At 28.3% G+C, this 50,565-nt stretch overlaps 9 protein-coding genes across 9 annotated transcripts in view; 6 read left to right on the plus strand and 3 right to left on the minus strand.

Annotated features, from left to right (window-relative positions):
- Positions 1 to 13,091: 13,091 nt before the first annotated feature.
- Positions 13,092 to 14,662, plus strand: LOC145753888 (phagosome assembly factor 1-like). Its single transcript, XM_082570408.1, has one exon. The coding sequence runs from the start codon at positions 13,123 to 13,125 to the stop codon at positions 14,284 to 14,286; it is 1,164 nt and encodes a 387-aa protein (XP_082426534.1). The 5' UTR covers positions 13,092 to 13,122; the 3' UTR covers positions 14,287 to 14,662.
- Positions 14,649 to 18,285, plus strand: LOC145753889 (ras suppressor protein 1-like). Its single transcript, XM_082570409.1, has 7 exons — positions 14,649 to 14,776; positions 15,176 to 15,347; positions 15,758 to 15,876; positions 15,955 to 16,037; positions 16,108 to 16,222; positions 16,551 to 16,683; positions 17,692 to 18,285. The coding sequence occupies exons 1-7, from the start codon at positions 14,671 to 14,673 to the stop codon at positions 17,789 to 17,791; spliced, it is 828 nt and encodes a 275-aa protein (XP_082426535.1). The 5' UTR covers positions 14,649 to 14,670; the 3' UTR covers positions 17,792 to 18,285.
- Positions 18,286 to 20,242: 1,957 nt separating this feature from the next.
- LOC145752891 (uncharacterized) lies at positions 20,243 to 22,540 on the minus strand. Its single transcript, XM_082569255.1, has 4 exons — positions 22,379 to 22,540; positions 21,941 to 22,072; positions 21,178 to 21,360; positions 20,243 to 20,738 (listed from the first exon to the last, which is right to left on the minus strand). Exons 1-4 carry the CDS (start codon positions 22,457 to 22,459, stop codon positions 20,592 to 20,594), a joined length of 543 nt encoding a protein of 180 aa, XP_082425381.1. The 5' UTR covers positions 22,460 to 22,540; the 3' UTR covers positions 20,243 to 20,591.
- Positions 22,541 to 23,193: 653 nt separating this feature from the next.
- On the plus strand, positions 23,194 to 25,638 carry LOC145752889 (uncharacterized). Its single transcript, XM_082569254.1, has 5 exons — positions 23,194 to 23,517; positions 23,757 to 23,888; positions 24,314 to 24,520; positions 24,913 to 25,185; positions 25,358 to 25,638. Exons 1-5 carry the CDS (start codon positions 23,464 to 23,466, stop codon positions 25,403 to 25,405), a joined length of 714 nt encoding a protein of 237 aa, XP_082425380.1. The 5' UTR covers positions 23,194 to 23,463; the 3' UTR covers positions 25,406 to 25,638.
- A 177-nt stretch (positions 25,639 to 25,815) lies between these two features.
- LOC145752457 (G2/mitotic-specific cyclin-B3-like) lies at positions 25,816 to 27,001 on the minus strand. Its single transcript, XM_082568747.1, has 3 exons — positions 26,690 to 27,001; positions 26,462 to 26,605; positions 25,816 to 26,346 (listed from the first exon to the last, which is right to left on the minus strand). Exons 1-3 carry the CDS (start codon positions 26,999 to 27,001, stop codon positions 25,816 to 25,818), a joined length of 987 nt encoding a protein of 328 aa, XP_082424873.1.
- Positions 27,002 to 37,239: 10,238 nt separating this feature from the next.
- Positions 37,240 to 38,430, plus strand: LOC145752458 (G2/mitotic-specific cyclin-B3-like). Its single transcript, XM_082568748.1, has 3 exons — positions 37,240 to 37,551; positions 37,635 to 37,778; positions 37,903 to 38,430. Exons 1-3 carry the CDS (start codon positions 37,240 to 37,242, stop codon positions 38,428 to 38,430), a joined length of 984 nt encoding a protein of 327 aa, XP_082424874.1.
- Positions 38,431 to 39,027: 597 nt separating this feature from the next.
- On the plus strand, positions 39,028 to 46,990 carry LOC145751803 (sorting nexin-27-like). The gene is made up of 14 exons (XM_082567907.1): positions 39,028 to 39,171; positions 39,605 to 39,708; positions 40,323 to 40,440; positions 40,607 to 40,826; positions 41,438 to 41,630; positions 42,051 to 42,185; positions 42,606 to 42,796; positions 43,170 to 43,248; positions 43,617 to 43,780; positions 44,236 to 44,328; positions 44,639 to 44,791; positions 45,175 to 45,324; positions 45,661 to 45,747; positions 46,036 to 46,990. Exons 1-14 carry the CDS (start codon positions 39,155 to 39,157, stop codon positions 46,120 to 46,122), a joined length of 1,791 nt encoding a protein of 596 aa, XP_082424033.1. The 5' UTR covers positions 39,028 to 39,154; the 3' UTR covers positions 46,123 to 46,990.
- Positions 46,991 to 47,209: 219 nt separating this feature from the next.
- On the minus strand, positions 47,210 to 48,926 carry LOC145752461 (protein prenyltransferase alpha subunit repeat-containing protein 1-like). Its single transcript, XM_082568755.1, has 3 exons — positions 48,799 to 48,926; positions 48,355 to 48,549; positions 47,210 to 48,020 (listed from the first exon to the last, which is right to left on the minus strand). Exons 1-3 carry the CDS (start codon positions 48,867 to 48,869, stop codon positions 47,210 to 47,212), a joined length of 1,077 nt encoding a protein of 358 aa, XP_082424881.1. The 5' UTR covers positions 48,870 to 48,926.
- A 285-nt stretch (positions 48,927 to 49,211) lies between these two features.
- The window catches only part of LOC145752478 (mitochondrial sodium/calcium exchanger protein-like), a 6,375-nt gene continuing 5,021 nt past the window's right edge, over positions 49,212 to 50,565 (plus strand). The window contains exons 1-4 of the mRNA XM_082568775.1: positions 49,212 to 49,527; positions 49,810 to 49,962; positions 50,130 to 50,182; positions 50,301 to 50,358. Coding sequence (XP_082424901.1) covers positions 49,396 to 49,527; positions 49,810 to 49,962; positions 50,130 to 50,182; positions 50,301 to 50,358 — 396 coding nt within the window. The 5' untranslated portion in view covers positions 49,212 to 49,395. The remainder of the gene's footprint in view (positions 49,528 to 49,809; positions 49,963 to 50,129; positions 50,183 to 50,300; positions 50,359 to 50,565) is intronic.

Genomic DNA, 50,565 nt, shown 5'->3' on the forward strand with positions numbered 1-50,565 from the left:
TAAAATTGGTCCCAAACATAGAAAATAATTTAAAATTTGTCCCCAACATAGAAAATAACTAAAAAGTGGTCCCTAACATAGAAAATACTTTAAAATTGTCCCTAACATAGAAAATAACTAAAAATTGGTCCCCTAACATAGAAAATAACTTAAAATTTGTCCCCCAACATAGAAAATAACTTAAAATTTGTCCCAAACATGGAAACCTGAAAATAACTTAAAACTTGTCCCAACATAGAGAATAACTTAAACACTTTGTCCCCAACTTGGAAAATAACTTAAAATTTGTCCCCAAACATAGAAAATAACCTAAAATTTGCCCCGAACATGAAAAATAACCTAAAATTTGTCCCTTAACATAGAAAATAACTTAAAATTGTCCCCGAACATGGAAAATAACCTAAAATTTGTCCCCTAACATAGAAAATAACTTAAAATTGGTCCCAAACATAGAAAATAATTTAAAATTTGTCCAATAAAATAGAAAATAACTTAAAACTGGCCCCGAACATAGAAAATAACTTAAAATTTGTCCCGAACATAGAAAATAACTTAAAATTTGTCCAATAAAATAGAAAATAACTTAAAACTGGCCCCGAACATAGAAAATAACTTAAAATTTGTCCCCGAACATAGAAAATAACTTAAAATTTGTCCCTAACATAGAAAATAACTTAAAACTGGCCCCGAACATAGAAAATAACTTAAAATTTGTCCCTAACATAGAAAATAACTTAAAATTTGTCCCGAACATAGAAAATAACTTAAAATTTGTCCCGAACATAGAAAATAACTTAAAACTGGCCCCGAACATAGAAAATAACCTAAAATTCGTCCCGAACATGAAAAATAACCTAAAATTTGTCCCCTAACATAGAAAATAACTTAAAATTGTCCCCGAACATGAAAAATAACCTAAAATTTGTCCCAACATAGAAAATAACTTAAAATTTGTCCCTTACATAGAAAATAACTTAAAATTGGTCCCCCTACATAGAAAATAACTTAAAATTGGTCCCCCTACATAGAAAATAACTTAAAATTGGCCCCAACATAGAAAATAACTTAAAATTGGCCCCAACATAGAAAATAACCTAAAATTTGTCCCCCAACATAGAAAATAACTTAAAATTTGTCCCCAAACATAGAAAATAACTTAAAATTGGCCCCAACATAGAAAATAACTTAAAATTGGTCCCCCTACATAGAAAATAACTTAAAATTGGCCCCAACATAGAAAATAACTTAAAATTTGTCCCTAACATAGAAAATAACTTAAAATTTGTCCCGAACATGAAAAATAACCTAAAATTTGTCCCCTAACATAGAAAATAACTTAAAATTGTCCCTAACATAGAAAATAACTTAAAATTGGCCCCAACATAGAAAATAACCTAAAATTTGTCCCCCAACATAGAAAATAACTTAAAATTTGTCCCCTAACATAGAAAATAACTTAAAATTTGTCCCCAACATAGAAAATAACTTAAAATTGGCCCCAACATAGAAAATAACCTAAAATTTGTCCCCGAACATAGAAAATAACTTAAAATTTGTCCCCAAACATAGAAAATAACTTAAAATTGGCCCCAACATAGAAAATAACCTAAAATTTGTCCCGAACATGAAAAATAACCTAAAATTTATCCCCTAACATAGAAAATAACTTAAAATTGTCCCCGAACATGGAAAATAACCTAAAACTTGTTCCAACATAGAGAATAACTTAAAATTTGTCCCTAACATAGAAAATAACTTAAAATTGGTCCCCCTACATAGAAAATAACTTAAAATTTCCCCAACATAGAAAATAACTTAAAATTTGTCCCTAACATAGAAAATAACCTAAAATTTGTCCCGAACATGAAAAATAACTTAAAATTGTCCCCGAACATGGAAAATAACCTAAAATTTGTCCCCTAACATAGAAAATAACTTAAAATTGGTCCCTAACATAAAAAATAACTTAAAATTTGTCCAATAAAATAGAAAATAACTTAAAACTGGCTCCGAACATAGAAAATAACTTAAAATTTGTCCCGAACATGAAAAATAACCTAAAATTTGTCCCCTAACATAGAAAATAACTTAAAATTGTCCCTAACATAGAAAATAACTTAAAATTGGCCCCAACATAGAAAATAACCTAAAATTTGTCCCCCAACATAGAAAATAACTTAAAATTTGTCCCCAAACATAGAAAATAACTTAAAATTGGCCCCAACATAGAAAATAACCTAAAATTTGTCCCGAACATGAAAAATAACCTAAAATTTGTCCCCTAACATAGAAAATAACTTAAAATTGTCCCCGAACATGGAAAATAACTTAAAATTTGTCCCTTACATAGAAAATAACTTAAAATTGGTCCCCCTACATAGAAAATAACTTAAAATTGGTCCCCCTACATAGAAAATAACTTAAAATTGGCCCCAACATAGAAAATAACTTAAAATTGGCCCCAACATAGAAAATAACCTAAAATTTGTCCCCCAACATAGAAAATAACTTAAAATTTGTCCCCAAACATAGAAAATAACTTAAAATTGGCCCCAACATAGAAAATAACTTAAAATTGGCCCCAACATAGAAAATAACCTAAAATTTGTCCCCCAACATAGAAAATAACTTAAAATTTGTCCCCAAACATAGAAAATAACTTAAAATTGGCCCCAACATAGAAAATAACTTAAAATTGGTCCCCCTACATAGAAAATAACTTAAAATTGGCCCCAACATAGAAAATAACTTAAAATTTGTCCCTAACATAGAAAATAACTTAAAATTTGTCCCGAACATGAAAAATAACCTAAAATTTGTACCCTAACATAGAAAATAACTTAAAATTGTCCCTAACATAGAAAATAACTTAAAATTGGCCCCAACATAGAAAATAACCTAAAATTTGTCCCCCAACATAGAAAATAACTTAAAATTTGTCCCCTAACATAGAAAATAACTTAAAATTTGTCCCCAACATAGAAAATAACTTAAAATTGGCCCCAACATAGAAAATAACCTAAAATTTGTCCCCGAACATAGAAAATAACTTAAAATTTCTCCCCAAACATAGAAAATAACTTAAAATTGGCCCCAACATAGAAAATAACCTAAAATTTGTCCCGAACATGAAAAATAACCTAAAATTTATCCCCTAACATAGAAAATAACTTAAAATTTGCCCTAACATAGAAAATAACTTAAAATTTGTCCCTAACATAGAAAATAACCTAAAATTTGTCCCGAACATGAAAAATAACTTAAAATTTGTCCCCTAACATAGAAAATAACTTAAAATTGTCCCTAACATAGAAAATAACTTAAAATTGGCCCCAACATAGAAAATAACCTAAAATTTGTCCCCCAACATAGAAAATAACTTAAAATTTGTCCCCAAACATAGAAAATAACTTAAAATTTGTCCCCAACATAGAAAATAACCTAAAATTTGTCCCGGAACATAGAAAATACCTTAAAATTTGTCCCCAAACATAGAAAATAACTTAAAATTGGCCCCAACATAGAAAATAACCTAAAATTTGTCCCGAACATAAAAAATAACCTAAAATTTGTCCCCCTACATAGAAAATAACTTAAAATTGGTCCCCCTACATAGAAAATAACTTAAAATTGGCCCCAACATAGAAAATAACTTAAAATTGGCCCCAACATAGAAAATAACCTAAAATTTGTCCCCCAACATAGAAAATAACTTAAAATTTGTCCCCAAACATAGAAAATAACTTAAAATTGGCCCCAACATAGAAAATAACTTAAAATTGGTCCCCCTACATAGAAAATAACTTAAAATTGGCCCCAACATAGAAAATAACTTAAAATTTGTCCCTAACATAGAAAATAACTTAAAATTTGTCCCGAACATGAAAAATAACCTAAAATTTGTCCCCTAACATAGAAAATAACTTAAAATTGTCCCTAACATAGAAAATAACTTAAAATTGGCCCCAACATAGAAAATAACCTAAAATTTGTCCCCCAACATAGAAAATAACTTAAAATTTGTCCCCTAACATAGAAAATAACTTAAAATTTGTCCCCAACATAGAAAATAACTTAAAATTGGCCCCAACATAGAAAATAACCTAAAATTTGTCCCCGAACATAGAAAATAACTTAAAATTTGTCCCCAAACATAGAAAATAACTTAAAATTGGCCCCAACATAGAAAATAACCTAAAATTTGCCCCGAACATGAAAAATAACCTAAAATTTGTCCCTTAACATAGAAAATAACTTAAAATTGTCCCCAAACATAGAAAATAACCTAAAATTTGCCCCGAACATGAAAAATAACCTAAAATTTGTCCCTTAACATAGAAAATAACTTAAAATTGTCCCCGAACATGGAAAATAACCTAAAATTTGTCCCCTAACATAGAAAATAACTTAAAATTGGTCCCAAACATAGAAAATAATTTAAAATTTGTCCAATAAAATAGAAAATAACTTAAAACTGGCCCCGAACATAGAAAATAACTTAAAATTTGTCCCGAACATAGAAAATAACTTAAAATTTGTCCAATAAAATAGAAAATAACTTAAAACTGGCCCCGAACATAGAAAATAACTTAAAATTTGTCCCCGAACATAGAAAATAACTTAAAATTTGTCCCTAACATAGAAAATAACTTAAAACTGGCCCCGAACATAGAAAATAACTTAAAATTTGTCCCTAACATAGAAAATAACTTAAAATTTGTCCCGAACATAGAAAATAACTTAAAATTTGTCCCGAACATAGAAAATAACTTAAAACTGGCCCCGAACATAGAAAATAACCTAAAATTCGTCCCGAACATGAAAAATAACCTAAAATTTGTCCCCTAACATAGAAAATAACTTAAAATTGTCCCCGAACATGAAAAATAACCTAAAATTTGTCCCAACATAGAAAATAACTTAAAATTTGTCCCTTACATAGAAAATAACTTAAAATTGGTCCCCCTACATAGAAAATAACTTAAAATTGGTCCCCCTACATAGAAAATAACTTAAAATTGGCCCCAACATAGAAAATAACTTAAAATTGGCCCCAACATAGAAAATAACCTAAAATTTGTCCCCCAACATAGAAAATAACTTAAAATTTGTCCCCAAACATAGAAAATAACTTAAAATTGGCCCCAACATAGAAAATAACTTAAAATTGGTCCCCCTACATAGAAAATAACTTAAAATTGGCCCCAACATAGAAAATAACTTAAAATTTGTCCCTAACATAGAAAATAACTTAAAATTTGTCCCGAACATGAAAAATAACCTAAAATTTGTCCCCTAACATAGAAAATAACTTAAAATTGTCCCTAACATAGAAAATAACTTAAAATTGGCCCCAACATAGAAAATAACCTAAAATTTGTCCCCCAACATAGAAAATAACTTAAAATTTGTCCCCTAACATAGAAAATAACTTAAAATTTGTCCCCAACATAGAAAATAACTTAAAATTGGCCCCAACATAGAAAATAACCTAAAATTTGTCCCCGAACATAGAAAATAACTTAAAATTTGTCCCCAAACATAGAAAATAACTTAAAATTGGCCCCAACATAGAAAATAACCTAAAATTTGTCCCGAACATGAAAAATAACCTAAAATTTATCCCCTAACATAGAAAATAACTTAAAATTGTCCCCGAACATGGAAAATAACCTAAAACTTGTTCCAACATAGAGAATAACTTAAAATTTGTCCCTAACATAGAAAATAACTTAAAATTGGTCCCCCTACATAGAAAATAACTTAAAATTTCCCCAACATAGAAAATAACTTAAAATTTGTCCCTAACATAGAAAATAACCTAAAATTTGTCCCGAACATGAAAAATAACTTAAAATTTGTCCCCTAACATAGAAAATAACTTAAAATTGTCCCTAACATAGAAAATAACTTAAAATTGGCCCCAACATAGAAAATAACCTAAAATTTGTCCCCCAACATAGAAAATAACTTAAAATTTGTCCCCAAACATAGAAAATAACTTAAAATTTGTCCCCAACATAGAAAATAACCTAAAATTTGTCCCGGAACATAGAAAATACCTTAAAATTTGTCCCCAAACATAGAAAATAACTTAAAATTGGCCCCAACATAGAAAATAACCTAAAATTTGTCCCGAACATAAAAAATAACCTAAAATTTGTCCCCTAGCATAGAAAATAACTTAAAATTGTCCCCGAACATGGAAAATAACCTAAAATTTGTCCCCTAACATAGAAAATAACTTAAAATTGGTCCCTAACATAAAAAATAACTTAAAATTTGTCCAATAAAATAGAAAATAACTTAAAACTGGCTCCGAACATAGAAAATAACTTAAAATTTGTCCCGAACATGAAAAATAACCTAAAATTTGTCCCCTAACATAGAAAATAACTTAAAATTGTCCCTAACATAGAAAATAACTTAAAATTGGCCCCAACATAGAAAATAACCTAAAATTTGTCCCCCAACATAGAAAATAACTTAAAATTTGTCCCCAAACATAGAAAATAACTTAAAATTGGCCCCAACATAGAAAATAACCTAAAATTTGTCCCGAACATGAAAAATAACCTAAAATTTGTCCCCTAACATAGAAAATAACTTAAAATTGTCCCCGAACATGGAAAATAACTTAAAATTTGTCCCTTACATAGAAAATAACTTAAAATTGGTCCCCCTACATAGAAAATAACTTAAAATTGGTCCCCCTACATAGAAAATAACTTAAAATTGGCCCCAACATAGAAAATAACTTAAAATTGGCCCCAACATAGAAAATAACCTAAAATTTGTCCCCCAACATAGAAAATAACTTAAAATTTGTCCCCAAACATAGAAAATAACTTAAAATTGGCCCCAACATAGAAAATAACTTAAAATTGGCCCCAACATAGAAAATAACCTAAAATTTGTCCCCCAACATAGAAAATAACTTAAAATTTGTCCCCAAACATAGAAAATAACTTAAAATTGGCCCCAACATAGAAAATAACTTAAAATTGGTCCCCCTACATAGAAAATAACTTAAAATTGGCCCCAACATAGAAAATAACTTAAAATTTGTCCCTAACATAGAAAATAACTTAAAATTTGTCCCGAACATGAAAAATAACCTAAAATTTGTACCCTAACATAGAAAATAACTTAAAATTGTCCCTAACATAGAAAATAACTTAAAATTGGCCCCAACATAGAAAATAACCTAAAATTTGTCCCCCAACATAGAAAATAACTTAAAATTTGTCCCCTAACATAGAAAATAACTTAAAATTTGTCCCCAACATAGAAAATAACTTAAAATTGGCCCCAACATAGAAAATAACCTAAAATTTGTCCCCGAACATAGAAAATAACTTAAAATTTGTCCCCAAACATAGAAAATAACTTAAAATTGGCCCCAACATAGAAAATAACCTAAAATTTGTCCCGAACATGAAAAATAACCTAAAATTTATCCCCTAACATAGAAAATAACTTAAAATTTGCCCTAACATAGAAAATAACTTAAAATTTGTCCCTAACATAGAAAATAACCTAAAATTTGTCCCGAACATGAAAAATAACTTAAAATTTGTCCCCTAACATAGAAAATAACTTAAAATTGTCCCTAACATAGAAAATAACTTAAAATTGGCCCCAACATAGAAAATAACCTAAAATTTGTCCCCCAACATAGAAAATAACTTAAAATTTGTCCCCAAACATAGAAAATAACTTAAAATTTGTCCCCAACATAGAAAATAACCTAAAATTTGTCCCGGAACATAGAAAATACCTTAAAATTTGTCCCCAAACATAGAAAATAACTTAAAATTGGCCCCAACATAGAAAATAACCTAAAATTTGTCCCGAACATAAAAAATAACCTAAAATTTGTCCCCCTACATAGAAAATAACTTAAAATTGGTCCCCCTACATAGAAAATAACTTAAAATTGGCCCCAACATAGAAAATAACTTAAAATTGGCCCCAACATAGAAAATAACCTAAAATTTGTCCCCCAACATAGAAAATAACTTAAAATTTGTCCCCAAACATAGAAAATAACTTAAAATTGGCCCCAACATAGAAAATAACTTAAAATTGGTCCCCCTACATAGAAAATAACTTAAAATTGGCCCCAACATAGAAAATAACTTAAAATTTGTCCCTAACATAGAAAATAACTTAAAATTTGTCCCGAACATGAAAAATAACCTAAAATTTGTCCCCTAACATAGAAAATAACTTAAAATTGTCCCTAACATAGAAAATAACTTAAAATTGGCCCCAACATAGAAAATAACCTAAAATTTGTCCCCCAACATAGAAAATAACTTAAAATTTGTCCCCTAACATAGAAAATAACTTAAAATTTGTCCCCAACATAGAAAATAACTTAAAATTGGCCCCAACATAGAAAATAACCTAAAATTTGTCCCCGAACATAGAAAATAACTTAAAATTTGTCCCCAAACATAGAAAATAACTTAAAATTGGCCCCAACATAGAAAATAACCTAAAATTTGTCCCGAACATGAAAAATAACCTAAAATTTATCCCCTAACATAGAAAATAACTTAAAATTGTCCCCGAACATGGAAAATAACCTAAAACTTGTTCCAACATAGAGAATAACTTAAAATTTGTCCCTAACATAGAAAATAACTTAAAATTGGTCCCCCTACATAGAAAATAACTTAAAATTTCCCCAACATAGAAAATAACTTAAAATTTGTCCCTAACATAGAAAATAACCTAAAATTTGTCCCGAACATGAAAAATAACTTAAAATTTGTCCCCTAACATAGAAAATAACTTAAAATTGTCCCTAACATAGAAAATAACTTAAAATTGGCCCCAACATAGAAAATAACCTAAAATTTGTCCCCCAACATAGAAAATAACTTAAAATTTGTCCCCAAACATAGAAAATAACTTAAAATTTGTCCCCAACATAGAAAATAACCTAAAATTTGTCCCGGAACATAGAAAATACCTTAAAATTTGTCCCCAAACATAGAAAATAACTTAAAATTGGCCCCAACATAGAAAATAACCTAAAATTTGTCCCGAACATAAAAAATAACCTAAAATTTGTCCCCTAGCATAGAAAATAACTTAAAATTGTCCCCGAACATGGAAAATAACCTAAAATTTGTCCCCTAACATAGAAAATAACTTAAAATTGGTCCCTAACATAAAAAATAACTTAAAATTTGTCCAATAAAATAGAAAATAACTTAAAACTGGCTCCGAACATAGAAAATAACTTAAAATTTGTCCCGAACATGAAAAATAACCTAAAATTTGTCCCCTAACATAGAAAATAACTTAAAATTGTCCCTAACATAGAAAATAACTTAAAATTGGCCCCAACATAGAAAATAACCTAAAATTTGTCCCCCAACATAGAAAATAACTTAAAATTTGTCCCCAAACATAGAAAATAACTTAAAATTGGCCCCAACATAGAAAATAACCTAAAATTTGTCCCGAACATGAAAAATAACCTAAAATTTGTCCCCTAACATAGAAAATAACTTAAAATTGTCCCCGAACATGGAAAATAACCTAAAATTTGTCCCCTAACATAGAAAATAACTTAAAATTGGTCCCTAACATAAAAAATAACTTAAAATTTGTCCAATAAAATAGAAAATAACTTAAAACTGGCTCCGAACATAGAAAATAACTTAAAATTTGTCCCGAACATGAAAAATAACCTAAAATTTGTCCCCTAACATAGAAAATAACTTAAAATTGTCCCTAACATAGAAAATAACTTAAAATTGGCCCCAACATAGAAAATAACCTAAAATTTGTCCCCCAACATAGAAAATAACTTAAAATTTGTCCCCAAACATAGAAAATAACTTAAAATTGGCCCCAACATAGAAAATAACCTAAAATTTGTCCCGAACATGAAAAATAACCTAAAATTTGTCCCCTAACATAGAAAATAACTTAAAATTGTCCCCGAACATGGAAAATAACCTAAAATTTGTCCCCTAACATAGAAAATAACTTAAAATTGGTCCCTAACATAAAAAATAACTTAAAATTTGTCCAATAAAATAGAAAATAACTTAAAACTGGCCCCGAACATAGAAAATAACTTAAAATTTGTCCCCAAACATAGAAAATAACTTAAAATTTGTCCCGAACATAAAAAATAACTTAAAATTTGTCCCGAACATAGAAAATAACTTAAAATTGGTCCCAAACATAGAAAATAATTTAAAATTTGTCCCCAACATAGAAAATAACTAAAAATTGGTCCCTAACATAGAAAATAACTTAAAATTGGTCCCTAACATAAAAAATAACTTAAAATTTGTCCAATAAATTAGAAAATAACTTAACACTGGCCCCGAACATAGAAAATAACTTAAAATTTGTCCTCGAACATAGAAAATAACTTAAAATTTGTCCCGAACATAGAAAATAACTTAAAATTTGTCCCGAACATAGAAAATAACTTAAAACTGGCCCCGAACATAGAAAATAACTTAAAATATGTCCCTAACATAGAAAATAACTTAAAACTTGTCCCCAACATAGAAGATAACTTAAAATTTGTCCCAAACATAGAAAATAACTTAAAATTGTCCCTAACATAGAAAATAACTCAAAATTGGCCCCGAACATAGAAAATAACTTAAAATTTGTCCCCAACATAGAAAATAACTTAAAATTTGTCCCTAACATAAAAAATAACTTAAAATTTGTCCCCCAACATGGGAAATAACCTAAAATTTGTCCCCTAACATGAAAAATAGCTTGAAATTGGGCCTCAAACATAAAAAAAATATTTTAAAATTGTCCCTAAACATAAAAATATAACTTAAAATCGTTCGATAGAACAAAAATAATTAAAATTGACTCGAAATAATAGAAAATTTCTAAAATTTACCCATTATCATTAAATATCAAGCTAAATAGAATTTTTCACTATGGCTATATATACCAGGATTAGGAAGTATTTAATTCATAACTAATCATATACAAATTAATACATTAAACTCAAGGCTAGGTTCAAATAAAAAAATACATTTCGAATATTAATTAAGTCCAATCAAGAATGTGTTTAAAAAATTGTATAGCACAAATTTGAAAAAACTAAAGAAAGAATGTTAGGGGCCTACAGTTAATTAATTTAAGTTAGAAAAGTGTATTAAGGGATATATTAATATATAAGAAAAGTAACAATGTATTTACACTGTGTTTACATGGTGGTTTCGTGAATGGATAATTCAAAAAATATATATATATTAAGCTATATACAGTTTTTCATTTATTCTCAATATTTAATTTTTTTTTTAATTCTAAAAACTCGGATATATTAAAATAAATAATAAAAAAGATGCCCAATTTTTTGTTAAAAGGTAAATTATAAAATAAATTTAATAAAATGTTGTATTATTAACTTAAAAACATTTTAAAGTTTACGCGAAATTTTGTGACGTCACGAATTCTTTAGTTTTTTTTTAAATCGCATGAGCTAGGGCTTCAGCTCGATTAGGGTTAGAGAAAACCAGGGTTAGGCTTTCCAAAAAAATTAAATCGAGAATACAAAAAATTAAACTTTATATAGAAAATATGTATACGCTTTGTTTTTAAACATATGATTTCTTACATTTGTTATTAATTACCATGTTACGCAAGTATGTTTAAACATTGTTAACAACTGTTTGCAATATTAATAATATACCAATATATATATATATATATATATATATATATATGTAACTTCGGTAATTTGTTTCAAAAGTGAATACGTGAATAAAGCTTTAATATTATAACACGACTTCAAAGACTTAACAAAAAGTAACCTTTTTTAACCCGTCTTTAGTTGACTATTGCAGTTTGGGATATTATAGATTGATTATAATTGCTCGATAATTTTGTTGCTGGTTGGTGTTACTCTCGGCAGAAGTTCTTACCGTCTATAATACCTTAATATAGGCAGTACAGCATAAAATCAGGATCAGACCCAAGGATTTATATAGTGAAGCCAAGTGTTTTAACTACTTTACCGCGTTACTTGTTAATATTGCACACTGACATGACAAAAACCTAATACATTTACTAAAACAAAAGTTGATTTCCAATATGAATTTAAACGAGGTTACTGAAATTTTCCTATAATGTCATCATAAAAAAACGATTTATCGTAAGAAAATTTGTTTCAAATAAACCTAAAATAAAATGAGCCTTTTTTATTTAACACAAGCATTACTAAGATTTCGAACCATAATTCAACCCATATCCTTGGATTGTGGTTAGAATTGCATACCAGCAGTGATATTACTGGTAATCAAGACTTGGACTTTGAATGTACTTAAGCAGTTGTAATTGCGTATTTAGTTATAAATTGCCTTATATTTTATCAAATTAATCAACTGCATGTTAGGTGGGAGCTATATATACAAACTGGGTCTTTAATTTGCCATGTTATAGTTATATAAACCAAGCAGTTACATGTAAACACATGGTAACGCTACCATATCTGCTGAATACATAACTGCGTTAAAAAACATAAAGTTACATATAAAATGTTTATGGATCTTGAAAAAGTGCCGTTTCTTTATCTACAATTATGTTGTTTTGAAGGCTGGAATAAAGCATGTTTTATAAAAATTACGAAAATTGTCAAAAACTACTTGTTTAGACATTGCTTGAATCGGAATGACGTATTTCATACTTGGGCGTGTGTGTTAAAGTGTCTTTGTTTATGTCGTCTAATTTATTATTGGCTATATTAGGCGATTCACAACAAAAACTTTCGAAGGGCAGAAGGGGTGTAAAGATATGTAATTAAAATTACGTTGTGTTAGTATATAAGTTAATAATTCTAGTAATATATATGTGTATTTGTTATGTAGTGGAACAGAAGGCGAATTTTTTAAAGTTTTAGATCGGGCAGTTGCAGAATGACCGTCAGACCGTATTTTGTCTGTTTGTTATGTAAAAATGTTCGAAGCCTAATGACTAATAAATCAGGAAAAGTATGTATTCTAACTGTCTGACTGATTTATAAAATACTAACTGCAACTAGACAATGTTTAAAACCCTAAAATTTTTGTATTTTATAAAGGTATTAAGTGAAATTTTTACATATAACTTAAATTAAAGATGTTAGATTTGCTAGTTACCCCTGAGCAATCATTAGGCAATGAGCAATGGGAGTTTGCACTTGGAATGCCCATAAACCAAGCCATCTTAATCCTTCAAAAACAATGTAGAGTTATAAAGGACATTAATGTGATTTACAATGACAAAAAGCCTTATGAAAGCGACATAATTTTGAGTTTATCTCAAGATGGCATTAAACTTATATTTGACCCAGAAAACCAACGCTTAAAGGTGATTGAAGTGTTTGACTTAAGTAAAGTCCAGTTAAAATACAACGGCGTGTATTTTAACAACCCTGAAATAAAACCGACAACTCAGAGAATTGATTCAGTTTTTGGCTCAACGAAACCACCGTCATTGGACGAAAAACACCAAATGTATTTTCTGACATTCCGCGGAATAACTTTTCTCTTTCCAAACAAACCTAACCAAGAAAATATTCATTCTCCCGATTATATATCCTTGGTTGCTAAAATGAGTTTATTTTCTGGTAACAGCTTGAATGAAACACATTCACCTTCGATGCCATTGTCTTGTTACCATGGAAACCTCTACTCAGAGCACACCATAGTTTTACTTAATAAGGACAACTGCATTGGGATTGAACTTAACATTTTATCGACTGGTATCGACGGAATGTTACAAACTCAAGTCAAACAAGTTAGATTTAGAGATTGTGTTCAAGATGTGTTATCAGAAATTGGAAGTCCGTGTCATATTTTCTACAAGCTCGATGACAAAATGAAAATCCATTCAGCGGGACCTCATAAGTTATCACAAGCCCATTCTGATTATTTCTATAATTACCTTACATTGGGGATTGATATTTTATTTGACGGCGAAACTCATCTCGTAAAGAAGTTCATTCTTCATTCAAATCACCCGGGCCATTATAACTTTAATATCTACAACCGATGTCGATTTAAAGTTGAACTACAAGGATATAAGAAATCATTTGATGTTGTGCCTATAACTAAATGGGATGAAGTTGTTGATAAACTGGATTCAGATATAGGAGAACCTGTTGTGTTGAATAGAGCTTCTTCAGCAAATACAACGAATCCTTTTGGCTCAACATTTTGTTACGGAATTCAGAATATGATTTTTGAAGTAATGGCAAACCAGTATATTGCCTCAGTGACACTCTATGAAAATCAACAATAAACTACTTCTCTGTTTTTCAGCATAATAATAATGCACTTGGCTGTTTTAAAATTCTAATAAAAACCCTTCAGAATTTTTTTCCTTTTTTGTAACATAATATATTGTAAATAGTTTTTGGTAAAATGGATGTTATTTGGTGATTTTTAATTTTAAAGATTTATGTTTTTATTTTTTTTTATGTACAAAAACATATTTTTATTTATTAATCAAATTTGAAAATTGCACATAGGTTAATTAACTAATTAATGCTGCCTTTTTAATTTAAAACTGTAAACATTTTATTGAAATTGATACTGCATTCACCTATATTGTACATAGCATAAAATATTCTATTGTGTTTTGAATTCTTCTTTTTTTTATTTCAGGATTAACTAGGAGTTTAAAATGTCAAAACTTAAGAAAATTGTCGATGAATCTAAAGAACATGGAACCAAACAAATTGACTTAAGTGACAGCAGAATTCAAAATATTAATGAAGTCCCAGGCCTAAGTAAGTAATGTCTAAGTGTGTATAAAATGTCTAAGTAGGTTTTATTTGTTTATTTTTTGTTTGGTATGATTTACTACCGGCATATATATTGTAGTAACTTTAAACAATTGACACAATTTTATAAACGAGCAAAAGAGTTCTTGAGTTAATTAAGTTTAACAACAACTTAAAAGTCAGGATAATAACAACTGAAATTCTTGACCATGCCATAACATACTTAAAATCTTTTTGTAAATATTATCACTTTTGGCATGTTTTAAATCATTAAATTGATTTTGTTATTTTTTCCCGTCGCATTGTTGTTATATTAATTGTATATCAGTTTTGTTAAAAAAATTACTTTGTTGTATATATAAATTACTATTACCACCTAACTTTATTCTGTTATTTCATTTAAAGTGATGCTGGAACACTTGACTCATTTAACCATGAGCCACAATAAACTAGCTGCAGTGCCTCCCAGTATAGGAGAGTTGGTCAACCTGGTGTTACTTAACTTGTTCAACAACCAGATTGAGGAGCTACCTACTTCTTTAAGTGGAATGCAGAAACTTAAGATCTTAAATCTGGGGTATGCTGTTTCAAGTTTTTGTGTTACATTTTTGACAAATTGGCAGCGTGGTGTAGTGGTCAGACGACTAGCTACACTACATGATGTTATGGGTTCAATTCCCACTGCTTGGATGCTGTAAATGAGGCGCTATAAACGGTATAAACTTCTGCTGAGCCAGCCACTAATCAGCAGCATAGTTACTGAGCAATTATAATCTATAATATCCCAAAATGCCACAGGCAACTTAAGACTGGGTCAGGGTAATTGATGTTACTCTATGTTTAGGTCATGAAGTCGACTTTTCCAAATCAAGAATAATTTATGTAGAAGCAATTTTTTCACTGATTTCTATTTATCTATATGTTTTTTTTAACTTAAAGTAATGTTGTCACTCTTTAAATAAAACTTTAATCATTCATTTTTATCAGAATGAACAGATTAAGTCATCTTCCAAGAGGATTTGGATCTTTTCCCAAGCTGGAGATGTTGGATCTTTCATACAACAACCTAAGTGAACAATCTTTACCTTCCAATTTCTTCTATATCAGTAAGTCATGTTTTAATTTTAGATCAAGTTTTGTGTAATTTGGTTTACCGTAAATTTCTTAATTTTTTTTTATTTTAGCAACAATTCGGACACTCTATCTTTCCGACAATGATTTTGAGAACTTTCCAGAAGACATTTCAAAGTTGAAAGAACTGCAAGTGGTAAGTTATTATCCAACAAATATGTAAACTGCTATTATTATCTTTTACCCTTTTTAAACTTTGTTTTTAGTTGAGTTTTCGCGACAATGATTTGATTTGTTTACCGAAGGAAATTGGTCAACTTAAAAAGTTGACGGAATTGTATTTACAGGGAAACAGAATGACTGTGTTACCACCTGAACTGGGTAATTTTTTTGTATATATTTTATGGTAAGGTCAATTGCATGAACTAAACAAGAGTAACATCAGTTACTCCGACCCAGTCTCAATTGCCTTTAGCAATTTGGAATATTATAGATTATAATTGGTTGATGATTATGCTGCTGATTAAGTGCTGGCTCAGCAGGAGTTCATACCGTTTATAGTGCCTTACTCAAAGGCGATAATATCAGTGGGGATTGAACCCACAACCTTATGTGGTGTAGCAAGTGTTTTTACCACTACACCACGCTACCGGTATAGTTCCAACTGTAATATAACATACTGACGCAGTTTAACTCTTTATTTCTACAGGAGCATTAGACCTGTGTGGACCAAACCACGTGTTTAAAGCTGACAAGAATCCCTGGGTTCATCCAATTGCTGAGCAGTTCCAACTTGGTGTTACTCATGTGTTCGATTACATTAAATCTGACACTTACAAATAGTAAGTTCATTTTTGTATGTTTTATTAGGAATATTGTTTGAATGGGCGCCACTATTGCCTTTTATGATTATTTATTTGGATAAATTTTCCACCACTAATTGGCACTGTTGAGCAGATTCTTAGAGCAAAGATTGTATGTACCATATATGGCTTATATTGTTTATAAAAATGGTATCTTCATGGTTGAATAAATTTAGTTTTGTTGTGAAAGAATCAATTTAATATCTTTCTGTGATTTATATAAAATGATTTTTAACATACTAAAGTGATTACAAAATTGTATCATCTATGACATCATAATGTTGTTATTGTTTGGTAATAAGGTCACAACAGTTTTATGAAATTGTAACATCGTGTTAAAACTTGCAAAATGTATTAACTTAAATGGTAACATTAATATAATTTCATGTGTCATTACTTGCTTTAAAAATTACTTTAATATAGAGGAAAAATAATCCGTTTTATGGGTTTTAGTTGCCTTATATATAGTAGCAATCACTTAACAAAAATTGCCTAAAGTCTAAACTTTTTTATTGGTTAAAAACTTACTTTCACCCAATAATTTAGCTTTTATATATTTTTATTGTCAAAAATAAGAGATCTTAAAAGCATATTGACTTTGGTTTTTATTTGAATTTCTTGGTAACGATAAAGATTAATGTGTTTGTGTAGATTACTTCTTGGAAATTTGTTGCCAAAATTAGGAGAGAAAGTTTCTTTTTATTGCCTTAGTGTTGTCAGTTGTTGATTTTATTATTTATTGTGTCAATGTTTATTTTTTAAAAGGAAATTTTTATTCCCGTTAAATTGAAAAAAATATTTTCTTAGGAACTAATTTAAAATTAATTTTTTTTAATAATTAATAAAGATGTATTAAGATTACACAATTTTTATTTATTTAAGCCTTAACAATTTTAAAACCATTTTTTTTTCATCATTATTTATCACGAATTTTGGATTTTGTTTAAAATATTTAATAATTATTTTAATTGATTGTTTAATGTTTAGTTTGTACGGTCGACATTGTAATGCTGACCCTCAACCTCCACCTAAGAAAGAAAAAGCCAAAAAAATCAGCAGAAAGCCCCTCCACAATAAAAACAAATAAGTTGGAAAGCCGGAATATATAATTGGGAGTTGAAAATTGTGCTGCTATATTGGCAAGGAAACCTTTAATATTTAATGGCCTTATTAAAAATATATCAAGAGCTATTAAATGTGCTAGTTTATATATTCACATGAATAATGTTATTGTTATGGGCCAAATATATTCAGTGCATTTATGTATTTAAAAAATATTTTAACAGCTGCTTTTTTGTAACAAAAAAAATCAAAAAAACACAAAAAAATGAAAAAAAAACATACTTTTTATTATCACCTAACCATATTAACAAATCATTCATTGGCACTAATTACCGTTTCAAAGTGCATTTATTTCACTTTAAATATTATATATTTGTTTTTTTAGTAACAGATATATATTATGATGATTATTCCGATTTCAAAGTTGTAAAACTTTATTATTTTGTGCCAATTTAAATTGCGCAGTGTTATTCAGTAAACATATTGCACTATCTGTATTGAAATATAACACAAACTACATTATCGTGGATATTATTATCGCACTTACATTGCATTTAACGTTAGCGATACACAACGAAGCAGTTAAGTTTATAGGAAACCAAATATGCCTTAGGGTGAAGAAATAATTCTAAATTCTTGTGATTACATATCTTTTAAGTATATACTGTCTTTTTCGGCAACCATATATGCTTATTTATTTGGATAAATTTTTCACCACAAATGGCACTGTTGAGCAGTTTCTTAGAGCAAAGATTGTATGTACCATATATGGCTGTACATATATTGTTTATAAAAATGGTATCTTAATGGTTGAATAAATTTAGTTTTATTGTGAAAGAATCAATTTAATGTTTGATTACAAAATTGTATCATCAATGACATCATAATGTTGTTATTGTTTGGTAATAAGGTCACAACAGTTTTATGAAACTGTAACATCGTGTTAAAACTTGCAAAATGTATTAACTTAAATGGCAACAATAATATAATTTCATGTGTCTTTACTTGCTTTAAAAATTACTTTAATATTGGGGAGAAATAATCCGTTTTATGGGTTTTAGTTGTCCTATATATAATAGCAATCACTTAACAAAAATGCCTAAAGTCTAAACTTTTTTATTGGTTAAAAACTTGCCTTCACCCAATAATTTAGCTTTTATATATTTTTTATTGTCAAAAATAAGAGATCTTAAAAGCATATTGACTTTGTTTTTTATTTGAATTTCTTGGTAATGATAAAGATTAATGTGTTTGTGTAGATTACTTCTTGGAAATTTGTGCTGTAGGTTAGTTCTTGGAAAAAATTTACAGAGAAAAATCCTTTTTATTACTTTAGTGTTGTTAGTTGTTAATTTTATTATTTATTGTGTCAATGTTTATTCACCTAAAAGGAAATTTTTATTCCCGTTAAATTGAAAAAAATATTTTCTTAGGAACCAATTTAGAAATAAATTTTTTTAATAATTAATAAAGATGTATTAAGATTACACAATTTTTATTTATTTAAACCTTAACAATTTTAAACCAGTTTTTTTTCATCATTTTTTATTACGAATTTTGGATTTTGTTTAAAATATTTAATAATTATTTTAATTTATTGTTTTAATTTTTAGTCTTTATGGTCGACATTGCAATGCTCAACCTCCACCTAAGAAAGAAAAAGCCAAAAAAATTAGCAGAAAGCCCCTCCATAATAAAAACAAATAAGTTGGAAAGCCGGAATATATAATTGGGAGTTGAAAATTGTGCTGCTATATTGGCAAGGAAACCTTTAACATTTAATGGCTTCATTAAAAATATATATCAAAAGCTATTAAATGTGCTAGTTTATATTTTCACATGAATAATGTTATTGTTATGGGCCAAATATATTCAGTGCATTCATGTATTTAAAAAATATTTTAACAGCTGCTTTTTTGTAACAAAAAAAATCAAAAAAACATGAAAAAAACATATTTTTATATTATCACCTAACCATATTAACAAAATCACTTATTGACACTAATTACCGTTTCAAAGTGCATTTATTTCACTTTAAATATTATATATTTGTTTTTTAGTAACAGATAAATATTATAATGATTATTCCGATTTCAAAGTTGTAAAACTTTATTTTTTTTTGCCAATTTAAATTACGCAGTGTTATTCAGTAAACGTATTGCACTATCTGTATTGAAATATAACACAAACTACATTATCGTGGATATTATTATCGCACTTACATTGCATTTAGCGTTAGCGATACACAACGAAGCAGTTAAGTTTATTAGAGAACCAAATATGCCTTAGGGCGAAGAAATAATTCTAAATTATTGTAATTACATATCTTTTAAGTATATATTGCCTTTTTGGGAAACCATATATGCTTACAATTTATATCAGGCTAGTCGTTAAATGAATAAAATGTCTGCGTTTCGTTTATTTTAAAAGGTTTTTTAATTCTGTGGTTTTTACTCTATGTAGCTAGCCCAGCAAAAACACTTAATACGTGACTTGTATTTAAATAAGACACTCAAGCCAACATTTCTTCTAATAAGCGTATACTTTATTTACAAGCAAAAAATACAACCCGACAATTTACAGTTTGGCGAATTTTTTAATTAACTGAAATATTTAGTTCCAAAAAGTCTAAAAATTAATCGAATTTACAATTTTGTGCAAAAGCATCAATACTAATATATACAAGCAGTACTTGTAAGTACAAATGTGGTAAGGAAACGCTTTAAATTTTAAGTTTTTAAAAATTATATCAAGTTAGGCCTAAATGAAAATTTGAATTTTCAACACAAAATGTCGCAATTTTTATTTATTTATTTTCCAAATATCTAGTAGATAGTAGCATGATTAGCGTTGTAGTCAGCCATGAACTTTTCCTGAATGCAGCCTCCGTCGACATAGTCTTGGAACATACAAGAGGCGTAGATGCTGCTGGCAAGACCGCTCCATTGGTAATCATCAATTAATGATTTTTGCTGAAAAAATAAACAAAATAAATAATGAATAAAAACTGTGAAGTTACCCCTGCATATTTAAGTAACTCTTCATTAAGTGTCAGTGGTCTGAACAATTGGCTTAACTACATAAGGTCGAAGGTTCGAACCCCACTACTTTCACGCTGTGGCGCCCTTGGGTAAAGTGCTATAAAAAGTATGAACTCCTGCTGAGCCAGCACTTAATCAGTAGCATAATTACTAGGCAATTGTAATCTATAATATCCCAAACTGCTAAAGGCAACTCGAGACTGGGTGGGGTAACTAATGTTATTCTATGTTTAGATCGTGAAGTCGAACTTACCACATCAAGAATAAATAATACGTAAATTTTTTCATTTTTTAAAAACGCTGTGGCCACCTTATTAATACGTTGGTTGCATTTAGAAAAATTTAACAAAAACTTATTTGGCAAACTAACCGTGGTTGGAGTAGAACCAGAAGTGCAATAACTTCCATCATTGAACTTCTCTGTAAGCTGGTTGTATATATTGTTTAATGTATCTTGGTCGCCGCCACTATTTTTAAGGTTTCTTATTTCTGTCTTAATGTTGTTTATCGTTCCATAGTCATCATTATAATCATCGCCGTAAAAGTCGAACGCCTGCAAAAAGATAATTGTTAAGTGACAAAAGTAAACATTACCAAGAAAATTAAACTATTTTAAAGTCCCTGCATTTCTTATGTTTGTAAATGTAAAAACGCTAAAGATCCGATGTTAAACTTGATAAATATTTTTAACTTGATTTAGGCAACGGGATGCCACAGTTATAGACGATATTGAAATATGTGACAATAGTAATTAACTGCATTTTGTTTAGTTTGGACACAAGTCATTTAAATATGTTATGTTTTTTTGTATATATCTTTATCTTCGATGTGGAAAGTCGAATGTGCGACTTAAACATAGAGTAACATAAGTTACCCTGACATAGTCTCGAGTTGCCTATGGCAGTTTGGGATATTATATAGATTATAATTGCCCGATAATTATGCTGCTGGTTAAGTGCTTAGCAGGAGTTCATACCGTTTATATCAGCAATTGAGAGCAGTGGGGATTAAACCCACGACCTCATGTAAGCAAGTTGTTCGTACCACTACACCATGCTGATAACAACTAAATATGATTTATGTAAATTATCGTTTTACCTAAACACTTCACTTTTAAGTAATAATTATCATACCCCATAAGTCGAGTAGGAGCTGAACACAAGTACGCTAAGAGTTATTGTGGAAGCTAGTAGCAGGCATGTTAAAATAGCCAGAATGACCACACTTGCTGTTTTGCAACATCCCCCGCTCTTTTGTTTCGTGATCTAAAAAGTTAGATAGAAAAAATTAGTTTCTTTTTTATTTTGTTAAAACTAAGAACCCAAAGCATAAAAAAGTGTATATGCATAGAGAAATTAATTGTATTTGGTATTACTTTAAAAGTTTTTCAGTTTACTAAAAAAGGGTCTTTAAATAATTAACGATATTTTGTGAACGTCATTTGGTAAAAATTATAAATTTCAGCAACTTTTTAATACACAAATACCTACCATTAAGCAGACAACTATACTTAATGGAAAAAAATAGGCTTTACCCTTCTTTAAACCTGAACAAATACAACTTTAACTTACCACAACATGGTCCACTGTGGTCACTTTACCTACATCGGTTGGCTGGTTGGAATCCGTTGCAATTAAATTAACTTTGTCCATTTTTTATTCACGAAAAATAATCTAAAAACACACCAAGTTTTGTTTTAGTTATTTCGTTAAAGTTTTGAACCTAAAAACCTAACTGAAAGACTGATTTAAGATGTCTACGGCACCTCACTATGAGCTAATATGTACAGAAACCCCCTGCTTTCTATATTAAATTCTAAATACTTTAAACATTACCGTACGCCCCTGTTTTATGTCAATTTGTTTAGATTTAACAGAACGCGTGGTTCCCCCAACTATACTTTAAATACACAGTTAAATAAAAGTTGCTGTTTTCTTTAAAATTACAAACGCTTGAAGACATTGTATGGAACACACATCTTATCACATTATTCTGGTTGAAATAAATGTCTGGTAAACTTCCTGTCTAAAGGTATAATAAACGAACTCAGTTTAAGTGCTTGAGTTAATCTATAACTGCGCCCATATGATCTCAAATATACATTTAGTGAGCATTTCCAGAACGGAAAATTACCAAAACCTAAGGCGATACGTCCGAACGAGTTTCAAGCAACAAAAACAATACTTGCTCTGTTATTTCAATGGAATTACCCATTACGTGTTCATTGGGGCATCGCGCCAAAAGCTTTTTCATTGGCTCAAGATAGCTGTAAATCGTGTTTTTGTGAACCAACCTATCACGCGAAGAAAGCGTGATAGCCTTAGAAAATTTCAGTTCCCTATGTAATTATAGAAATTGTTAAAGCGAAAATTCTTTGGTGCGGAAATGTTGCTAGCTTTAGATAGTTTACATTGTAGCTTAAAGTTGGGCAAAGTAACAGGCATGCTATGTTTCGTAAGAACTTAGAAATACATCAGTAAAATATTTCACTAACTTCAAATTTTAAAATTAGGTTGTCAGCTTAGTTTTTACAGTTTATTAATATGGTTATTTAGCAATATAACCAATGTTTAAACGGCAGATGTAGTTACGATCCAGTTTTAAAACTAAATTATACGTTTAGATTTAGTTTGTAGCGAATCAATATAAAGGAAAAATGAATGCAAATGCAGGCAACCCCAACTTTGCTCAATGGAGCCACCTTAACCCGGTTAGAGTTTAACCTAAATTATTGAATTTTAACGCCATATTACATTAACAATGGCATATGGGTGTCGATGTGGACAATTGTATAAAGAAGATACCTGTTTAATCTTAAGCTATTATTGCAAAATCAATTTATAGTTTAGTAACATTTATGTTTTATTAAATAAACGACATTTCTTATACGTTTCTGTAATTTTTATGTAAATGGGTTTTAATGTTAAAGTTTTATTATTTTGTTTAAAGATAAAAAGGCAAAGATCGGGAAAATGCAGCAAAATGTGCTGGATCATCTCACTTATGTGTATTTCCATGTTCCTCATGGCAACAACGTTTTCACTTGCCACATTCTTTGTCACAACCAGTGTCATCACATCGGTAAATTCTAATTTTAAACATTCGTTAACGGTATGGTTAAAACCTGGTATTATTAGCACATTAGTATGGTTGACACTGAATCATAAATGGTTTTATAACCTTTACAAAATGTCTGTAGTGCTTACAATTTAATTTTTTTAAATACTGGAAAATGATTAACATAAAAAACTAGGTTATCATATTTTTTGTGTGACGTAGAAAGTACTAAGTAGCGTAGTGAATGTATACAAGCTAGTATTTTTACGTCATCACAAACAGGGCTTCTTTTTTTGTTAAATCAAATTGTTTTTTTTTAATTTGTTTCAAAAATATCGTCAATATAGGACTTTAAAGATCAAGCACCATTTCTGTTGAAACTGCACATCTAAAACACAACAATTTTTTTTAAGGCTATATCATTATAACATAACACTTTATATATATAGATGCGGATGTATGATGGTAACGATGGTGTAAACCAAATTAACGAATATATAAGCGACCTTAATGAAGAGAATGGTGATGATACGTATAATGATGACTATAATGACTCTATGACCAGATTTAACACAATCTTTGATTCCATGGTAGACAACGAAAAATGCAAAGCTACAACGGAATATCAACCTGACATGCTTACCAATGATCAAAAAGTATTTTTTTAATTTTTTTTCCTGGAATCAAAACTGTGTGAATAAAAGGGCTATATTTTTAAGTTTTACGCCTATTTAATGTTTAATTATGGTATTATCTTGTATATGTATAATAAACCTTTACAAAAAGGTGTTATTTTTTTCATATCCCCTTAAGGGATAGGTTTTATATTTTGTATGGGGCAAGGGTGTGCTGTTATGACGTGGTTAAGCTATCCGTGAACGCTTGGCTCAAAGGCGAATAGTGTGGCAATGGTGCGGCTCGAACGCAAAAAGGTGTTATTATAATTGGATTGTATCTAATTACTCTGTACTGACGTCTAGCGGAACTTGACGTTTTATCTTATGACCACACATTATCTTAGGTCTATAAACATTTTGTTTTAATTTAGGTCCAGAAACTCAATGATTACGGGTGGCAAAAGATCGGGCAAATGTTGAATGCTTCCTGCATCCATAAACCGTACGGCTACACCACCACTTACGAGATGGACGAGTATTGCCTTAAAAGGTTGATCACTCAGATATTAAGTGACGACCTTAGCCAGGAATTCGTGCCTGCCTCACCAAAGCCAATTGATGTGGACATGAACGAAAACCGATATGATGACCTAACCGAGACTGAATGGTCGACAACAACAACTACAACGGAATACGTTGCTATGGTAAAGTTTTAAAATCTAGAAAAAAAATGTTTTTGTGTGGTTGTGTAAACTTGTTTTAATATGTACTCTAACGACTAAGTAAACCTTAAGTCTATGTAAAGTGAACTTTACTGTGAAAATTTGAACAAAAATTAAGCTTGAATAAAATCTAACTTTACTTTACAATTTTTAGTCGACTGATTCTACATATGACGAGAACTATGACTGGGAAAAAAAATAAAGAAATCCAAACCGAAAGAATTTACTACATATACAAATATTCTAAAACAACAATAATTTAAAATCTAAAAACTTTTCAGCTAATGCACAATGTTTATGTGCAGTGCAATTTATTGTAAATATGCTTTATTTTAGGGCGTAAGATATAATTTTTGATATAAAGTCTTACATTGTGTACATGTATCTTAGTAATGGCTTATAATAAACATCGCAAATTTAGTAAAGTTGTTTTATTGCATAATGAAATACAAGTGCACGAATAAAATATATAAAGGTATTACATATGGAACAAAGAACAAAAATAAATACACAACAGAAAGGGCAGTTTAGTGCAATAAAATATATATATTGCATAAAAGTGTTCATTAAATAAATTGAAACTGTTTTGGAATAACGTATTTCAAAAAAAAGTTAAACTTCAAAATAAATTTCGTTTGTGTTCTGGGTATATTTTTCTTTCGTTTTCATTGGTAAAGCTGGGATCAATGCAACTTTGTGAAAAACTTGGTGAGAATATTTGTTGAAAACTGTATTAAAAGTTGTCTGGTCAACATTCTTGACCATTGAGTTAAGTTCAAATGCAAGTTCGATAATATCTTGTTCAGTGTATGAAGTATAATACACAAGAGTGTCGTCCCATTGTTGTTTGTTGGTCATCTTTAAAGCTAACCACAAAGCAGCAGCCGCCATCTTGGAAGCTGAACGATCAACAAAATTGTAATTTTGGAGCGACGATTCGAGGATAAATCGAGCAAGTGTGAGACTTTTCATTCCACATTTTGTACATTTGGCGAAACGTCGAAGAAATCGGTAAGCGATTGGGATGTTAATGTCAAATCCAACTTGAGTGAGAATCGATCTTTCTATGGCTAACATTTCACTTCGCTTGTAAGCATCGTCGCAAATAAATAAGTAATCGTCAACCAAGGGCAAATTGCTTTCCTGTAATATAAATAAAACATTTAAATTTGGGACCAGGGCTTCAAGATCAAGGCTTAACAGCTTTACCTAGTTTATAAGGCAGCATTATTGTTTAGTGTTATGTTGAAATACTTACATCAAATTTGGCAGCAATAAGAAGACAAGTTGCGCCTAAAAGTTGCAATTTTTCTTTCAATAAATCGACTTGTTGCAAATAATGATCAACCAACTTTACGGCCAAGTACAAAGTTTCGTGGTTGAGTTGAAATTTTTCCTGGATCTGAAAGTAACAAAAATTCATTTAATTTAAAGTTTAAGAAAATTTAAAAGGTAAAAATATTTTTAATTTGATTTTTATTCTTACCTCGACCATCCAATCAACGAGGATTGTTCTCATTTTAGGTGTGACGTCATTAGAAGACAAATAATCGGGTTTAATGACGTAACATTGCTCACGAGCACGCATGTATTCAAAGATGTCGAAAGCATATTCCGGAGCTTCGTTTATGTTGTCTTTGTTAGCAGCATCGATGTCAACAATGTTTGGTTTCTTTGGAGACGATACTTTGTTTGTGACGTCATCAAAAGCAAATCTTTTGTTGCTCGGTTCGTTTTCTGAAGAAGCTTTTCGTTTGCGAGATATTTGTTGAATTGTTGAAATTGTATTGAAAGTCATTTTTAATATTTGGTTAATGTTTATAAAATGATCTATAATAATAAAACATATTCGTTAATCACTGATACTACTAACATATTACTTAATTGTTTATGTATACTTATGGCTAACAGTCAATATAATATTCTATTCCAATTAACTATTGCAACAACTATATTGTATTTATAACATATCATAAATCAACTTTGCTACTACGACACAAGTTTGTAATGACATTGGTTGACAAAGTGTTCTGTTATATATACTTTTCCTTCTTTCTAACAACTAAGTCCTTATCAGGACAACTTTGTAGATCTTAAACAAGCTTATCATAATGTGTTGTTGATAAGTGTGCCAAGTTATCTCAAAGTTTAATTGACATTGCGACCAAGTTCAATTACAAAGCAGATAACTTTAATTGACCGCTATCACAACATAAAGCTGTTTGATATTTTGTTTGTACACACTTATGGAAAGATAGATTTTATTTAAAAACATTGATGTTTTTTTTAATAACAAACAGTCTATGTTTATTTTTAGAAAGTACACATTTAATTTACATATATAATAAATAACAAAACGTTTTATTAAATCATTAGTTGGTCAAAAACATGTAATATAAATTAATATTTTGTTTTCTTAATATATCTAATTTCTAAATATGCCAGTTTATCCAATTTAGGTATTGTTAACCCTTGTTTAAAGTAAATCTTTTAAACCTTGCTATAGGTAAACATTATAATTCCTTTTTAAATTCTCTATTTTTCACATACAATCATTTTTCAAAAGTGTGCACCTTATTCTTATCAACACTTGTTGTCAAATAGCTTGTTTGTTGTTGATATCTCTTTGTTTCAACATTTCTCTGTTGTTGATAACATTAAGTTTCCACACTTTGTAGGAAGTGTGCCTTCTAATAACATTATCAGTAACCTTTTAGTTCTCAAACATTTGAATCTGATAACTAGATCTGAGAATCTTTAGTTCTTAAACATTTAAGTTTTATAAGTTAATCTAAAATGCCTCTGTTCTTGAGCATTTTGGATCTGATAATAACTTCTAAAATTTTTTGGTTATTAGTCTTTAATATATCTTAGGCTACTAACTTTTTAAAATTTAAATTTTCTTATAAAAACAGATTTAAAAAAATTAGAAATATGAACATTGAAAATTTAGTACAACTTTTGGTAAATATCTCCTATAAAGTCTTATATTTAAACTCTATTTAACTTTTATCGACTGATATTTTCAAAAACATCAGCTAAATGATGCTCATGGTGAATGAACTGAAATAAAAAATGTATTTTAGAATTTTTTTGTAAACTTTTTTTCAACTACGTTAAATTTTCTCACATTAGTTTTAACAAAACATGTTGTTTACAATATTTACATTTGTCAAAACAATAAGTTTACAACTTTGCAACAACTAACATGTCAAGAGACAAAAGAAATTGTTTTTACAACCAAACTTCCGTTCTATTGTTCAAGTTTTAACGTTAAACAAATTTCTCCAAGTTCTTTCAAGTCCAGGAACAAAACAAAGTTAAACACAACACAAATGTCACAGCAACCTAAACAATGTATTTACATATTTTTATTCTAGATAAAATAAAAAAAAAAAAACATAATATTTCAAGAAATCTTTGTTACATTTTTATCAACTTGTAAATTACGATCATATCCTTTATCTTTCTAACCTAGTCACACTTCTACTTTTCTTAAAAACATAAAAATACATAAAACTTAAATTTAACAAAACCACTTCTATTTTTTGTAAGATATTGTACTAAGCTTTTGAAGCTGTTTATCCAACTAAGCTGTTAATATCCCGCCCGCTTTTCTATTTACAACTTAGTGCTTTTCGTTTATTTCTGTATTTGTTTACATCGCATTCTATTCCTACATTTCTCCAAGTGCTTTACACGTCATTTTATATTTGTTACCTTAGCTGGATATATAAGAAGTTAACCTTTTTTTACATTACGCTTAAAATTCTATATGTTTTGCTCGCAAAACTTGTAAACTGTCTCTATTTATTTACAATACACATTTTATCATTGAACTTTCTATTAGTTTATAATTTATTATTTTCCATTACAATAATTAACATTATAATTTTACAAAACGAAAGTCAATCAAACACAAACTACATTATATTTAAATTTTAAAAATAAAAGTATAATTCTTCTATGCCAGTTCACATCAGCCTAACTTTACCTAACTTACAAAATGCTTTTTCAAATTATATAAAATGTCAACTTGTAATTCTAAGAAAAAAAAGTTGTCTACGTCAGTTTACAAACTTTGTAACCTTACCAAACAAGACTCCAAGGTTTAAACAAAAGAACTTAAGATAACATTTATGAACGAGCGCTCCGTCTCTTTTGTATTTGTTACAAAATTAAACAAACTAGCTTCAACAAACTTCAAGTTTAGAGATAAGCTTTATTGTCGTGCTTTGAGTTTTAACAATTGTGTTTCAAATTTTGCAATTTGTAAAACAAAAACTTTAGCTGTGACATTTTTAAAGAAAACAATTTTATATGTCTAAAAAATACGCGTCACTTTTTTACAGTAGAAAATCACTAACATTGCACATAACTTACTTTCTGCTAATGCTGCAAAATTTACAAGTCATTATAATACGCTTTTATTTTTTGATTTATCGTTTAATTTATCTTTGATATTGTAGAATTTCAAGAACTTTAGTCACAGAGCTTAAAAGCAGCATATGAAATCAAAATTATAAAGTCTTTGTACAATTCACTTATTATTTAACTTACTTTTTAATTTACTTTTAAAAAAGTTTTACCTCAACAGTTTTCTTAAAACTTTTTATCCAGATTATCAATGACGTCATATTACTACGTCACCAATTGTTGACCTAAAACGGATTTACCTTACACAGTTTCCTGCAACATACAATGAACAAGCTCACCTAGTTTAAATAAAACAAGTTATAAATCTCCCGTGTTTGAGTTGTATTGTTTCACAAAGGATTGTTTTTAAAAGTTTTCTAACCTCGTTTTAAAATAAAAAGTAGGTTATATAACATATGATCGTTTAAACTTATGTTTTGTTTATTTATTAGCGTTAAATTTTGTTTTAATTACAAACGTGTTGTGTTTTAATTTTTTCTTTCAGTTAATTGATAAAAAACATTAGATTGGATACAAAATAATATTTTCGTAGTAACTAAAAAATAGTTATTTTGGATAGGATTTAAGTTCGGCCAATACTTTTTATACACTGTTATCTTTATTTTTAAAAAAATTAAGTTAAACACATAAAGTGAACATATTTATGAATAAAAATAACATTTTAAGTTTTTAAAAAAATTGTTTTAAATAAGATTTAAAAACGTTGAATAATTTTGATGCACAAGTATATTAATATTTCAGTTCAACTTTTAAAAGCATGTAAATAGTATATTAAAAGTTTTTATATACCTTTTTAAAAAGGGTAGTGTCATTTTTCAAGCTCCAGTTAAAATTTTATACGTAGTAAACCTTACGATACTAAAAAAATATTTTTAAACAGAGAGTAAAACTGATGTCAGTCATCCTGATAAGCTTCTATTGTTTAAACTCAGCGATATTTTCGTATGTTAAAAACTTATCTACGAACCTAGGTAAGCGTTCAAGTTCGCTATAAACAATGGAACATTCGCGACAATTTCAATTTGTTATCTCTAGTTTCTTTTGTGCGCAAGGACAACTTCACAAATTTGTAACAAATTTAAGGGTATTGTTATTTTTAAAAATATTGCAAGAAAAAAAATTGTTTAGGACTAAAGTCAGTGTTTTACTTCAAGAAAAACTTATGTTAAATTATATGAGCAAGTCTTTAGGTTAGAAAACAGGTAGACAAATAATATAACCAGCTAAGGTAACAAATATAAAATGACGTGTAAAGCACTTGGAGAAATGTAGGAATAGAATGCGATGTAAACAAATACAGAAATAAACGAAAAGCACTGAGTTGTAAATAGAAAAGCGGGCGGGATATTAACAGCTTAGTTGGATAATGTTGTAAGGTCTTGTTATGTCGATGTACTTGTCGTTTCACGCCTAGAAGTCAAATACAAAACAACATAATCAACACTTAAGTGTTTAATTAATGTAATATGACAAATATCGTTTAATTTTTATGGAAAATAAAATGGTAAGATTTTAGTTGTAAGATTTCAGTCACATAGTCAAAAATTGGTAGAAGTTCACGAAGTATAATCAGGTTTGCATATTATTTATAATTTAGATAATAATTAGATTTTGGTTTTGTAAATTAATGTTGTTATGTAACGTTTTTGGTTCCAAAACTTTTGTTTAGACATATGTGATATAACAAGTTTAAGTTCATTTAATAAAAGATTATAGCCAACAACTTAAACCTTTTAACTTAAATTGGCTTGAAATTTAATAAAGAATTATTTTCGCTATGTTTTACAATTCAAAGGTAGAATTTAAAAACAAAACTAAATGTCCAAATATGTTTTTTGCATATTTGTTTTCAATATTTGTCCAACTATATTTAACAATAGTTTGTTGTGGAACGAACTTGAAGAAATTTGTTTAACGTTAAAACTTGAACAATAGAACGGAAGTTTGGTTGTAAAAACAATTTCTTTTGTCTCTTGACATGTTAGTTGTTGCAAAGTTGTAAACTTATTGTTTTGGCGAATGTAAATATTGTAAACAACATGTTTTGTTGAAATTAGTGTGAGAAAATTTAATGTAGATGAAAAAACGTGTACTAGAAATAAACAAAATAAGTTTGTTGTAATAGATCAGTTTACATATTATTATTGATAGTAGCAGCATTGAAATGTTTAGGAAAAATGTATTACTGAAATAATTTGAAAAATATAGAAGCATGATATACTTATTTTTATAATGAAAAGTACAATACCAGTAAAAAGTTAAGCTTTATTTCGAAAATAGGTACTACACAAAAAAGTAAAAAAATAAATGATGTTTATTGTTTAAACTCAGCGATATTTTCGTATGTTGAAACTTATCTTAAACTGAGGTAAACGTTCAAGGTTGCTGTACACTAACAATGGAACTTTTGCGACAATTTAATTTGTTATCTCTAGTTTCTTTTGTGCGCAAGTAAAACTCTACAAATGTGTAACAAATTTAAGGTATTGTTATTTTAAAAAATTTTGCAAGAAAAAATTTGATCACGACTAGTCAGTGTTTTTTACCCCAAGAAAAAACTTATGTTAAATTATATGAGCAAGTCTTTAGGTTAGAAAACAGGTAGACAAATAATATAACCAGCTAAGGTAACAAATATTAAATGACGTGTAAAGCACTTGGAGAAATGTAGGAATAGAATGCGATGTAAACAAATACAGAAATAAACGAAAAGCACTAAGTTGTAACTAGAAAGGCGGGCGGGATGTTAACAGCTTAGTTGGGTAATGTTGTAGGATCTTGTTATGTCGATGTACTTGTCGTTTCACGCCTAGAAGTCAAATACAAAACAACATGATCAACACTTAAGTGTTTAATTAATGTATTATGACAAATATCGTTTAACGTTTTGCCAAATAAAATTTTAGGATTTTAGTTGTAAGTTTCAGTCACATAGTCAAAAATTGGTAGAAGTTCACGAAGTATATTCAGGTTTGCATATTATTTATAATTTAGTTAATAATTAGATTTTGTTTTTGTAAATTAATGTTGTTATGTAACGTTTTTGGTTCCAAAACTTTTGTTTAGACATATGTAATATAACAAGTTTAAGTTCATTTAATAAAAGATTATAACCAACAACTTAAACCTTTTAACTTAAATTAGCTTGAAATTTAATAAAGAATTATTTTTGCTATGTTTTACAATTCAAAGGTAGAATTTAAAAACAAAACTAAATGTCCAAATATGTTTTTTGCATATTTGTTTTCAATATTTGTCCAACTATATTTAACAATAGTTTGTTGTGAAACGAACTTGAAGAAATTTGTTTAACGTTAAAACTTGAACAATAGAACGGAAGTTCGGTTGTAAAAACAATTTCTTTTGTCTCTCGACATGTTAGTTGTTGCAAAGTTGTAAACTTATTGTTTTGGCAAATGTAAATATTGTAAACAACATGTTTTGTTGAAATTAGTGTGAGAAAATTTAACGTAGATAAAAAAAAGTGTACTAGAAATAAACAAAATAAGTTTGTTGTAATAGATAAGTTCACATATAATTATTTATGTTAGCAGCATTGAAATGTTTAGAAAAAATGTATTACTGAAATAATTTGAAAAATATAGAAGTATGATATACTTTTTTTTTAATTTGTTTTAATAAAAGTACAATACCAGTAAAAAGTCAAACTTTATATCGAAAGTAGGTACTACACAAAAGAAAAAAATAAATGATGTATATTGTTTAAACTCAGCGATATTTTCGTATTTTGAAACTTATCTTAAACTGAGGTAAATGTTCAAGGTTGCTGTACACCAAAAATGGAACTTTCGCGACAATTTTAAATCTTTATCTCTAGTTTCTTTTGTGCGCAAGTACAACTATAAATTTGCAACAAATTTAAGGGTATTGTTATTTTAAAAAATATTGCAAGAAAAAAATTGTTTAGGACTAAAGTCAGTGTTTTACTTCAAGAAAAGGTTGTGTTGAAATATATGAGCAAGTCTTCTAGTTAGAAAACAGGTAGATAAATAATGTATCCAGCTAAGGTAACAAATATTAAATGACGTGTAAAGCACTTGGAGAAATGTAGGAATAGAATGCGATGTAAACAAATACAGAAATAAACGAAAAGCACTGAGTTGTAAATAGAAAAGCGGGCGGGATATTAACAGCTTAGTTGGGTAATGTTGTAGGATCTTGTTATGTCGATGTACTTGTCGTTTCACGCCTAGAAGTCAAATACAGAACAACATGATCAACACTTAAGTGTTTAATTAATGTATTATGACAAATATCGTTTAACTTTTTGCGAAATAAAATTATAGGATTTTAGTTGTAAGATTTCAGTCACATAGTCAAAAATTGGCAGAAGTTCACGAAGTATAATCAGGTTTGCATATTATTTATAATTTAGATAATAATTCGATTTTAGTTTTGTAAATTACTGTTGTTATGTAACGTTTTTGGTTCCAAAACTTTTGTTTAGACATATGTAATATAATAAGTTTAAGTTCATTTAATAAACGATTATAGCCAACAACTTAAACCTTTTAACTTAAATTGGCTTGAAATTTAATTAACAATTATTTTTGCTATGTTTTACAATTCAAAGATAGAATTTAAAAACAAAACTAAATGTCCAAATATGTTTTTGCATATTTGTTTTCAATATTTGTCCAACTATATTTAACAATAGTTTGTTGTGAAACGAACTTGAAGAAATTTGTTTAACGTTGAAACTTGAACAAAGGGACGGAAGTTTGGTTGTAAAACAATTTCTTTTGTTTCTTGACATGTTAGTTGTTGCGAAGTTGTAAACTTATTGTTTTGGCGAATGTAAATATTGTAAACAACATGTTTTGTTGAAACTAGTGTGGGAAAATTTAACGTAGATGAAAAAAGTGTACTAGAAATAAACAAAATAAGTTTGTTGTAATAGATCAGTTTACATATTATTATTGATAGTAGCAGCATTGAAATGTTTAGAAAAAATGTATTACTAAATAATCTAAAAAATATAGAAGCATGATATACTTATTTTTATATTTTTTTAATGAAAAGTACAATACCAGTAAAACGTTAAGCTTTATTTCGATAATAGGTACTACACAAAAAAGTAAAAAAATAAATAATGTTTATTGTTTAAACTCGGCAATATTTTCGTATGTTGAAACTTATCTACGAACCTAGGTAAGCGTTCAAGTTCGCTATACTTTAAACAATGAAACTTTCGCGACAATTTTAAATCTTTATCTCTAGCTTCTTTTGTGCGCAAGTACAACTCTACAAATTTGTAACATATTTAAGGGTATTGTTATTTTAAAAAATATTGCAAGAAAAAAAATTGTTTAAGACTAAAGTCAGTTTTTTACTTCAAGAAAAAGTTGTGTTGAAATATATGAGCAAGTCTTCTAGTTAGAAAACAGGTAGACTCAACAATATATCCAGCTAAGGTAACAAATACAAAACGACGTGTAAAGCACTTGGAGAAATGTAGGAATAGAATGCGATGTAAACAAATACAGAAATAAACGAAAAGCACTGAGTTGTAAATAGAAAAGCGGGCGGGATATTAACAGCTTAGTTGGATAATGTTGTAGGGTCTTGTTATGTCGATGTACTTGTCGTTTCACGCCTAGAAGTCAAATACAAAACAACATGATCAACACTTAAGTGTTTAATTAATGTAATATGACAAATATCGTTTAACATTTTGCAAAGAAAATTTTAGGATTTAAGTTGTAAGATTTAGGTCGCCAAACAAGAGCCTGTTGCAAGCAAATATAAATGTTTCAAAATATAAATGTTTCAAAAATTATAACAGATTCATAACCTTAGTACGATATCTTACAATAAATATAATGGTCTTTGTTAGATTGAAGTTTTAGGTTTTTAAGGGAAGCAGTAATGTGACAATGTGATAAGTCAAACAGATAAAGTGAATGCTCGTAACTTACAACTTGATAACAAGAGTTTCATAGTTTTCTTAAAATAAACCGTTATTATTTTTATATTTTTTTCTAGAACAAAAAATATGTAAATACATTGTTTAGGTTGCTGTGATATTTGTTTTGTGTTTAACTTTGTTTTGTTCCTGGACTTGAAGGAACTTGAAGAAATATGTTTAACGTTAAAACTTGAACAAAAGGACGGAAGTTCGGTTGTAAAAACAATTTCTTTTGTTTTTCGACATGATAGTTGTTGCAAAGTTGTAAACTTATTGTTTTGACAAATGTAAACATTGTAAACAACATGTTTTGTTGAAATTAGTGTGAGAAAATTTAACGTAGTTGAGAAAAAGTTTACAAAAAAAATTTTAAAATACATTTTTTATTTTAGTTCATTTACATCAAGCAACATTTAACTGATGTACTTTAAAATATTAGTCGATAAAAAGTTAAAAAGTTTAGTGCAATTTGTAAGATTTATAATTGTGTAAGATTTACTAATGTTGGCTAAGTTTTTAAAATATATATTTATCTTATTTTTTTAAGCTGTTTATGTAAAACTCAGCAAAGTACTTTGTCGTATTTAATAACGTGAGTTTTAGGTTTAAAAAGTTAATACATTTAAGCTCTTTAAAGTTATTATCAGATTTAAAAGTCTTAGAACTAAAATATTTTAGAAGTTTTAATTATATTGAAATGTTAAAGAACTAAAGATTCTCAGATCTAGTTATCAGATTAAATGTTTAAGAACTAAAAGGTTACTGATAATGTTATTAGAAGGCACACTTCCAACAAACTGTGGAAACTTAATGTTATCAACAACAAAGAAATGTTGAAACAAAGAGATATCAACAACAAACAAAGTATTTGACAACAAGTGTTGATAAGAATAAGGTGCACACTTTAAAAATGATCGTATGTGAAAAATAGAGAATTTAAAAAGGAATTATAATGTTTACCTATAGCAAGATTTAAAAGATTTACTTAAAACAAGGGTTAACAATACCTAAATTGGATAAACTGGCATATTTAAAAATTATATATATTTAGAAAACAAAATATTATTTTATATTAGATTACATGTTTTTGACTAACTAATAAGGTATTAAAATGTTTTGTTAATTCAATAAATATAAATTATTAACATGTACATTCTAATAATAAACATAGACTGTTTGTTATTAAAAAAAACATCAATGTTTTTAAATAAAATCCATCTTTCCATAAGTGCGTACAAACAAAATATCAAACAACTTTCCATTGTGATAGCGGTCAATTAAAGTTATCTGCTTTGTAATTGAACTTGGTCGCAATGTCAATTAAACTTTGAGATAACTTGGCACACTTATCAGCAACACATTATGATAAGCTTGTTTAAGATCTACAAAGTTGTCCTGATAAGGACTTAGTTGTTAGAAAGAAGGGAAAGTATATATAACAGAACACTTTGTCAACCAATGTCATTACAAACTTGTGTCTTATTAACAAAGTTGATTTATTATATGTAAAAAGGACAATATAGTTGTTGCAATAGTTTAATGTAATATTATAGAGGCTGTTAGGCTAAATGTACATATTAGCAATTATATTATATGATAGTAGTATCAGTGATTAACAAATATGTTCTATTATTTTAGATTCTTGTATTAACATTAAACAAATATTAAAAATGACTTTCAATACAATTTCAACACTTCAACAAATATCTCGCAAACGAAAAGGTTCTTCAGAAAACGAACCAAGCAACAAAAGATTTGCTTTTGATGACGTCACAAACAAAACATCGTCTCCAAAGAAGTTAAACATTGTTGACATCGATGCTTCTAACAAAGACAACACAAACGAAGCTCCGGAATATGCTTTCGACATCTTTGAATACATGCGTGCTCGTGAGCAATGTTACGTCATTAAAGCTGACTATTTGTCCACTAATGACGTCACACCTAAAATGAGAACGATCCTTGTTGATTGGATGGTCGAGGTAAGAATAATAAACAAATTAAAAATATTTTTAATTTTTAAATTCTCTTAAACTTTAAATTAAACGAATTTTTGTTTTTTTAGATCCAGGAAAAATTTCAACTCAACCACGAAACTTTGTACTTGGCCGTAAAGTTGGTCGATCATTATTTGCAACAAGCCGATTTATTGAGAGAAAAATTACAACTTTTAGGCGCAACTTGTCTTCTTATTGCTGCCAAATTTGATGTAAGTATTTCAACATTTAACACTTTATAATAATGTTGTCTTGTAAACTATGTAAATAAGCCTTGGTCTGATTTTCAGAATTGTTGTAGTGTTCACAAATCTAAATGTTTTATTTATATTACAGGAGAGCAATTTACCCTTGGTCGACGATTACTTATTTATTTGCGACGATGCTTATAAGCGAAGTGAAATGTTAGCCATGGAAAGATCGATTCTCACTCAAGTTGGATTTGACATTAACATCCCAATCGCTTACCGATTTCTTCGACGTTTCGCCAAATGTACAAAATGTGGAATGAAGAGTCTCACACTTGCTCGATTTATCCTCGAATCGTCGCTCCAAAACTACAATTTTGTTGATCGTTCTGCTTCCAAGATGGCGGCTGCTGCTTTGTGGTTAGCTTTAAAGATGACCAACAAACAACAATGGGACGACACTCTTGTGTATTATACTTCATACACTGAACAATATATTATCAAACTTGCATTTGAACTTAACTCAATGATCAAGAATGTTGACCAGACAACTTTTAATACGGTTTTCAACAAATATTCTCACCAAATTTTTAACAAAGTTGCATTAATCCCAGCTTTGTCTGACGACTTGTTTAAAAATTTAGTCGATGATAAAGATTTCTACTTTGAAATGTAAATTTCTTTAAAGCTATTTCATTTTAGTTTTTTTTCTCCTTTTTTATTTTATATTCTGCTATACTTTTTTATTTATTATGCCTTATTTTGTTAGTTTAAATACTGTTTTATGTGTTTTTTTTATTCATATTTTATTTTATCTTTCATATTTATTCTGCTTTTATTTTTATTTACCTGTGCAATTTCATTCTACTATGCAAAAAAATTATAGTTTTATTTATATGATGTTTATGTTGTAAAATTTGGTCACTTTCGGGTGCCTTGGTGACCGGATATTTTCAGGAAGTTACAAAGTCTGAAAAATGTTGTTTTTTAACAGATTTAATCATTTAACCAACTGCATTTTTAAGCCACGTTGCGTTAGAATAATTAAACATGTGTTATTGTTTATTTGTGAATAAACTTAAAGGCAAGAATAAGTATTTAACCATTAGGCCGTTGAAGTTAGACGCTATTTAATTAAAAACTTATAGCTGTATAGTTTAAATTCTTTTGTCTGTTAGTAAAAGGTTTTAATCTGTTTAAATTTAAGAGTTTTTTAACTTCCAAATAAAGCAATGTTGACTATATAAATGGTAATATTAATATGTTTAGGTTCTATATAAAGGTTGTGTAGTATTTAAATTTTAACTCAATTGTGGATTATATTGGATTGGCAGATTGAAAGCAGATAATATTTGGATTAATTTACTTTTTTCCGGGACTAATTTTATTGAAACTTACATATGGCACAACAACCTAGGTAATTATGTAATATAAGTAATCTTCTTATTTTGCTAACAGGCTAATAGTTGATAGTATCACAAAATATGGATCTCTATTAGTTTCGCAGGCCCCACATAAACAGGGTGTGTAACCAAAATGCGGCACATGTAATTAAACAAAAAGGTTGCATAAATTAAACCCTTACCCTAACCCTCACATATTCAGTTTACCCATTAACACATCTGACTCGTAAAGCGGACTAAGTTATACTCATTAAAACATATTTCAACTAATTTTTAATGTCTGGTTGAACAATTGTCATACTTAGGTTATAACGCCTTGTTAAATTCGGGCGTGCAAAACTAATAGAGATCCCAAAATATAATAAATGATAATGTTTGTAAAGCCAAAGTTTTTCATGTAATAAGATTTTAAATTTAATTTACAATCACAATTTTCTATTTTATAAGAACGAGAAAACGTGATGATGTTTTCAAAGGACCGAGAACGGTCACAATCTCAAAAACTGAAACTGGGTTTGGATTTAATGTGAGAGGACAAGTTAGTGAAGGAGGTGAAGTTAAAGTTTTTTTAATTTTATTGATTTTGGAAGACTGACTTAATGATTTTGTTTTGACTTTTAACTTAGTCCTAAAATTACAATATGAGTTTTCTATAGGCACAATACATATATATATATATATATAGGCTATACAGTTTACTTTGTTTACCTGTTAATGTGTTCATTGATTTGTCATTTATACATTTGATAAGAATTTTCTTAAAAACTTTTAACTTTTTAAAGTTTCTGTTGTTCCACAATTTGATAAATTTATACATATTAAGCCTACCTATGGGTCTGTGTTATATTCTTTAGTTTGTGTTTGATAAAATGTAATTGGATTTTTATAAATTATTTAACTACAAAATAATCAATACATGTTCTGCACTGAATTTGCATTATAGAGAAATAATTTAAAGTTTTGTGTTGGTATATATATTAGTATTGTAAACTGTTAAATTTTATCGTATTACTTTATTTTAAACTTAAAAATAATTTACTAAAATTGTATTGGTATGGGCTAATTATTAATTTAAAAACCTCATTAAATTTTACAACTGAACTATAAATTGTAGATATATATAAAGAAATTTGTTTAACCAAATTTAATTTAACTGTTATTACAGGTCAGTTGAAAAGTATAAACGGAGTTTTGTACGCCCCACTACAACATGTAAGTGCAATTCTGCAAGGGGGGGCTGCTGAGAAAGCAGGAATAAGACCTGGAGACAGAATCCTAGAAGTGTAAGTTTTAAATAAACCAAATTTGAAACAAATTTTTTTGTAACTTTTTTAAAATTTTTCAAATAATTTAAATTATTATTGGAAACACTTTTTACACTAAACTTGCAACAAAACTATCAATGCCAAAACTTTAAAGCTAAAAAACTTGTTAAAATTAATTCCACAGTAACAATGAGAACGTAGAAGGGGCAACTCATCGTCAAGTTGTCGACCAAATTAAAGTAGGAGGTGACAAACTTATAATGACAGTGATATCAGTTCCAGCACAAGATGCACAGCGTCTGGACCCTGATGATGAGTGTTTTTATGATTATTCTGACATCAGAGACCTTCAAGTTGAAGTTCCTTCTTATGAGAATATTGAAGACAGTGGAAACAAATATATTGTAAGTCTCGACACTTATTTGTTGCAAAAACTGTTTACGTAAATTTGCAATATATGTAACTTTTTTAACTGGTCTATTGCACAACTTCTTATATTATTAGTATTTGTATGTGTGGTTTTATGTTTTTATTATGTAGGCAGATATTTTAGTTGGTTTTGTTCTATAACAGTATTAGTTATTGTTTATTGTGTTTACGTTTATTGAAATATTTAAATAAAAATACCAAATTACTGTTAGTCATCAACTTAATTTGTTAAACACTTTTCCATTTTTAGAATTAATATTTTTACTGGCCTATGATTCATTAAGTATTTATTTCAAAACTTATTTTAGAAAAACACAAAATTTAAAAATAGCTTTTCAATATCATTTTACATTCTCAAAATTTAAATATATAAACATATATACAGTTTATTTTAATTATACATTCTTGAAATATGATATCACTGTAAGAGTCATATATACCCAGGTTTAAAACTTAGTGTTTTTTTTATATATATATATTTTAATTTAAAAAATCTAACTTTCATTTATTATTTAATAAATTGGCTGAAAACTTGGTTTATTTTACTTTATTTTATACAATTAACATTTAATTTATTATTTTCTAGGTATTTTGCATTTATTTAAAAGGTGAACTAGTAGCCAAGAGAAGATATAGTGAATGCTTATTGTTATACAATGAACTCAAGAAAATATTCTCTGATTTTGATTACCCGAAGTTCCCGAGTAAATGGCCGTTTCAACTTTCTGATTCACAACTCACCTCCAGAAGAATACAGCTGGAAAAATTTCTGCAAGAAAGTGAGTTTTTTGTCAATTTAATAATAGTTTACAACACTATTGTTTACAAGTATATACAACTATGCCATTTTTTCCAATTTTTCTTCTGTTTTGGGATTTCTATAAACTCATTTTTTAAAGGTTTAAGTAAAATACAAATGGTTTTTTAATCAATTTTTTTTATTAAAATAACAAAAACCAATAGTTTTTTTTCCATATTTTTTCTTCTTTTCTGAGGCCTGTACTAAACTATTTTTAAGTTTAGGGGTTAAAGTATAACACATATAATATTTTTTGCCCATTTTCAAATTTTTCTTTCTCTTTTGGGGTCCTGTTATAAATTCTTTTCCAAATTTAAGGATTAAAGTAAAATACAAATACTTATTTTGTATGTATACAAACATTGTTTAAAATAATTATAACCCAATCTTTATTTGCCAGCATTAAAGATCAGAGTGATGCAGGAATGTGAATTCGTCCAAGATTTTCTGAACACTGATTCGTTTGATGATAATAGAAAGAACTCACTGGATGTTGAAACTCATGAGTACAACGCTGATGAAGAGCTAGGGCAAGGTAATGTTATAAAGCCTGGTGTGACTTTACTTTATTTGGTATTTAGAATAAACTAGTCTATAGCCTGCCCAACTGTCGGCATTTTAGCTGTTGTAATATAGTTGCAACTTTTAACTAATATTTGCTCCTGCACCACAAGTGGCAGTGTTATTTATTTTGTAGACCTATAAATTGCACATTGTCTACAAAGCTTTATTATGTATAAGAGTTAAACAAAAGTGCAACAATTTACCATAATATTTTAAAGTTTTTTAAGTTTGTTTTTACTGGCTTGCATTTGGTCAACAAGATAAAGAAAAATGTGACTTAAAATATAATTTATTTGTATAATAGTTTTCCACCATATGAATTAAAAAATACAACATTACTTTTACAACTATGACAACACAAAACAAAAATTAACTCACTTATTTTTTTTAGTATCCACCAACCTCAAAAAAGAACCACCCCTTAAACAACAACAACCACCACTTACCATTACACCAGAAGCAGAGGTTAATGGTATAGGGGACCATCAATCCAAACCAGTTGAACTAAGAGTTTTGTTACCTGACCAATCTGTCCATATATTACCAACTGATTGTGAGCTTAACGCAGAGGAAATTGTTAAAGTAAGTGTTTAATGAAGTTAACAGAAATTATTTTAACTTGTGATCCTTTTTAAACTAGGATGTAGTGGTTAAAGGGGATTGTATTGGTTGTTTATAGCAGCCTGTCATGTATGTTAAATTGATTTATAATTTTAAACTTATTTGAAAATAAACAAAAATTTAAAAATAAACATTTTAAAAACATAAAGTTTCCTATTCCAATTAGTCTTATTTCTTTATGTTATATGTTGATATTAAAGAATGCAACTTAATATTTCTAGTTAAAGATTAACTTGTATTTTACTGTTTGGCTTATTATAGTTTCCAAATGCCTAAAGTAAATATGCCTTAATCTAAACTTTAATGAAATAGAAACCATTTTTTTTTTATTCAGGAATTATGCACCAAATTAGAAATCCCAAAAAATATACAATCTTTATTTTCATTGTTCGTAAGAAGAGAAAAAAACTTTTGTAAGTAACTTTTTTCAACTTTTTATTATAATTAACTAGTCTAAGTCTGTCTACAGTTGACCTTTTAATTGTCGTGATATTGTCGCAAATTGCAATTAATTTTTACCCGTAATATTTTACCCTAGCATCACAATTGGCAGTTTTATGTAGGCCAATTGGATATATATTATACATAGATATCATCCACGAAACTTCATTATATAGCCTATAGATAACATTTCATGTCTACTTAAAAAATGTTAATAAATTTCACCAATAAATATATATTTTAGGTAAAATTTATGCATTTTTATTTATGTATTTTTAGTTTTTATATAGTGCTAATTCAAAACAACAAAATTTTGATTTTTTATCCTTTTTTACTGTAGATTGTAAACTTCAACCTGAGGAAACTTTATCCACATACAAAAGTATTGCCAGCTCAAACAAGAAACGCCTTCACTTCATGTTAAGGACTTGGTTATTTGATGTTCACCAGCAACAAGCGGTATTATGCCAAGAAGAAAACTTAACTAAACTTGTGTTTGGACAGGTAAGAATATTAATATACTAATATGTTTATAACAAGCTTGTAAATTTTTCCAATATAAAAAAAACCATAAAAATACTATATAATATTTAAATTTTACTTTTGACAAGACAACTTTTGTACATATATCAAATCAACCTTACCTTAACCGGCAGCGTGGTGTAGTGGTAAGAACACTTGCTTTACCAAACATAAGGTCGTGGGTTCAATCCCCACTGATCTTATGCTGTGGCTCCCTTGAGTAAGACGCTATAAACGGTATGAACTCCTGCTGAGTCAGCACTTAATCAGCAGCATAATTAACGGACAATTATAATCTATAATATCCCAAACTGCCACAGGCAACTCGACACTGGGTCGGAGTAACTGATGTTACTCTATGTTTAAGTCGCCCATTCGACTGTTCCACATCGAGGATAAAGATATACACAAAAAAAAACTAATGCTGTTCCTTTTAGGCAGTAGAGGATATTAAAGAAGGTAGAATTCAAGTCACATCTAGGATTGCCTCTCAACTTAAAATGATGGCTTCACAGAACAAAACAGATGAGGTATTTATATTATGTTGTTCTTTTAGCTGTTAAACTATAAAATTTCATGTTTTTTGCAAAATACTTTGTTTTATGTACAAATCTATATATAATGAAGCTTTGTGCACTGTATGTATACAATTACGTGTGTCTATTTTGTAGCCCTGCAATATAAAGTAAACTGTTGTTTGTAGTGCATGGGTAAATAATTGAAGGCAAATATTCGTTGAGAGTTGCAACCATATTATGACAATTAAAATATTGGACATACAGTGGCTATATACTATTGTAAATTAGAGGTTTTATTAAGTGACTTTTTGTATTTTTACAGTACATTGAATTAGTTACTCAAGAGTCCCAGAATTACGGCCACACCTCCTTTCCACATTGTGGGTGTGATTCAAGGAAAAGGGGAAATGTTATCGTGGATATTTCAACCAATACCTTCCAGCTATTCGCTTGCACTCTTGAAGGAGAATTAGAGGTAATGTTGGTGTTAATATTATTAAAGTTTGTGAGCTAAAGTTGTCCAAATTTATATACTTTAAAGTTATTATTTTAGTTTATAAGTTAGCTGTGCATTTGGTCTTCTCATAATTACAAAAAGCTTACTTGCTGAGACATTTTTACTTATTTAAACCCATTTTTGAACTTACATTTAAGCTCAGTAACTTTTTGACTTTTTTTTAACTTAGATTTTGACAAACTTATTTTACGTTTTAACTTATTTTAATCCATTTTTTATTTAAAATTTTAATAAACCCTTATATAAAGCAAGATTCTAACCCATTTTCACCAAAAATTTTTTAGTTTTTTTCCCCCTTTTTTGCCAACATTTTAACATGAATTTAAATCACTTTTTTTCAGGCGCAAGTAATAGCTTTTGAATGGAGTGAAATGCAAGAATGGGAAGTTAGAAACATCCAGGCAGAAGGGAAGGAGGATAGATTGGCTTTCTGCTTTCAATACCAACGTGGTGAGAAGAAGCCAAGATGGGTGAAGATATACAGCCCTTATGTAAGTTATAAAGTGTGAATATTTGCTGTGTAGATGGTTATACTAAACCTGTTTCATGTTTCTATAGTGAATTAAAGTTAACTTTTTAAGATAAACAAAGGCCTGCAGCATTAGTTTTGCATTAACTGGGCTTTTTTTACCTACGTAGTAACTTTTATTACCCTGATAGCGTAAACATTTTTTTTTGAAAAAGTTATTTTTTATCTGTCTTATGTTCCTATGGTGAATTTGAAGTATTTTTGTAAGATAAACACTACCTGTGGTATTGGGTTAAATTGACTGGATCTTTTTCACCTATTTAGTAATTTTTATTACCCTGATATTTGTTGTTTTTAGGCTGAGTATATGCTGGAATGTTTTGCTCGAGTGATCACTGAAAATAAATGGATCAAGGAATTACAAAACAACTCAAAACTTTCCCAGGTAAATATAATATATACTTGAAGATATTTGACCAAAAGTTGCCACTAAGGTTAAATATTTAATACAAAAAACCCTGTCCTTAAATTGCTAGAAATAGTTTTAATCATGCATTACTCAGACATAGTGACTTGGTATAAACAAAAAAAATAAATCTGATTCCCAAAACTTCTTAATAACATAATTAATGTACTGGACTCCAATTTAACTTAGTGTTTTTAGTATATTCTGTATTATATGGCAAATATGTATATATAAAATCCATGTTATATTTTGTTATTCGTGTTTCAGGCCAATTTATTTGTAAAAGATGGTTTGCCACCTAAACAAGTTGAAGATACATCAGAAAGTGATGGAGACAATGAATTAGGATTATAACAACTCTTGCTCAAACCAACTAGAAGATAAAAAAAAATAAGTATTTCAAATATTGATTTTGTAATGACAAGTTATATTAAAAAATTTGGTATTTGATTAATTTTGTTGTTATATTTTTTCAATTAAACCTGCTGTATAAATTACACACAAAAATATTATTTAACTCTTATGTAAAGCATATTAATTAAATAAGGTTATAATGAATAAGTTGTTAATATAATTTTTAGTTTAAAAACCCTAAAAATATTTTTATTTTTGCTGATTTGCAACCTTTAAATTTTTTTCAAAATACAAAAAAAAATTTGCCAATTTATTTTTATAAAAAAACACTTTGTAAATTAAACATTAAAATTTAATAATTAAATGATGCTTGATTCAATTTTGTTCAAAATTTGAACATTAAATGTCAATGTTCCCTTTCCTAGATATATCATATAATAAGATGATACAATTATATTTTATTCCATATTTGTTGCTTAGCTATAATATTGTCCAAGTGTTAAATAAGAGCTAAAAATACTGTTCTTAAACAAGTATTTTCCACACTGTTTCTTGATTAGTTATTGCATTATTAAAGCAAAGCAAACTCTTTATAATTTGTTGGCTTATTAATACCAGTATATCTCATTTTCTATTCTAAAGTTAATGCAATTGTCACAACAATCCACTGGGCTTTACTTTGTTAAATTCAACAAACAAATTGATGATTTTACACTGTTTTGGTAAAAAAAACATTGTCAGAGCCTACATACAAATATACATATAACGTTGTGTTAATTATATTAGTTTGATTATTATCTGTATATACTTTATTTTACTTCATATTTGTGCAATGATTTTGTTTTAATGAAAATAAAAAAGCAGTTATTATAAATCCTTTGTATATGAAGTTTATTTCAAGTTGAAACCTTTCAAATGTGGGCTCAAAATACATAAAGTAGTAAAATTTAAAAACTATCTACACTTTGTGTTCTATATTTAGAAATGCATTGAAACCTTGTTTTTTTTTGTACAATTTAATTTAATTTATAATATTTTGCAATCAGTTGTTTGCATAATACTAAAACCAACAACATAAGATTGCATTTTATTTAATACTTAAAGGTGAAACAAATTTATCCAAAAACTTTAAATAATTTTCTACTAAATGTGAATTTGAATCTTTAAATTTGTCACAGAATACAATTTCTTTTTTGTAACAAAATTTATCCAACAAATTAGCACTACAATTAGATTTAAACAACATTTTATAAAAGTTTAGAAAAAGTCCTTTTCTAAGGTACCATAATGCTTCATGATATGAAGAATGTAATATAATAAGATCTGTACAAGTATGTAAAATTTTATCCCATAAGTTTATTACAAAATGAAATGGATTATCTTCAGTTTGTGAATTGTTAAAATGTGTCGTTACATTAATAAGAATGTGTAATAAATATGACATTCCACAATAATCTGAAACATTGACTTCAATCCATTTTAAAACAGTTTCAAAATCTGATTTTAAAATCTCCAAAAAAATGTCAAAATTTTTGTCATGATGTATTTTAAGTTTTGTCAAAATAAATTTATCTAAAACCCAGACTCTGTGGCTCCATGCATTATAATTGCAAGAATGCCAATTAGCAGCATCTCCAGAAAAACTTAGTTCATTTTTAACAGCTTGAATTGTATCAGTAAATGTTTCATTATTCTGCTTCTTTGTTAAATTTGATAGAAAAGTAAGAACCCATCTTCTATGAGCAAATGCATCAAAACTTTTTGGATGAATTCTGACCGAAAGTTTTGTGATTTTTAATTCATTTTGGATCCATTTTAAATCAGATTGATTTTGTGAAAATATTTTCTTTCTTATATTCCACACTGTAGTACAATCAGCACAAAATAGGACAACACATCTTCAAACAACAAAATAAATATTATCTATGATTAATAGTACAATACATACTACTTACATGTTAACCCATCATTTGACTTTTCATTTACTTTACACTTAGTTTAAATCAAAATATACACATGTGGTGTAGTGGTCAGGACACTTGCTATACTACATGAGGTCATGGATTCAATTCCTACTACTTTCATGCTGTAGCGCCCTTGAGTAAGGTGCTATAAACGGTATAACCTCCTGCTAAATCAGCAGCTTAATTTTTGAGCAAATATAGTCTATTCGTAAAGTCGACCTTCCCACACTGAGTATAAATGTATCTATATGAAAACAAAACTAAATACCTGCTTAGTTGAAGGGTGGTTTTATCATCCAATAAAACTTTCTTATCCCTTACCAACATTAAATATTTGTATGTATACATATAGAGTAACTTCACAGCCCATTTCTCAATTCCTATGCAGTTATTTTCAATATAAATTGGAGATTTGTTTGTTTCGTTTGCAGTTTGGTTTGTAGGTATTATTCCAATTTCTTCTCTAAAACAATTTATTTTAATAAGAAAATAAAAGACTTGAATAAATGCTACCAAAATACATTTCTTTTATATTTATTTAACCTTAATGTTTAAAATTCAACTTCATGATTTTACACAAGAGCAATACAGCATGTGGGCAGTGGGAATCGAACACAGGACCTCATGTAGTAAAGCCAAGTGTTCGGACCATTACACCATGCTTCTGGTCAGCCGGTCAGTTATTTAACTATAAACTATAACAGATACTTACATTACAGATAGTTTCTCGTAGGATTTGGTAAAATTTTCATAAATCTTTTTGCCCAATTGATCTTCTTCCATTTTATTAATTCAAAATCAAGAGTTTAAGTTTAGAAATAATTGCTTAGTCAGTTTATTTTACGACGTTGAGTTGTTTGTAAACAAAAGCGTTTCCAAATAACGTAGAATTATTTGGCAATATTTAACTTATTAAACCCTTAATTAATAAGTTTAACCAAACAAAACTTTAATTTAACGCAATTTTAATTAAGTTTTTTGTTTAATTTAATCCATATTGAGGGTTATAGCAATCTAAATAGATAAACAAATAAATTATTTGTTTTTGTCACGTGATTTAATCAGCTGACATTAAAGCAAATTTACGAAATTGTTGTTGACTAATAATTTACTTCAAACAAAATAAATTGCTGTTATTACACTTTAATATAAGAAAACTAAGTGAATTATTGATAGATAATAGCAATATGTTTTTTTACTACTGAAAAAAAATTGTGTTATTGCATGTTAAATGGGTTTAATTTAAGTTTTAGTAAAAAAATTAAATTTTGATGCATTTGGCAATGGAAATCACTGTTTAAATAAAACCATGAAGAAAAGTGGAGTTTTTCGGATTATTTTTCTTCTTTGCTGCATCCATTTTGTTTCAGCAACTTCCTATAATTTCACTTCAAGTTTAAATGAAAGTTTATCTGCAAAAAAGAAAAGATTTGACCATGAAGTAAGTGTTTATTTATTTAACAGTTTTTTTAATTTTTTGCGATATTTTCTGTCTTAATGTGGGAAAACCTAAAGTAACATTTGTTACCTTGATTCAATCTCAAGTTGACTTTATTAGTATTAATGTATAATTACGCTTTTTGCATAATAATTTGCTTGCTAATTAGTACAAAATGTTAATATTTAAATTCACATTTCTATAAAATAGCTATATCAAAGTATAATAAATATAAATGCATTTTTTTAATAAAGTAGACCCATTTAAATTATTTTTATATTGTAGTGCAGGGAATATCATTCTCTTAATTCCTCACAATGGTGCAACTTTGTCCAAACAACAGCAAACTGTCAGATGGATGAAGGTTTCGTCAATTACATAAAAGTTGCTTTTTGTCATTTTGAACCAAAGTTTTTACCTGCAATTGCAATCCTCTATGTATGTAAATGTTTATTTTAGAACAGTTTTAAAATTAGTTTTTTGTTTTTAACTGGTTTCTATTAGTTAAGTTTTTTATTTTTTTAAATTTATTGTAATTATGAAAAAACTAATTTACCATTTTTGTTGTTGTTTAATTTTTGATGATTATTTATTTTTCTGTTCAGGCTCTTTGGTTGATTTTGTTGTTTGTTGGCCTAGGTACAACTGCAGAAGGATTGTAAGTTATTTAAAAAAATGTATAAAACATCAATTTATATTGAAACTTGGATTGGCAAATTTTAATAACTTTGTTGTAAATGTGTTTTTATTTAAAACTTATTTTTATTTGTTTTTAGTTTTTGCCCTTCTCTGGAATTTATTGCCAACAATTTGAAACTAAGTCAAAACATTGCAATATCCTTTTTATAATAAGTGATTAATGTGAAAATTAATTGCTGATTTTGTTTTAAGTTAATTAGGAAACCACAAGAGTGATTACAAAATTTTATTTGCAATATAAGAAAAGAAAACTACTAAGTTGTTACAGTTATGCTTGGTTTAATTCTTAAAAACACATATTTTTGTAATTAAATCATTTTTTAAAACAATATTAATACATTT

The sequence above is a fragment of the Corella eumyota genome, chromosome 5, assembly GCF_963082875.1.
Source record: "Corella eumyota chromosome 5, kaCorEumy4.1, whole genome shotgun sequence".
NCBI classification, from domain to species: Eukaryota; Metazoa; Chordata; class Ascidiacea; order Phlebobranchia; family Corellidae; genus Corella; species Corella eumyota.

Bases quoted from the DNA above. Each gene is read 5' to 3' on its own strand.
- LOC145752461 (XM_082568755.1), bottom strand. From the start codon at position 48,869: ATGGAAGAAGATCAATTGGGCAAAAAGATTTATGAAAATTTTACCAAA. The intron at 48,550-48,798 runs GTAAGTATCTGT...AAATTGTTTTAG, and splicing joins TACGAGAAACTATCTGTAAT to AGAAGAAATTGGAATAATAC. The intron at 48,021-48,354 runs GTATTTAGTTTT...TGTTGTTTGAAG, and splicing joins ACCACCCTTCAACTAAGCAG to ATGTGTTGTCCTATTTTGTG.
- LOC145753889 (XM_082570409.1), top strand. From the start codon at position 14,671: ATGTCAAAACTTAAGAAAATTGTCGATGAATCTAAAGAACATGGAACC. The intron at 14,777-15,175 runs GTAAGTAATGTC...TTTCATTTAAAG, and splicing joins TAATGAAGTCCCAGGCCTAA to TGATGCTGGAACACTTGACT. The intron at 16,223-16,550 runs GTAATTTTTTTG...TTATTTCTACAG, and splicing joins TGTGTTACCACCTGAACTGG to GAGCATTAGACCTGTGTGGA.
- LOC145752891 (XM_082569255.1), bottom strand. From the start codon at position 22,459: ATGGACAAAGTTAATTTAATTGCAACGGATTCCAACCAGCCAACCGAT. The intron at 21,361-21,940 runs GTATGATAATTA...ATCTTTTTGCAG, and splicing joins GCTCCTACTCGACTTATGGG to GCGTTCGACTTTTACGGCGA. The intron at 20,739-21,177 runs GTTAGTTTGCCA...TTATTTTTTCAG, and splicing joins CTGGTTCTACTCCAACCACG to CAAAAATCATTAATTGATGA.
- LOC145751803 (XM_082567907.1), top strand. The intron at 39,709-40,322 runs GTGAAGTTAAAG...CTGTTATTACAG, and splicing joins AGGACAAGTTAGTGAAGGAG to GTCAGTTGAAAAGTATAAAC. The intron at 44,792-45,174 runs GTAATGTTGGTG...ACTTTTTTTCAG, and splicing joins CTCTTGAAGGAGAATTAGAG to GCGCAAGTAATAGCTTTTGA.
- LOC145752889 (XM_082569254.1), top strand. From the start codon at position 23,464: ATGAATGCAAATGCAGGCAACCCCAACTTTGCTCAATGGAGCCACCTT. The intron at 23,518-23,756 runs GTTAGAGTTTAA...TTTTGTTTAAAG, and splicing joins AATGGAGCCACCTTAACCCG to ATAAAAAGGCAAAGATCGGG. The intron at 24,521-24,912 runs GTATTTTTTTAA...GTTTTAATTTAG, and splicing joins TGCTTACCAATGATCAAAAA to GTCCAGAAACTCAATGATTA.
- LOC145752457 (XM_082568747.1), bottom strand. From the start codon at position 27,001: ATGACTTTCAATACAATTTCAACAATTCAACAAATATCTCGCAAACGA. The intron at 26,606-26,689 runs GTAAGAATAAAA...TGTTACTTTCAG, and splicing joins TCGTTGATTGGATGGTCGAG to ATCCAGGAAAAATTTCAACT. The intron at 26,347-26,461 runs GTAAGTATTTCA...TTTATATTACAG, and splicing joins TTATTGCTGCCAAATTTGAT to GAAAGCAATTTGCCCTTGGT.
- LOC145752458 (XM_082568748.1), top strand. From the start codon at position 37,240: ATGACTTTCAATACAATTTCAACACTTCAACAAATATCTCGCAAACGA. The intron at 37,552-37,634 runs GTAAGAATAATA...TTGTTTTTTTAG, and splicing joins TTGTTGATTGGATGGTCGAG to ATCCAGGAAAAATTTCAACT. The intron at 37,779-37,902 runs GTAAGTATTTCA...TTTATATTACAG, and splicing joins TTATTGCTGCCAAATTTGAT to GAGAGCAATTTACCCTTGGT.
- LOC145753888 (XM_082570408.1), top strand. From the start codon at position 13,123: ATGTTAGATTTGCTAGTTACCCCTGAGCAATCATTAGGCAATGAGCAA.